Genomic DNA, 71,051 nt, shown 5'->3' with positions numbered 1-71,051 from the left:
ACACTCCCAGCCTGTATATTCCATGACTTTGTCTGCTCATGTATGCCAACTGTGGAGTACTGATGCTTCGACGGGAAGAGTCATGCAGTGAATTTTATGTCTCTTGCCCATGTAGGTAACTACAGGCCCCCAAATATTGACACACATGATTTACACCAGACATGATGATTGTTATGACATGTATTAGTCATCTTTTGTTGCCATGACAAAATTCTATGACAAAGGCAACTTGCAGAAGAAACAGTTTGTTGTGACTTACAGTTCCAGAGGGAGAAGCCATGATGGAGGGGGAGGCATGGCAGCAGGCAGCTGGAGCCGGAAGCTGAGAGACCACATCTTCGACACCAAGCAAAAAGCAAAGAGAAAGCACTTGTAGCCAGCCCTCAAGTAATATACTTTCTTCAGCAAGCCCTATCTCCTCAAGCTTTCATAATCTTCCTAAACAGTGCCTAGGGATCGAATATTTAATTTTAATCCTGAACTTACGGGGGTCATTTTTCATAAACCATCACAGACACTAATGACATTTTCAGATTCAAAGTAGCCATTAGAAAGCAATGGCAATGGCTGGGCCGTGGCAACATACCTCTTTAATCCCAGCACTCAGAAGGCAGAGGCAGACAGATGTCTGAGTTCCAGGCCAGCCTGGTCTACAGAGCGAGTTCCAAGACAGCCAGGGCTACATACAAGGAAACCCTAGCTCAACGCCCACCCCCAAAGCAATAGCAATCAAAACATCATTATTTCTGGGTGCTATGGGGCTTAGAGGCTTTTAGGCATTAAGCTATCTGAACCCCATAACAGCTTTAAGTTATATTATATATTATCATCCTGGTTCTGCAGACCAGAAACAGGGCTCAGAGGGGCCAGGTAGCCCTGATGGGTAGCAAAGCCGGCATTTGACTGCTGATCTCCCTGTACCCAGATCTGCTGCTTCTATTGTGGTTTTGTAAATAACACATCCGATGAAAATGCCCAGACAAGTGGCCAGAGAGATGGTTCAGTGGTTCCAGGCACTGGTGGCTCTTCCAGAGGACTGAGATTCAGCTCCCAGAATCTGTATGGGGGCTCACAATTGTTTATAACACCAGTTCTAGGGGAGCTGACACCCTCTTCTGGCCTTGTATGCATGTGGCACACAGGCATACATTCAGGCAAAACATCCAAACACACACACAAAAAAATGGTTTTTGAAAAATTCAAACAAAACCCACATGAATGGCTTTGGAAGTTCTTCATAATGAAACAATTAGAATATGCCAACCACTGGTGTGGATTCTTCTGCTCAGCATTTTTATATAAACACATATACATGGATTACGTCCTCCAGCTGTCTTTCTTTTTCACTTAGCAGTATACCACAGGTTCCTTTCCATCCTGACATGATTTCTCTTTCTGCGGCCCCTCTGCCTGCTTCCTTAGCACATCACTGTTTGGGACCTGTCATGTTTATCCAACCAATGCGTGATGGTGGTCCCAAAGCTTGCCTTATGTGGGATCCTTGAAAAAAGAGTCTGGGTGCTCCTGTGCTGACTGAGGATAGCTTAGCTGCAGGCTGACTCCTTGTTGACAGTGGCAGTGGGGGCAGGGGTATGGGTTCAGTGGGTCAAAAGCACTTGCCATGCAAGCATGGAGACCTGAGTCTCAACCCCCAGCACCCATGGGAAATTCAATGAGCATGGCTGCAGGTGCCTAGCATCAGGAGGCAGAGACAGGAGGGTCCAGACAGCATCAGGAGGAAGAGACAAAAGGGTCCACGCAGTATCGGGAGGCAGGAGAGTCTTCCCCTCCTCCATCTCCAATTCCTACAACCAGAGGAAGAAAAGTAACGTTCCCTACTTGTCATAAAATATTAGCACATTGAACAGAATCAGCAGTAATGATTTAGTGCCATCTAAGAACTAGTCTGTATTCAGATTTCTTACATTGAATGGTTTTTAAAGTTTTTAAGCTGAGCAATGGTAGCGTATGCCTTTAATACCAGCACTTTGGAGGCAGAGGCAAACAGATCTCTGACTTTGAGGCCAGTGTGGTCTCCAGACTTGAGTTTCCAAATTTTTTTAAAGATGTATTTATTTATATTTTATGTGTATGGGTGTTTTTGCCTGCATGTATCTGTGGCATATTCATGCAGTTCTTGCACGGCCAGAAGAAGGTGTTAGATGCCCCCCACCCCCCCCCCCTTACCCTGGATCTGGAATTACAGGCAGTTATGAGCTACCTTGAGGATACTGGGAATTGAACTTGGGTCCTCTGAAGAGCAGCTAGTGTCCTTAAATGCTGGGCCATCCCTCCAGCCCCGATTTGTAGAACCCAAGGGAGGCACGTGGTTCTTATTTGGTTGCGATGTCTCTTAAATATCATGTAATCCAAAACAGCCCCTCTCCTTTTCCTTCTCTTTCCATCTCCTTCTCTTGCTTGAAGAAACTAGACAGCTGCCCAGCTGCACTCCCTGAGCATCCTGCATCCTGTCTCTGGCTCATTACCCCCTTGTTCCACTGTTGTTCTCTCTTGAACCCTCCCACTCACACTTCCACAGCCAAATGCTCTATGGACAAGCTTTAGTGGAGATTACCACTGACCCCAACTTGGTAACTCTGACGGTCAGCCTTCGGGTCTCCTCTGGTTTGACACATCAGCAGAATTTGACTCCTTGGGCTGTCTGTCTCTGAAGTCTTTCGGGAGTTGGTTTCCAGGTGCCTCCCTCATCCGCATTTTCTCCTCGCTGGCCCCTCTAGGTTTCCAGGGCATTTTCCTACCCCGCCGAAATAGGGCTAAGTTGTTGGCTCTCTGGATCTGTTTTGCTTTCTCCCTGACCTCATCCAGCCTCCCAGCTTAAAATGTCATTTATTCACCTGACACAGGAGGCTCTGTGTCTGATTTTAGTGTGTGTGTGTGTGTGTGTGTGTGTGTGTGTGTGTGTGTGTGTGTATAATATTTATATATTTCTGTGCTGGAGGAGATTGGCCTCAGGGTTCTGCACGTGCTAGGCAAGTGCTCTACCACTGAACAACACCGCCTGTATCAGATGTTGAAGACTGGCAATGTTAGCTAAGCTGCCCATATAGAACCCTCTCCCACCTTAGCATGCCACCACTGTGTCTCCCAGGAGGCGTCCTTTGCTGATTAAATATACACTTATGCCTGTGCTCTCAGGGAAGCACAGGCCACGGGATGGGACTCGAATACTTAAGGACAGTCAGCAGCCCCGAAAACCCCCTAAGCGGGGATAATACTGAGTCTAACCACGAGAAGAGAGGTGAATATAATGTTCTTCATTGACAAGCAACATGAGACAGGCCCGAGGGTGCATTCTTGTTCATGGTAATCCTCAGCTACATGGCAAGTTCAAGGACAGCCTGGGCCACACAAGACTGTCAAAACACAGTGGGGAAGGACACTTGCTGCTGAGTCTGATGACCTGAATTCTATCCCCGGGTCCCACATGGTGGCGGCGTAAGAGAGCCGACTCCTGCACATTGTTCTCCGGCAGCCACAGGTGTGCCATGACACATCGCACCCCCCAACTTACTAAATTAATAGATGAATGTAATAAAAAACAACAAAAAGGAGAAAATGGAAGGAAACCTGAAAACAACAGCAACAACAAGTATCTTTTATAAGATCATGATGCCTCAAATTTTGATCTCTAGTTTTCTTCCTTTGAACACTAGCATTAGACTCTCAAGTCCCTCCTTGACGTTTCCACTTGAATGTCTGTAAGACTCCTCAGGCTGGAAAGGTGTCTTTGCTGTTGCTTCTGTTACTTGTTTGTTTTTACAGGCACTTACAATGTAGCCCTGCCTGCCTGAACACAGCCCTTTCCCACTAGCCCCCAAGAATAGTCCCAAGTTGTCAAATCACTGGGAGAGTTTCAATAAAAGTAGGTAAAGCCAAAATGTTGTCTCCGTTTACTTTCTGCAGCTGTGACAAAAACACCCTGACCAGAAAGAAGCAACTTGGGGAGAGAAGGGTTTATGTGTTTATATGTCTTGATCACAGTCCATCATGGAGGGAAATCAGGGCAGCAACTAAATCGGCAGGAATGTGGAAGCAGGAACTGGAGACTCACGGAGGGATGCTGTTTACCGACTTGCTCTCCAGTATAGTGGAAATTAATGAAGCAATTCCGCGTAGTTTATCTGATAGTCAAAAGAGGTTTATTTTGGGTAAAGTTACAGCAAGCAAAGGGGTCTGTTACAGGACCCAGGAGAAGTGGGGTGCAGTCCAATGAGGTTCTCTGGAGAACTCTGACTTGGTCTGTAGTCCTGCATCCAGCATCCAAGATCACGAGGTAGCCAAGAGAGAACATGAGCACATACGCATCTCAGGTCTTAAGGGGTCTCTGTCTTGGCCATGCCTCGGGCAGGGCCAGGTACCTAGCAGTTACCTGCTGCCTACTAGGGGCGGTGCTTCAGGGTAAAGCACAGACAACTACCCTTACACTCCAGGGCTTGCTCAGACTGCTTTCTTATACTACCCAGGGCCACCTGCCCAGGGCTGGGATCACCCACAGTGGGCTGGGCCCTTCCACATCAACCAATAAAATGGTCCCACAGATTTTCCTACAGGCTAATCTGATGTAGAAATTTTCTGAGTTGAGGTTTCCTCTTCCCAGATGACTGTTTTGTGTCAGGTTGACAAAACAACCCAGCAGCACAAATGTATTCACTTGGAAAAAGGGAACTCTGGGCCTGGAGAGAAGGCTCAGAGGTTAAGAGCACTGGCTGCTCTTCCAAAGGTCCTGAGTTCAATTCCCAGCAACCACATGGTGGCTCACAACCATCTGTAATGAGACCTGGTGCCCTCTTCTGACCTGCAGGCATACATGCAGGCAGAACACTGTATACATAAAAATAAATAAATCTTTTTTTTTAAAAAAAGGGAACTCTTTGATAAATCACATCACAAAGCATTTTTTGCTATGATTTCACTAAATCTTATAAAAACTATATAGTGATTGAAAGGTTAGGAAAGGGTGTACACTGGAGTGTATATCTCTGGGTGGCAGGTAATGTTATTTTTTTTCTTTCCTTATATCTGTACTTTATAACTTTCTTGAACAGTTACACTGTTTAAATAATGTTAAAAGAAAATTTTTAAAATAAAAAGACAAAGTTGGACTTGCCAGTATAGGTATATATCTGTAATGTCAGCACTCGAGAGGGGGAGGTAGGAGGATCCGAGTTCAAGGTCATCCTCACCTAAAAAGCAAGTTTGAAGCCGGCCTGGGTTACCTGAGACCCTGTCTCAAAAACCAGAAATAAATATAAATACATAAGTAAAACTTAAAGAATGTGTCTCAAGCCAAACTCCTCATCTTCCCCCCAACCATCTCCTCCTTCATCTCCCTCTTGGTGAATGGCAGCTCCACCCTCCCAGTGGCTCTGGTCAGAACTCTTGCGATTCTCTTACTGTCTCTTATTGTGGATTTCCTTAAACAACAACACAAAACAAAAACCTTAGAGTCTGATCCTTTCTCACCACCAGTATAGGCAAAGAAGTGCAAAGGAAATTCACGGAGTAAGTATAAACGGCCAAGAACCTCTGAAACAGCATTCGGCATCACTGAGCACATGCCCACCAATCTCTGAGGTGCCTTTCTAAACCCTCGGATGGCAAATATTCCAAGGAATGATGGTGTCTAGTGATGGCAAGTGTGAGGCTTGGTGCTGCCCAGGAGTAGCGGCAGGGCCGCCTTGAGGTCAGACAGTAAGAGCCCTCTCTGACCTTTCCCACAGTCCCTTCGCTGGACCTGGGGAAGAAGCTGAGTGTGCCTCAGGACCTGATGATAGAAGAACTGTCTCTCGGCAACAACCCGGGATCCCTCCTCTTTCAGAAGAGGCAGCGCCGGGTGCAAAAGTTTACCTTTGAGCTTTCAGAAAGTTTGCAGGGTGTGAGTAAGCCATCATGTGCTCTTGGGGAAATCAAGGGCAAGAGGGAGCCAGTGGTTAGTCTAAAGCCAGTGAGCCAGAATGAGGATGTCTGTGGATGGTGGAGGGTGGAGGGTGGAGGGTGGAGGGTGGGTGGAGTGGGGTGTCCTGCGTGTCCTCATTAGATTATGCTTTGGGCTGTTTACATCATGACATATGCGGTCCAGATTTCACTTGGTCTTAGGTAGGAAATGTAGAAGGAGAAGGCCATAGAAGAACTGGCTGACAGAGAGACGAAGTTAAGAAGAGGGGCATGGTGTTGCTCAGCTGGTTGAGTGCTTGCCTAGCATGCAAACAGCCCTGGGTTCCATCCCCAGCCACACACAAAACCAGCGTGGTGCTACACACTTGTAATCCCTGTATCTGGGAGGTGGGGGTGGGGGGATCAAGGTTTCAAGGTTGTCCTTGGCTACAGAGCAAGTTCAAACCCAGCCTGGGCTGCATAAGTAACCCTGCCTCAAAATACAATGAAATAATGGTTTGCTGGTGGCAGGTAATTTTGGAAAAATCTAACGAAGTCTGGGGCATTTCTCCCCTTTACCACTCAATTTCTGGACCTTATTGGAGTGGGGAAGAGTGGAGAGGAGAGAGATGGCACATGGCCATGTTGGCCTGAGACAGTGCCTGAGACAGTGTTTGCTAGGGGATCCACATGTAGGAGGTGGATATGTCAGCATAATCACACCATCAGTACACCACCACCACCACCACCACCACCACCACCACCACCACCACCACCACCACCACCACCACCACCCCAGAAGGGAACTGAGGCTCGAGAAGTGTCTTATTCTGACCAGATTTGCAGTAGCAATGAGTGCTATTGATATTTCTTCCTCACAATCACTGGCTCACCCCTGTAAACCATCCCAGCCCCCCCCCCCCTTTCTCCCTCCACATCCCTTAGGTGGTGGTGGTGGTGGTGGTGGTGATGGTGGTGGTGGTGAAATCCTGGCCTCTTGCTCCGCTGAGCGTCCCTGCCTGATTATTTCCCCCCAGATCCTGGCGGGAAGTGCCCGAGGGAAAGCGGCTGACAGAGCGGCGCTGGGGACGGTGAGGAGGGACCCCTTCCTCCGGGGACAGCTCTGGGAAGGGACGGGGCCGTTAAAGAGCCGCTGGCCATCGCCTCTGAATGCTCGCCCCTGTGCTCAGGTTCCCAATGGCCCGGAGGAGCAGAGCCACCGCTCCGAGCTCCACGTGTTCCAGGGGTCACCGGGGGACCCCAGGATCGCCCACCCGGGAGTGTCTGGGGTCGAGTCGGTCCGTAGTCCAAGCGCCCTGGCGCCAGGTGAGAGGCCGCCGCAAGTGTCCGGGGTTAGTCACAGCGAATCTGGGTCTCAGCGCAGGCTGGAACCCCCTGTTGCAGACGTCCTGGGATCGGGAGGCTGCCTTGTGCTCACATACCCCACCCCTACCTCCGCTCTCTTGACGCCTCTCCCCAACCCTGCTCGCCCGCGGGGTGGGATGGTGGAGCCCAGGCAGTGCCTGTCACCAGCGCCTCTCCACCCCCCAGGCTATGCGGAGCCGCTGAAGGGCATCCCGCCCGAGAAGTTCAACCACACCGCCATCCCCAAAGGCTACCGTTGTCCGTGGCAGGAGTTCGTCAGCTACCGAGACTACCCGAGTGGCGGCGGAAGTCACACACCCATTCTCCGCGACTATCGCAACTTCAACAAGTAAAAAGCCAGGCTGCATGGGACACACAGGGTGGGGAGGGAGGCCTGCGTTCTTTCTGCTTGCCAGCTGTAGCCCTGGCCCTTTGCAGATGTTTACTGAGACCTTGCGAGAGCAGTGCCTCGCACCTATTAGGTGTTCCATAAATGTGCGTGCGTGCGTGTGCGTGAAGTGAACATGCTATACTTCCATCACATATTGCAGGTACCAGATTCCCCTCATTCTACAAAGAGACAACGCTCAGGCATATGAACACCCTGCTCCGTCACAGAACCCGGAGGAGGGGGCAGCCCTGGGCTTCAGGTCCCAGAAGTCCGGGTTGTCTTGCTCTCCATTCAGTTCTGCGATGGACATAAAAACTCTGTCCTACTCTGGGGACACGTCCAGATCTCACCAGTTCTAGGTTCACCCTACTTTTCCTTTCACCAGTAGTAAGGTGGCTTCGGGGCTTTGGAAGGCAGGAAAAAAGAACCAGAGTTGGGGGCTGCTGAAGGAGTGGCCTGTACTGATTTAGTGTGCATGGCCTTAATGCAGGCTTACATACATGCAGACTCCGGACCTAGCTGTGTGGCCCTGGACAAGGGAACTTAAACTCTCTGCACCTCTGTCGTTCCACCTGTAAAGTGCAGCATTCTCAACTACACAAGGCTGCTGTGGAGATGACCTGGGAAGTCCTAGGCGAAGTTTCTGTCAGACAATAAGCTAGCTGCTTCCAGGTCTAGGGCGATTGCCGCTTATAGGCAGACATGACGGGGAGATTGGATGGACAAATGGGGCAGAAATGGCAGTAGCTCTTCTCTGGGAGCCTGGAAGCAGAGCCCGAGTTCCAGAAGGAGGTGGATCTGCAGAGGGTCCCCAGCTGGGGGTGTTTCCACTGTAGCTGTCTTTTTTTTTTTTTTTTTGTCTTGAGGCTGTTTCTGAATATGTTCCCTCTGGTCTGGGCTGCAGTGAGTGAGAACAAGAAAGGTTCAGAGAGGAGGCTGCCAGCTAGCCAGCTTGGTACCTGCTGAGACCACACACACACACACACACACACACACACACACACACACACACACACACATATACACCCAAGGATCTGAGAGGCAGGCGCTGTGTGGGAGGACCTGGCCAGGCCCTAAGAGAAAGGCTGGAAGGAAAGGGTCCTTGAGAACACACAGCAGAGAGGGACTTGATTGTTCTAAACAGTTGACCGGGCAAGGAGGGCACTGGTAGGGAGGACTGGGCAGACGAGTCTGTGAGAGCCTGAAATTCTCCACCAGGCAGAATTGCTGCCCCTCCAAGGCCCTCACGGGATGCCTGACCACCTATTCAACTCCACAGCAGGCAGGCTCAGGCTTGGCGGCTGGCTTCCTTCCTGCCTGGCTGAGTTGGAGGCATTCCTCACTCCTGTGTCTCAGGATGGCAGCTGAGGAACACTGAGTGGCAGAAGGGTCCTAGGGAGGCCCCTTCTGGGACAGCAGGAGCAACTGAGATGGCAGAGGAATAGCTCTTTTGTGGACAAGCAGGGCCCAGCAGGGACTCTGGGTTCCCAGTCCTGGCTATGAGACCTGCTGGGCTCAGACACTGCCCAGCCTGCTCCTGAAGGGTTTCTCTGTTGCTGGCAAAGCTGGGGTAGCCACTACTGCCCCTGGCAGGATCCCAGACCCTGGCCAAGGTTTGCAATTCCACCCAGAGGCAAACCCCTTTCCACTAGTCCCCACAGCAGGGGAATGCTAGGAATATTGCTTTCTGTATGCTTCCTTTCTCTTTCTTTCTTTCTTTCTTTCTTTCTTTCTTTCTTTCTTTCTTTCTTTCTTTCTTTCTTTCTTTCTTTCTTTCTTTCCTTCCTTCCTCTCTCTCTCTCTCTTCCTTCCTTCCTTTCTCTCTCTCTCTCTTTTTTTTTTTAGTTTTTTGAGACAGGGTTTCTCTGTGTACCCCTGGCTGTGCTGGAACTCACTCTGTAGACCATGGTGGCCTCAAATTATAGAGATCCACCTGTCTCTACCTCCCAAATGGCAGGATTAAGGGCGTGTGCCACCACTGCCTGGTATGTATTGACTAAAATAAAAAGGGCTGTGATTACAACTGAGGGATTGAGCTCTTGCCTAGCACGCATGAAGCCCATGTTCAGTGCCCAGCACTGCTCTCTCCCAGCAAAAGGCTTAAAAATCACATGTAGCACTAGTCAACTGTGAATGAAGAAAAGAAATAAAAAGTAAAAGGAAACATGAATGACTGTTTCGGGTTTCGGCACCAGATGAATGAAAAAAAGAAAAAAAGAAAGGAAGCTGGGTGGTGGGGGTCCACGCCTTTAATCCCAGCACTCGGGAGGCAGAGGCAGGACGGATCTCTGTGAGTTCCAGGCCAGCCTGGGCTATAAAGTAAGTTCCAGGAAAGGTTCCAAAGATACGCAAGAGAAACCTTGTCTCAAAATAACCAAAAGGAAAAAAGAAAGAAAGAAAGAAAGAAAGAAAGAAGAAAGAAAGGAAGGAAGGAAGGAAGGAAGGAAGGAAGGAAGGAAAGAAAGAAAGAAAGAAAGAAAGAAAGAAAGAAAGAAAGGTGACAGCTCCTAGGGATTCACTGTCAATATTTGGGAGAGCATAGCCAGAGGCAGGGAGTGGGAAAATGCAGAGTGAACAAGACCCTGAAGTAAAGACAGGATCTCTTGGTTGGCCACTCTCCAACCGTTCCCTTTGCAGTGGTAGCAAGGTTGTCAGGATGCCCTGTGATCACTAACATTTGTACTGGCCATTGCTAAGCAGAGGGTGCGTTGCAGTGTGTGTGTTCGGACACTGTTTCATTTTGTAGCTTCCTTTTTTTTCACTCAGCGTTGTGCTTTTGAAACCCACCACTCTGACACCGATGTTTCCCTCTCCCTTGAGTTTCTGTGTGTCTCTGGCTCGTCCACCCCTACCTACCTCAGAGGGTGTGGGGCTACTTCCTGCTTGGTAATGGCCTGCTGTCTGCCTCTTCACACAAGCACGCAGGAGCCTCCCCCAGCCATATGCTTAGAAACAGAGTTGCTGGGTGACAGTTTACACGTTTCCAGGTTAAAAGCGATTCTGCTAATTTGCCCTCTGAGGTAAAAGCACCGATTTATCCACAAACCAAAGCAGCAGATGATGGATGAGTGAAGCTTTGTCCTCGCCTCCTCATGAACGTAGCATGTCTTCTGTGGGGGAAGAAGTGGTGGGCTCTGCTTGTCACTTGGTGACTTCTCATTCTTGGTGCTCCTCCAAGTCCTCTGTCCTCCGGGTTGTGGGTATTTTGTTGTAAGGGAAAGTGGGAAAAAGACAGAGAAATCCACTTTCCGGTGTGGTTCTCTTCTGCCATTGGCTGGAGGGGAGGCTAGAACTTTGCGTAGGCCACTTTTAACTCGAAACCTCCCTCTTCAACAGGGAACAGATTTGGACAGGGCAGGACTAAGGACCAGCTAATGATAGTATAGCTCATTACTGCCTAGAAGGGGAAACTGAGGACTCGAGAGAGGCTGGGTGTGAGCTCATGTGCACGTGTGGCTGTTACCTCCCTTTTACACAGCCCATCTCTCCTGTTTCTCTTTTCCAGGACCCCAGTGCCATTTGGAGGACCCCGTGTTGGGGAGACCATTTTCCAAGCCGGCGCCCCCTTTGTCCCGGAGCCCTTCAGTGGCTTGGAACTCCTCCGGCTCAGACCCAGTTTCAACAGAGTTGCTCAGGGCTGGGTCCGGAAGCTCCCCGAGTCCGAGGAGCTGTAGCCCCAACTGGAAGCTCCAATCTCTGGGCTTTGGGGCTCAAGAAACATCATGTTTCTCTTAACTCTGCTTGCAGCTGTTTGTAGAATGTTTGCCTAACAAGCACAAAGCCCTGGGTTTGATTCCTAGCACCATGTAAACTAGGCATAGTGGGCATGCCTAAAATCCCGGCACTCGGGAGGCAGAGGCAGGCGGATCTCTGTGAGTTCGAGGCCAGCCTGGTCTACAAAGCGAGTTCCAGGACAGGCACCAAAGCTACAGAGAAACCCTGTCTTGAAAAACAAAAACAAAAGCGAACAAACAAAAAAAAAGGACTGAAAGTCTGAGGTCATCTTTGACTTGACTAGATAGTGAATTTAAGGCCAACCTGGGCTACATGGAAGGAAGGAAGAAAGGAAGGAAGGAAGGAAGGAAGGAAGGAAGGAAGGAAGGAAGAGAAGGAGGAGGAGGAGGAGGAGGAGGAGGAGGAGGAGGAGGAGGAGAGAGAGAGAGAGAGAGAGAGAGAGAGAGAGAGAGAGAGAGAGAGAGAAAGAAGTTGTAACTTAGGCTGCCTATGAACTGTAGCTGAGGACCATCTTGATCCTTCTGCCTCCCTCTCCCAAGTGCTGAATAACAGATGTGCACCCCATGACTTCCCATTTACTGAGACACAGCCAGCTCTCATCTGCACATGCTCTCAGTGTTTCTGACATCTGCTCTGTGCTAGACAGTGCCAGGCCGAGGTCTTGGAAACGATAGGGAAGAGATCTGTAAGGCAGTTGGATACTGACAAGTGAGAGCCAAGTGACATGGAACAGAAGAACCCTGGTAGGGAGGTGGGATTTCAGAAACTTCACAGAGGACTTGAATCAGATCTTAGAGAAGAAACAGGAGCTCGTCAAGGAAAGAGGGGTGATGAGAGAGCATGTTTGGCATGTGCTGAGGTGGAGTGAGTCGGAGGATCTCCTGGGTAAAGGAGGAAGAGGTGAGCCATGGCCTCAGTGGTTGCTGTGTGGGGCCCAGGAGCAATGCTGTAGATCAGGAAGTCCACAAGGGGCAAGGCCTGCAACAGGAGGGGAGGAAAAAGTGGGGGTCAGCCTGTGAAGCCCTTTCCAGAACAGGTACAAGGTGGAACACTGACACCTTCCCATCCTCCACTCAAGCAACGAGGATGCCACTGCTGACAGTGAAGTGTGACAGTGTCCCGGTCGTGGTTCTCTCTAAAGGAAATGAGTTGTCCAGAGCAGAGTCAGAATGGAGGAATCATTTCACTGGCTGAGTTGATATCTGCTCACTCTGGAATAGTGGAGCAGTGTCATGTCTTATGATTTGGAGTTTAACTGATTGTGGGGACCAGGGGTGCCCCACTAGATGGGATTTGGTTTACTCTGAGTGGCGTGAACTTGGGGAAGCCATTTCCTGATGGACCTCTGCTTCTCTACCTGCAAGGCGAAGACAAGTGTTGGTCTTCTGCAGGGCTTGAGAGCACAGTACAGGACAGTCCCAGGGCTCCGCCCCTCCTACTGGAAAAGATCTGACGTGGATGCCTTTTATAAAGCAGGCTGTGAGGATGCAGGATTCCAGGTCAGTGTGAAGGTGGTGATATAAGGGTTTCCTTTGACAGGAATCCCTAGCCAGGCTGGATGACACAGTGGCTGTATTTTTCTTTTGCTCTGGAGTTTTAGTCCTCTTCCTAGATCCAGGGAACCAGTAGCCTGAATCTTGGGATTCCTTGCAGTTGATGTTTCTCTTGGATTTGGGACTGTTATTCAAAGCCAAATTTCCATAATCTATAAACCAACACCATCTGGCAAGTAGGAGGACTTGGATTGCTTATGAAGCTCTGAGAGTGCAGAAGAGACCCTGGGAGGGTGGGGTCCTGTACCCTAAAGCAGGTCCTCATTCCTTCTGATGTGATTTTTACTACTAATAAAATATGACCATGTCTGTGCAGCACGGCCCCTCCCATGCACACCTCTGTACCTTCCTACCCCTGTACTCTGCTCCATCCCTGCAGACCACAGGTAAACCACTGGTCTTTAATGAATTCTATGTGTGCTGTCAGTTATTCAACAAGGACACTTTGGATCCTGAAAAAGCAAATAAACATCTCATGTAACTTGGGAACCTAGCAAGTCCTTCATACAAACTTCTAATTTTGTCTCCTTTTCTTTACATAAAGTACCAAGACTAGCCAACAAAACACTGAGAAGCCTGATGGAGTTGGCAGCAGTGATCACGAACTAGTGAGATGTAGCCACACAGTACCTCTCAGAAGCAGAGTGGTGACAAGCCAAACAAACTCCCGTATGGTCACTATGCAAAGAAACAACACAGACTAGTGGCGAGTCTGGAGGGAAGGGTGTGTGGATGTGAGGGATTGGAACATGAACTTCTCTGGGATGACTGGAGGTTCTCTATTTCTAGACCTGACTGACTGCTACACAGATGTCTGGTTGTACATCAGTGTTTTATGTACCTTTCTGTTGACATTCCATTAAAATGGTCCCTTCTTTAAAAAAGTTACTTTCAGTCCCCAGAACCACCAAAACATTTCAAAAAGCTAAATAACTCCCTATTACAGATAAATTCATTCCATCCCACATGTATCCCAGAGGAAAAGGATGGAAGTATGAGAAGACAGAGAATGAAGGCCAGCTTAGAGCTATGACCAGCAACCCTGTCTAGCCGAGCTGGCAGACAGGTCACGCACTGGCTCATCTGCCAGTGTGGCTGCAGAGGGACGCATCTGGGTGTGCCTGTGAAGGGTCTCCAGAGAAGCCTGGGTGTAGGACAGTGAGCTAAGTGAAGACCTAGCTATAATGTGGGTGACTGGAAAAGGGGGAAATTGCCTAATTCTTGTTTTCCAAGTTACACACGTAAGCTCTACAGATTCTAGATAAAAAATGGCATCAAACCCATTTCCTTACAATGACTTGTGTAAGAACAGCACTTAAAACCACTGTTTATCAGAAGCCACAGACAAGACTATGAATGCTGTCTTTGTTGTTGTTGTTGTTGTTGTTTTGTTTTTATTTTTAGACAAGCTCTCACCATGTCCTGGAACTCACTATGTAGCCCTGGCTGGTCTCAAACTCAGAGAGATCTGCCTGCTTCTGCCTCCTGAGTGCTGAGATTAAAGGTGTGCACCACCACACTCAGCTTTCTGTCTGCTCTTATTTCAATCCTACTACCAACTTCTTAGTACTACAAAGGCTGGGTATTTTTACCATCATGGGATGGAAAAAAACCTTACATGTTGTGACACAGGTCTGTGATCCCAGTACTCGAGGGGCTTATAAGAAAGACTAACCTGAGCTATACATGGAGATTTCATCTCAAACTGCATGCCACCTATCCCCTGCTACCACCCCCCCCCAAAAAAAATCAAGTCTGAAGATTTAAAAAATTCACATGTATAACTTGTTTCTTTTACCAATTTCAAATTCAACATCAAAGGGTAAAAGAAACAGAAATCCAAGAACATTTGGAAAATTGACCCGTTTTAATTATTTAAAAACAAAAAATACAATACAACATCAAATTTCCCTTACCATCTACAATTGAGTTAAATCCAAACATCCTAAGACTGAACAGTCTCCTGCCCAGAGGCAGCGAATGGTGAGCCGCTGAAGACACACGGGTGAACGCTGAGGATCCAAGTTCCAGCTGCAGGTGGACAGTCTCGAGGCAAACACACTCCAAGGCTCTTCCTTTCAGTTTATTAAAGTGTTTCACAGGAAGTTCTTTCAAACCATCTCATCTCAGGTACCAGGTTTCATCAATGATATGCAGTGCCATAAAATTTGGGTTTCCACCCAATAGGAATAAAAAGCAAGTTTTCACTTTTGTCTTTTTCTGACAGCATGGAGAAGTAAAATTATCAGTTGACTCCTTTAGTAACATGAAGTTTTCAAAGCAAAGAAAATATCGGCTGTGCTGGGTTCTGGTCTCTGCTTGTCTCTGAAGGTGTGACTTCAAATTGGTTAAATCACATTTACGACACTACAATGATTAGTACTAAATTTTTTTTAGATGATATAAAAGAAAATACCAAATAGACATAAAAATGGTCAAAAGTTTTTTTTCCAAATCGCAGGTCAATTTTTGCCTCCCGCCCAAAATGATACAAAATGAACATATTGGGATAGTAACTCCATTAGTTATTCCGATTCACCCATGTGTACGTTCCCCACTAAGTGGAAAAGGAACACACATAAGGCTGTCTTAGTACTGCTAGAGTGGTAAGCAGCTGTGTTCACGGCAGCTTGTTTTGGGCCCACTGATCCTCTGATACATGTGGGGAAGCATAGCTGTGTTCTCTGGCTGCCCACATCTGAACACATTCAGCTACCATGGAAACTACAAAGCAAGGACAATTATACTTATCCCAGGATTCATTTACTGGGATTTCAGAGCGCCCTTCCTTCCTCAGAGCCCCGGAGTGGTGATGCTGTGCTAGGCGCTGCTGTGCTTTCCAGCATGAGCTCCCATTCTCTGAGGGTCCTGAGAAGGGTAGTGGATTGGTCCTGGAGCCCTCATGAAAGGTGGAGGCGGTCCCATTGGGTGGAACATATGTGGTCCAAAACCTGATGTGGAAGAGAAAAAATTAGGCTTGCAGTTCCCTTGACAACCTTCCAAACCTGTGAATCTTTCTAAGATCAAAACCACCTACACATAAATCAAGGCTGACATAATGTTAAGTAAATGTCAGTGCACAAGACCTGCTTAGAAATATCTACCTATATTCCTTGGTTTTTTCCTCTCAGCCCAAAAACTTTCAGACTCATGCACCTGTTAGCATGTCACACCCAGCTGTCTGCTACTAATCAAACATTGCAAATCCTACCAGACAGGAGTCAATCAGGATGTGGGAGACCAGAAAGACACCAGGCTGATGTCAAGATCCTATCTGCCATCACTAGCCTCAATGCTCGATTCCAGAATGGAAAAACTTTCTTCAAACATATAGGCCCACCATCAAAACATTATTTTGTTTTGTTTCCTACATTATTCACAATGTCATGGACATTCTCACGGAGTGCCACTGCTTCAACTGTTTATTAGTGGCCACTAACAGGATTAAGAATGTGAGCCCATGTTCACATGACAGTCTCTTTGTAGCAAGCTTTTCTAACAGAAGCAGTAGTTTACTGATTCCCATCCTAATACAAGGCCCACATCTTGCTGTGGACAGCAAGGACAAAATTTACAATGAGGAACAGACTGGTGGCAGATGGCCGTCACGCAGTAACTCCTACCCATGGTACCTATGCTCAGATTTATAGAGTGGTGCCTTTCCTCTCCTACGAGTCCAGAAGAAGAGGAAAGAATCAGGACTCTCCACCTACCAGTTTTGCCCGGAGACTTCTATAGAGCAAGCACAAAGGACCTAGCTGCCTCAGACTCAACTCAGGTGCAGGACTTTTACAAGAACTTCTTTGGGTCAGAAAGGAAGAAGGCAGTTACCTGGGGGTGGGGGTGGGGCGATCCCAGGGGGGGGGGGCAGGGCAATGTTCACCACTGCTGGAGGGCCACTTGGGGGCAGGTTGAAATAGTTGGCAGATGCCTCCTCTTCTGCTGCAGGAGGAGGAGGTAGAGCTGGAGAGGAAAGAGCAGACACTTAAAAGGGAAGACAATCAATACCACATTTCCACTGTTTATGTCCTGAGTTTGCTGCATAGCTGACAGAGTCAAGCCTAGTCTCTCCTAACAGAGAAACCCCAGCTGACTGAGTTTCCATCAGCAAGAAGTCCACACTCACCTCCAGGAAGTCCTGGTACAGGCTCTAGCTTGATCCCAGAGTCTGTGGTTCCGTCCTTCTCCTTTTCTTTCCCTCTGGCTGCTTGGGATCTGGAGACATACATGCACAGGACATCAGCACCCTGCTGGCTTTCTTTCACACTACTGCTTAACTCATTCCCCAGGAAAATGGAGTTCCATCACTCCTGCCCTTTTTAGCAAACCTTCTTCTCCCACAGATGACAGAGTGTAGAGTGGTTAAAAGCAAGGTTTTTGATGGTGGAAAGGCTGGATTCAAAACTACTGTCATTGGCCAGGTGTGGTGGCCCTCGCCTTTAATCCTACCTAGCACCTGGAGATAGAGGCAGGCAGATCTCTAGGAGTTCCAGGACAGCCTGGTCTACATAGAGAGATCCTGTCTCAAAAAATCCAAACCCAAACCACCGTCATCACTAGAGAAGACCACATCCATGTGTGCAGCCAGTGCTCGGCAGAGAGAGAGCATTCCACCAAGGGAGCTGCTGTCAGCCTCCTCTCTGCTTCCAAGAAGGACACAGAATCCCCTTCAAAGTTTGGGGAATTTTATTTCTCTCTCTTATGCAGTCAATTTCAAACTCAAAACAGATATTCTTCTGTCTATCCCTTCCCCCACTTCCCCAGCACTCAGCCTGAGGGGAGAATCCAGGTCTAATGCCATCAAAACCCTCAACATCCCCTCTGGCATCCTGGCATTGTGCTTGCTTCATAGTGGCTGTAAAACATAAAGACCTTCAGAGGAGCAGGTGATTACAGCAGGACCGTGAACACAGTTCTAAAGGTAAGACGCTTTCAACAGCCACAGCAGCCAAATGCTAAAGAAGGGCTGGAGGGATGGCTCTGCTGTTAAGAGCACTGGGCACCCTGTCAGAGGACACTGGCTCAGTTCCCAGCACCCATGTGGTGGCTCATCACAATCTGTAACTCCAGTCCCAGGGGATCCAACACCCTCTTCTGGCACCAAGCACACAAGTGGTGCACTGATACCCATGTACGCAAAACATCCACACACATAGTCATTAAAATGAAAATACTAGAGAAGGATCGTCTAGGGATTTTTAAAGGCCCCAACAAAGCTGTTTCCGCAAGGCTTTCAGTCTCCGGAAGAACACAGTTTGGAACAGTCTTTCATACCTTCCCCATTTGACATTGAGTCTGCGGCCATTCACGATCAGCTTGTTAAAGGACTTCTCTGCAGCCACCTCAGCAGCCTGCCTGGTGGCAAACTGGATGAAGGCACACTGCTGCCTCTGCACAACTGTGATTGTGCGGATCTCTCCGAACTGGTAGAAGTGATTTCTGAAGGAACACAGGCCAAGGAAAACAGGTTAGCAACCCAGATGATGCCTTGGAAAATGGAAATGGGTTACGAACTTAGAATGTTCTGAGCCACCACTAGACAGGTGGCCCCATGGACATATGCCTGTCTTGGTTTTCCTCGTACCTGGCCCTAATGTAGGTGCTACTTATTGGAGATAAAAGGAAACTTAAGAAGAGTTCTCATGTGCCTCTAGATTTTTCTTGTGGGGGAGGAGTGCTTTACTTGGTAACTCAAGAGCCATACTTTCTTACCCCTAGTATAAGGCACCAGCAAACTACAGCTCTTATGGTCCATGAGCCAAGACTGTTTTCATTTGAGATCGAGTCTTGTTACGTTATACAGGTTAATTCTGAAGTTACAGGGTCAGGTGATCTTCCTGCCTCAGCTGGGACTGCAAGCAAATGCTACCATGCCCAGCCATAGTCAAGAATGTTTAAGAGGACTGTGTGGCTCAATGGCAGAGAATACTTGTCTGGGATGTGTGAAGCCCTCAGTTCAATTCCTAGCACTGAAAAAATAAATAAATACAAAATAATGAATGAAATAAAAAAGGTTTAAAACTGAAGAGAAGGAAGAAAGTGGAAGACAAAGGAGAAAGCAAGACGTGGTGGCCCATGCACAGACCCTAGTACTAGAGAGTGGGCTGAGTTTCAGGCCAGTCTAAGCTACATGACAAGACCCTTTCTCAAAACAACAAAAACAAATAAATAAACGAATAGACAAATAAACACGACAAGTCAGGCCTCATGGCTAACACCTATCATTGTAGTACCCAGGAGGGGAAGCAAGCAGGTCAGGCGTTAAGGTCATCTGAGTTCTCCAGGCTAGCCTGAGCTGTAGGAAACTCTGTATCAAAACCCCAAAACAAACAAAAAAGGGAGCACTATTCAGAAGAGATCGCATATGTTCCATAGAGCCCAAAGTATTTTCTCTGGCCCTTTAATAAAAAGCTAGCTGGCCCCTGGAGATCACTAGCTCAATGAGATGGGGTCTGATGGAGACAGGCTACCAAGGGCAGGAGTTTCTTCTCCACTTCATCTCATTGGGAGAGATATCTCATCTAGTCAAGCACAGAATAAGCCAGAAATACAAATTAAATGAGAATCTCTGCTAAAAAATCACTAATTTAAACCAAAAAGTTTTAGAGTTACAGGGCTTGCTACCCTCCATAAATAATCAGATATGTATATGTATGTGTGTGTGTGTAGAATTCAAACTAGGCCAGGCATTGGTGGTGCACACCTTTAATCCCAGCTCTCAGGAGGCAGAGGCAGGTGGATCTCTGTGAGGTCGAGGCCAGCCTGGTCTATAAAGCAAAATAAATCCAGGACAGGCACCAAAACTACAGAGAAACTCTGTGTTGAAAAACAAAACAAAACAAACAACCCCCAAAAACAATTCAAACTAGAGGCTGGAGAGATGACTCAGAGGTTAAGAGCACACGCTGCCCTTGCAAAGGACCAAGTTTGACTTCTAGTACCCACGTCGAGCAGCTCACTGCCTGGACCTCCAGCTCTAGGAGCTCTAACGCCACTTTGGGTACTCGCAGCCACCTGCACAAGCCTACACATACCTACACATAGATCACACACATACACGGTAATTAAAAAATTCCAAGTTGACCACTAGGCCCATATTTTATTTTCTGATGCAAACATGAAAAAGCACTCATGAGAAATGCAGCTACACTGGCATCATAAAAAAGTTTTATAGGGGTTGGGGATTTAGCTCAGTGGTAGAGCACTTGCCTAGCAAGTGCAAGGTCCTGGGTTCAATCCTCAGCTCCAAAAAAAAAGTTTTATAAAATTTTCAGTCAGCATTTGTATCAATGATAGTTTGGCTAAAAAAAATGAACTTGATTTAGAATTATCATGCTTGGTGGTGTTTTTTGCAAACTATTCCAACGCAGTTAAAAGCAAAGAGAGCTTTGAAATGACGCCCACAAACCTGAGATCTGTTTCAGTAATGGTGTCTCCCAGACCACCCACATATAGTGTGGTAATGGTCTTATCCTCTGGTGGGTCTAGACGAGGCATGGTTGAAGCTCGCTTTAGAAGCTTATCGGCTACAGGGTCATTAATTCCATAGTACCGGTCTTTTATATTCTGATCAGCAAGGGGGTCATCTGGATCGGTGGGCTTCTCGTGTCTAAGATTCACCAATGAAAACAGCACAAAGTGAAACGAAGGGAAAAATGATCACTCTGCAGTAGCTACCTGACAAAGTCCTCAAATGCCTTTTCAGACTAGAAACCACATCCACACAAAAATACTGTTACTAAATAGAGCAAATGCCAAGGGATTACTATACCACGTAAAGACTTCCCGATTGGCTAAGTAATCCATTTATACTGCTGGAATAGAATCTGATTAAAGCTATGGATTTCACCTCAGAAAAAGGGCATAAATTTGGGGGGGGGTGCATGTTACAATTGACAAATCATTAGCTGGAACCCCTAATTCTGATGCTTAGCAGTCTTGGTTGCAACAAAAGTAGCCTGCAGAAGTCTGGTCTTATTTTGACTTCAACTATATGTTGCTATTCAAACCATTTAAATGATGATACTAAATTATCTTAGAAACTCCAGTCATCATGTATATTATATGATATAGCAGTTCAGTTTCTTGCAGTTGTTAAGTAGAAAACATAATTTAGCTAGGCTCCTATAAATGTAAGTTTTATTGCACGAGATACTCTACATGCAAACAGACCGTAGAGCTTTAGATGCTAAAGCATGAGTTTAAGCTAGAGTCTCCCACTAATCAGTTGTCTGAAAGCAAATACAGAAAGTAAGGCTCAGCTCTTACCTGTAGGGACACTCCTCTCCTCTCTTACACTCTCCTTTCACCCAGAAGGAACAAATGTGGGGCCGATTCCTTTTGTAGTACGGTGTGGTCCGGGCCAATTTGAGCAGCATGTCACTGGTGGATGTAGCTTTCCCCAGCATGCCAACTGGTCGTGTTCCATCAGAGTTAGAAATCTGTACAAAGAGGACAATTTTATTGGTTGTCAATTCATTAGGACTTTTATCAAATACAAAACCACATCAATTACAAGGTCCTGGATTCAATTCTCAGCACCACAATAAACAATGTATCGCCCCAGATAAACAACAACATCAAGAAAGTGGCCAGAGGACCAGGAAGTCTGGTGGGAGATTGTACTTCCTAGGAATGACAGGGAAGCTACACCATGATATCCCAACAATACAGCTGCCTAAATAAAGACATGAACAACAGACATACTAACTTGAGGGTGTGGTGGCATGTGGCTTTTACCCCAGTACTTGGGAAGAGGCAGGCTTTCTCTGTGTTCAAGGCCACCCTGGTTTACAGAGTGAGTTCTAGGACAGACAGAGCTACAGACAAACCCTGTCTGAAAAAAAAATTCTAGATATACTAATTCAAAAAGGGGAAATCTCAGGGTCCCACTCCTAGACAAAGAACTACAGGCAACTAGTGACTGCTGGTGGAGAATTAGTCTTCGGAGGGTGAGCTCCTTAACTAGTTGTCCAATACAAAGTGGTCAGCCTTGAAATCATATACATATGAGCCACATCAAATGGACTCAGCAGGTTGTATTTATATGTTTGCACATGCGCACACACTCACACACGCAAAACCAATAATAATCAATAGGCCATCCATCAATAGGGGTGTTGGAAGGGATTAGAGGAAGAATACACAGGAGGGGTTGGAGAGAGGAAGTGATACAATTAGATTTAAATTAAAATAAAAAACATACTTCTCTTTCCATATTTTGTGTGTAATATTCTTTGTTGACATCTGATTTGGGCATGTCATCTTTAAATGACAATCCTGCATCGCGAACTTGGATGGGTAGGCCTGGTACAAAGAAATGGAGGAAAACACATCATATAGATTTGAAAACACATTCATACTGAATATGTACATAAACTACAATATCGTCCTTCCCTTCTCTTTCCTACTTGGTGGGGGGCTAGAGATGGTCCAGTGGTTAAGAGTACATACTGTTCTTGCAGAGGGCCAAGTAGAGTTCCTTCTAACATGCAGGGTGGCTCACTGTAACTCCAGTGTCAGAAGATGACACCCTTTACTGGACTCTGCCCTGCACTCACATGTACACCCCATATATACACATAATTAAAAACAATTTAATTTTTAAAATGGTTGACAGTTTACAATATTTTAAATCAAACTGTTTAGCACCATCAAGCTAACAACTGCTACAGAGCATCCTAAGAAACTGTCCAAATTCCTATGCTGTCATGGAATTTGGTGAGGTGAATGTTTTACAAAATCACTTCAAAGAATAGACTTTAGCCATGGCAAATTAAGTTAATAATGTATCTAGCTTTAACAAATGTATTTCAAATACACATAACACAATGGTTTATTGTTAGATGGGTCTTGAAGGTCCTATGGATAGCCAGTTATGTTAAGGGGTCACTGCACTCCAGGCCTGAATGCTCCCAACAAACAGGAATTAATATTAAACAATATACAGCCAGAATTGATTAGCACACATAAACATAAGCATACATGCATGTGCACACATGTACACAAACACTTTCCCTTGCTGGTAGACTACTTTTTTTGAAAAGGAAAGTGTCATTTACATTAAAAAAAAAAAAAATCCCAAAAGCAAATGTTTTGAAATAGTAGGGATACCTGGTCCTAACATAGTATGGTTGAAACAAATGTCCAGAGCATAATTAGCTCAGGAAATTCTGGTTGGGACTGTGAGGAAAGTTTTAGATCAAGAAAAAGACCTAGGCAAAGAGCTAGCCTATCATAGGAGCAACGCCCTTGACCCCAACTGCCTAGAGACGGAGATGTAGGCCAGTTCTGATTCCGCCCCAATGGCTCCTGAAGTTCCTATTGTTCAGAAGGACTCCACAGAAGCCTAATTGTGAGTTTAGGCCTGGGAAAAGCAGATCAAGGTAGACATTCTACAGCGGGATCAGAACCAGAGATGGGGAAAAGTAGGAGGCAGCAAGCTGGTTGTTTAGGGCCTTGTTTAGGGCACTTGTGTACTTCCAGGTCTAGCGGATGTGGCAAACATACCATACTCTAGGTCTAAGAGGCAGGTCTGACAAACATTCTTCAATTTACTGCAGGTCTGGCACACTTCAGTCTTCTTGAAGCGCATGCGGACCCCAGGGCACCAGCGAAACACTGTGAATGGTCTGGCACAGATCTGAACACACATCAAGAACCATAGAATGTTAATGGTCCTGACCTGGACTCAATCCAGATTTACTAAGTATGGAGAGTTGACCTTAGCAACCACCTAATCTCTATGCCAGCTAGCCCTCAACTCCATTTACTTTCTCTTTTCTAGCAGTTAAAAAGCTCACAAAGTACAGAAATAAATATCCAGAAAGTCAAAGTCCTCCCACCTAGCGGCAAACATTAAGAATCTGACTCTCTTTTTGGTGGGGAACAGGGAAAGTGAAGCAGGAAATATTCTCTCTCTGAGAGTGCTGTGACAGCCCCAAGCCCTCTTCAGCTGAAATGCTTCTGTGTAGTAGTCACACAACACCTGGGACACAAACTCACGGTCACCAGTGCAGATTCAGACACCTGTTCATGAATCTACGTTAAAAGGGTCCTTTCCTTATTTCTGATACTAGTTGTCAGCCACTGAATATATCAATGACACATGAACTCTGCCTGAAGGACCTCAAAAGTTAATAAGTGCAAAGCCACTTTGGTAGAATAAAGGGAAGAAAAGGGATCAAGGAAATGGAATAGTTACTTCTTAATAGACATACTTACTTTGCATTCTTTTCCATACTTTTCTTTGGTCTGAAATAGAAAAGAACTGGAATTACAGCAGAGAAAACAGACAAACAAAACTAACCCAGGTATCTGTTTTTTACCCCCCATGTACAAAACATGATATGTGTCTGGAGATCCCTGGCATTGTGAATAAAGCTAATCAAACCAAACCTAAGTCATCCTTTAGTTGGGGTACGATAAGGGATTCTGGAAGGTTAAATCTAATCATCAACTTGACGTAACCTAGAATGAGCAGGGAAGAGAGTCCTGATGATGGATTGTGTAGCCCATATCAGCCTGTGGGCATGTCTATGGGGGTTTGTCTTGCTTTCTTTAGTTGATGTGGAAGATCCAGGCTGATTGTGGGCTGCACCATTCCCAGAGTTTGGACCCTGGAACCTGTAAGTGAAGAAGGGGTTCAGCACTAGCATGCACGTATGCATTCATTCTCTGCTCTTGACTTGAATGTGATGTGACCAGCTGCTTCAAGTTCCTGTTGCCCTGACTGCCCCACAATGATCGACTGTAAGGCAAATACCCCACCCCCAGTTGTTTTTGTCAGGGTATTTTATAAGAGAAGTGAAATTAAGACAGATATACCAACAAAGTCATATTCTCCTAAGAGTCCATGGAACTAATAACAAGTCAGTGTCTTTGGAGCTACAACTCTTACATTTACTTCTGCCTCGCCTCTCAAGAACTAAAATTTCTAATGGAAACATGGTATGTTTTCTCTTATACATGGAACCTAGATTTCAAACGGTTCTTGTGTATGTGTAGATCATGAACCTAGAAAGGGAAGAGAGAGAGAGAGAGAGAGAGAGAGAGAGAGAGAGAGAGAGAGAGTGAGAGTGTGTGTTTGGAGGCTGGATAATAAAACAGATATTGCAAAGAAGCAGCTGGGCATGGTGACAAAAGACTTTAATCCCAGCACTTGGGAGGCAGGGGCAGGAGAATCTCTGTGAATTCGAGGCCAGCCTGGTCTACAGAGTGAGTTCCAGGGCAGCCAGGGCTACACAGAGAAACCCTGTCTCGAACATCCCACCCCTACCCCCCCAAAAAAGAAAGAAGGGTAAACTGAGGGAAGGCAGAAAACTAGCCAGTAAGGGGCAGGAAGAAAGGTGGAGGGCAGTGGAAGAGGGAATTATGAAAAACAAACGTATGAAAAAATGACAAAATGAAACCCATTACTTTGTATACTAACCTAAAAATTAAAAATGAATCAGCTCTGGGAGGTGGCTATTTTGTTTTCTAAGTAAAAACTTCCAATTTCCAGCTCATTTCCCTTTGACTAATCTTTGAGAAAACTGGTTTAAACATCGATCCAACCACCTGGCTGGTAGACCTTATGTGCTTGGTGGGGCTGGCCATCAAGCAGAGGATTGAGGAGAACCAAGCCTGGAGATGGTGGCACTTGAAGCTGGAATGGCTTTCCAAAGCATCTACTCCTGAACTCTGGTTGGCAGCTTTCTTTTCCAGCATAGTTCTCTAGGCCACTGGTTTGAAGGAAGTAGACAGTGGGGGAGAATGGTATCTATGTGCTTTAGGAAAAAGACAAGGTCTCAATACATAGCCCTGAATAGCCTGGAACTTGATTTGCAGACCTGAAGGCCTTGAACTCACAGAGATCCACTTGCCTAAAGGCTAGGATCAAAGGCAAGAATCACCATTCATGGCCAGTTTAGGAATCTTTGTTTTACAACCAATTATGTCTATCAATAAAAAAAAAAATAGAGTCAATATAAGAACTATGATTTTACATTAGAACATGGACATGCAACTTGATCTCTCATATGTGTAAACTGACAGGTTGAATATCAAATTCTTTTGGTGTTAAACCCAAAATTCCTAATGGTTTCCCCAGTGCCCAAATCAAGTAGGATGAAGCCAGAGGCAAGTTTCTACAGTTTGCTCAGAAGGTAACTGCTCTGGCCTCTCCTGTGCTGATGCACTGTATATATCCAACATTCTGTTCCCATAAACCATCCAGTTATAGCATCTCTGAGGCTGATCACAACATATAATCCTAAGATAATAATGCTGACTCTTTTTTTTTTTTTAAACCCTTTTTGAAAAGAACAAAGTGTATCTTAAACTAGAGAGACTACCAGGTGCAGTGGCTGAAAGGCACACGACTAGGAGCCAGGAAGCAGAACTACATAAACACATACTCTCCCGTCAACAGACCTACTTTCCAGGTAGATTCTCAACAAGTATTAGCTGTTATGTTACGGCTCCTACATTAGAGAATTATTGCTCAGTGTCTAGGAGAGGAAGTACGCATGGCATCACCTTGCAAGCTGTCCCGTACTTTGGGTTAGTAAAAGAGCATCAATTCTTCTAATGGTCAAGAGAAATACTTTACAATCGGCGTGCAAGGACCACGATATAATGTACAGTTCACTCCCGCCGCACAGGCAAGCACTCACCATTCGTATATAAGGGTTTTCTCCAAGACACGTCTGACACAGTATGGGGAAGTCCTGAAGAGAATGGGAAATCTGGTTGAAGATCAAGTCCCGAAGACCCTGTTCCCTCAGTCACTTTCTGGAGCGGGGAAGGGTGCAAGGTTGGCAGGAGCCCCCAGCTCCCGGCACTGGCCGCGGAGCGGGAAGGGGCGCTGTCTGCACTTCCGGCAAGCGGAAAAGAAGAAAGCATCTGGGAAGTGTGGAGTCGCCGGGTGGACAGCGCTAGTCCCGGGACCCTGGTCCGCCGCACGAGGGCTCTCCTCCCGCTGCCCCGCCGAGCTAGGCCGCAGCGCGGCTCCGGCCGATCCCACCGCAGCCCGGGGCATAGTCTCCCATCCCGCCCGGCCTCGCCGCCCCCGCGTCCTTCTCCGGCGCGCACTCACCGCGTCCTCCCAGTTCTGCCTGTTGTAGGTGTTGGAACCCAGAGAGGTCGCCATATCGGGAGTCCCGAGGCAGCGCCGGCTTCCGATTCGGGAGACCGACCGCCACAATCCCGGCAGGCTCCGGGCGGGCGGGCGCCGCGCTACGTCTAATCTGCGCGCCTAGGGCGGCCGCGGGGCGGGGCCTCGCGTCAGAGCGCGGCGGTCCACGGCGCTTCCGCCCGGCTGCCCAGCGCGCATCCTGGCTTCCGACGGATCAAGGGATGGGTCGGGGACCGCCGGCCCAGGCTGGGGTCGAAACGCAGTTAGTCGCAGCCAGGCGCTGATGCCTGCGCCTCTCATCTTCCCGGTAGCCCTTCCGTTGTTATATTTAGCACACAAAAGTACTGAACGTCTAGTAAGTTTACTGTGGACAAGGAATCACTTGGCATTCTTTATGCTAGAAGCGGATTCATTATCAGGAAATCACATGTAGCTAGATAAATCTTTATCTTATGTTGCCGCCTTACCATTATGGCTAAGATGTCGATTCCTCTTTTATGAAAAAAGGAAAATGAGATTAAGATGAATTAAATCGCCCCCCTCCCCCCTTTTAAGGTCCTGTAGCTAAAAAAATGACGAATCCACAGATCCAAAGACATTAGTTTTTCTAACTTTTGGCATGAAACGGGTCCTGTAAGTCAGCGCTTTCGAGTTTGTAAACTCTCAACCATTCTACGAATATTTTGAGAGTGGGTCACAATATGTAGTCTTGAACTTGCTATGTCAACTAGGCTGGCCTGGAACTACAGACCCACCTTCCTCTGCCTCCTGAGTGCTGAGGTTAAAGGCATACACTGGCATGTCCCTATCTATATTTCTATTTATCTCGGGGCTGGGTCTCACTAAGTTGCTCTCCGGCCTTGAACTACCTGAACAGTAGCCCAGGAAGGCCCTGTCTGAATTTGTAATATTCTTTTCTCAGTCTCCCATGTAGCTGGGATTATAGGTCTGTGCCACCAGGCCTGATCATTTTACTATTTGACCTAATCAATCATCAAACTGCTCAAAGATTTTCTTGTACAGTTATTATTTTTTTTTAAACATACATTCACCATACACTTTCATCATCCCAAAGTTCTGATGTGCTTGAAGGCAGTCAACTGAGCCCCACATTCAGCCTACAGTAATGACTGATCTATGTTCTGTCCCTATACAGATCCTCCTGGATTTAAGATGGATTATGTCCTATTGAGCCCCATGGTGTAGAGTTTGAACGACCTAGTCAACTGAACTGGGTCTGGATTGTGTTGTTTTGATGGTTCCCGTCAGTGTATCCTGGCTTTCCTATCCTCTGTCATTGTTCTTTGGTTTCTCAAATGCCCATGCTTCATCCTTCAGCTTATGTTTGCACAGTAGAGATGTCCTTTTGTACCCTTGCCAAGCTTCCAGAAACTGAAGCATGTTCCTGTTTGCTAGATTGGTAGTTCAGAGATAAAGGAGTTCTGTCCCTTCTTACAATTCAGTTTGTGTTTAGTAGGCTTTGTGCCTGGGTTTTAGTAATCCTTCCTCCTCCTCCTCCTCCTCCTCCTCCTCTTCTCCTTTCTTCTTTCCTTTTTCCCTTCCTTTATATTTATTTCACCTCAGTGAACAGTTTCTGAATATTTACTGCTCTTATTTCCTAGAAGTTAAAAGGATAATTAAAACTTTTTAATAGCCGTTAACCAAGATGACATTTCTCTACTGTGGAAAAATACCAAAGATCTCAGAGTAGCCAGTCTGAACCTAGTGAAGATGGCAATTATCCAGAACACGGTTCTTTTACTTGGTCCTGACATCTTCTGTGTTTAGCTTCCATGTTGGTACTAGTTGGCTTTAGGTTTCTTATCCCACTTTGGCTTATTTATATTGAACCTACATTGTCTCCCAAAGCAGGAGGAAGTCTCTGCCCTTCCTACAGTGGTGGACAGAGGGTGTTGGTATAGAGTTGTCTCAGAACTGAATCTTGTCTTTCACAGGGACACTTCTGTCTGTCTGTCTGTCTATCTATCTATCTATCTATCTATCTATCTGTCTATCCTTCAGCAGCAATGTGCCTTTATCTGGGGAGACAGATTTTTCTCTTCCTTTCCAGCGGCTCTCCTTTCTGTTTTGTTTGTTTGTTTGTTTGTTTTGTTTTGTTTGTTTGTTTGTTTTTTGAGAGCTTGGGGAGGGAGGCAAAGTTTATGTCTCTCCTATAGCACGCCTGCTATATTCCCCCTAAACCAAGCAACACTCTCTCAAACTTGCCACCTCTGGAGATTTTAGAGCTTGTGAGTGCACACAATGTGTTAGTTCTCTTCAAGTCTTAGGATTACAGTTACATGGTATCACGTTGGCTCCCATTTGGCCATCAGCAATTCCTTAATCTTTTGGTTGGTTTCCTCACTGCTATACACTCTATTCGGTGGTGTGAATGAGAGAGAATGGCTTCCATAGGTTCGTATGTTTCAATACTCAGACCTCGGTTGAACTGTTTGGGACTATTAAGAGGCGTGGCCTGGAAGGAGGTGCATCATGGGGAGGGGGCAGGCTTTGAAGCTTCACAAGCGTCCTATCTCTACTGAACTCTTGGCCTCCTGCCTGCACTTGAGGTGTGAGCTCTCAGCTGTTCCTGCTGCCATGCCTTTGCGCCACCATCGTGGACTCTGGCCCTTTGGAGCTGTTGGCCCGAATAAACACATTCTTTTATGAGTTGTCTTGGTTGCAGTGTTTTGTCACAGTGATAGAAAAGGAATTTATGATTTTTTTTAACGTTCACTTAAAATTTCAAGTTATGTGTCTCTGTGTGGATATGTGCCCGTGAGGGTAGGTGCCCACAGAGGCCAGAGGCATCAGGCCCCCCTGTAGCTGGGATTATAGGTGGTTGTGAGCAACTCAGTGGGTTCTGGGAATCTAACTGAGATCCTTTGTAAGAGCAGTCCACACTCTTTCAAGGCCAGTCCGGTCTACATAGTGAGTTCTAGGACCACCAGAGATACATAGTAAGAACATGCCTTCAAAACAAAATGAAACAAACACGCACACAAACAGGAACAATGATAGAAAGGACGCAAGAGTTAAGGGAGGGAGAGTATAGAGTGTTGACTTTTAGGCGTGAAATGGATATTGGTCTTAACCTGTGTGTGTGTGTGTGTGTGTGTGTGTGTGTGTGTGTGTGTGTGTATGGATGTTTTGCCTGCTTGTATGGTTGTGCACCATGTGTATGCAGTGCCCATGGAAGCCAGAAGAGGGTGTCCGTTCCCTTGCTACTGGAGTTACACACGGTTGTTGTAAATACTGAAGATGTGGCTGCTCCAAGGTATGGTTAAGCAGGTTTTAATTGTAGACGTGAGGGCGAGAACAGCCAGAGGCATCTGGAGGAGTCCAGAGCAGACAGAAAAAGTGTCAATTGAAAATGGTCATTAGACTGGACCTGGCCAAGAGAGGAGAGAGGGAGAGAGCAAGACAGACAGACAGATAGAAGAGAGGACCAAGAGGGGCAAGAAGAGCAAGAGAGCACATAGCCGCAATAGCACATTTTTAAGGAGAAATAGTGAGTAGCTGAGGGAAGTAGAGGAGGGAGGCCCTTGAACTGGAGAAGTTTAGGGTGTAAGGGGTGAGAAAAGCCAAGGTGCCAGCATAGACTCTGAAAGCTGTAACAGGAACTTGTGATACTGAAGGACCCTGGAGGCCAGCCTGCACTTTGGTGTGCTAATAGGCATCTCAGATGGCCATTTGTCCCTTCTGCCAGTGGTAAGGAAATGACTCCTTTTTGTAGAGGGGACCAGCTTCACAAGTTCCTGAGGAATGCTGGCTTTTGTCTGTTGCAGACTATTTGTTCAAGTATGTACAGATGTGTTGCTGTATTACCTTGCCTGCCTAAGGCACCCGATTGGTCTAATAAAAAGCTGAATGGCCAATAGAGAGGGAGGAGGTATGTGCAGGACTTCTGGGCAGGAAGAGTAAGTAGGAGGAGGAATTTAGGCTCAGAGAAAGAAAGAAATAGAGACACCAGGGACCAGCCAGCCAGACTCAGAGGAAGCAGGAAAGTAGGACATACAGAATGAAAGAAAGGTAAAAGACCTGAGGCAAAATGTAGATGAAGAGAAACAGGTTAAAAGAGCTAGTGGGACAAGCCGAAGCTAAGGACAAACATTCATAATTAATAATAAGTCTCTGTGTCTTTAACTGGGAGCTGGTTGGTGGTCCAAAGAAAATCCATCCTACATTTGTCAAACAGCCAGAATTTGGACCTGACGGTTGTAAACTGCCATGTGGGTTCTGGGAATCAAACACAGGTCTTCTGGACGCAGCCATGACTTGTAACTCCCGACTCATCTCTTCAGTCCTTGCTGGTGCATTCTTGAAATCACAGCATTTATGCTTACAGAGAAGATCATATATGAAGCACGGCTGAAATGCAATTGCCTGTGGGTTGGAGTTTGCCCTAGTTGCCCTTTGAGTGGAGTGTAGAAGAAACAGATGACCAATGTGTATTCGAGGGGCACAGTAAACAAGCCACTGAAATGGCCGCTCCATTATTTGTGGGAAGGTTTATATTGTAAATAAGAGAGAGCGAGAACATCCATAGGCATCTTGAAAAGTTCAGAGCTGAGAGAAGAAGAAGCAGGCTGGCCATGCCAGGGCCAGGGCAGCAGAGGAGACAGCAGAAGCTGTGGGGGAGTCCTGTTGGTTATAAGGGTTGTTATGTTGCAGTGGGGAGGACTTGAGGAGGTGTAAGGGGCCAGGAGGCTAGTGAAGCTTTGAGATGCGTAACAGGTATGTGTGAGTAGGGACTGAGGGATATGCAACCACAGGTGTATGTCAATGGAGAACCATATATCCCTTCTGCCAGAGGCAAGGGAGATGATTCCCTTTGTGGAAGGGAATCCATTTCACAAGTTCTTGAGGAATGCTGGTTTTTATCTAATAGACAGAAATCCTTGAACTAAGCCAAGTGTATCATTTCTGGATATGTGCACTGAGACCTAACACAACGGACCTAGAATTGATTCTCAGGGAGTTTGCAACCCATTAGAAGAGCTATATTCATATAAAACCCCACAGTGCAAGAAAGAAAGATGTACCTGCCTCGGAAAGGTCAGTATTGTGGATTAAAATTACCATTAATTTATTTATTTTGGTTTTTCAAGATAAGGTCTCTGTCCCAGAACTTGCTCTGTAGACCAGGCTGGCCTTGAACTCACAGAGATCCACCTGCCTCTGCCTCCCAAGTGTGGGACTAAAGTTGTGTGCCACCACCGCCTGGCTAAAATTACATTTAGATGGGAGAAGTAATCCTAACATGCAGAAAGAGAGAGAATATTCTAAATTGAGAAGACACCGTAAGAAAGCACAAAACATTTGGTAAAAACATCACCTGATAGAATGCAAAATGACAAAAAGGGCTAGAGAGATGGCTCAGTGGTAAAGAGCACTGACTGCTCTTTTAGAGGACCCATATGACAACTCCCAACTGTCTGAAACTCCTGTTCCAGGGTATCTGACACCCTCTTCTGGCCTCCATGGGCACTGCACACTTGTATGGACATACATGCAGGCGGAACATCCATTTACATTAATTCAGCCAAGATAGGGATGTCTACTATTTGGCAAACTTTGTTGTAGGCTTTGCAAATACAGGTATAAAAATAATCCTTACCTTAACGGCTCTGGGATAGTAAGGCAGAAAAGGAACAAGTGGGTAGTCTGTTGGTGACTTGCTGGAGATGGGGGTCCGGGGGAGATGCAGCAAAGAAGGGACATAGGGGATGTGTTTGGAGAAGGCAGTGGACATTACATGGGCAGTCAGGGAACATTTGAGGGAAGAGCCAACTGTGGTGAGGGTATGAGCCATAGGTTACATAGGACCTCATATGCATATGCTGATAGAGAGGGTGCAGGTGAGGGCCTGATAAACTGAGGTCCTAGAATGGGCAAGAGGTGAGGCTGCTGGCTTGAGACTGGGAACAAACAGTTCACCTACAGCAACAGGAGGAAAAGAACAACAGTGAGCGCAGGTAAAGGGGCACTGGATGGGGAGCCACTTTAGAAGCTGTAACGTTTGCTATCATTTATTATTTCGGGCAGTCAGACCCTTTAATAATGCTGGCCACTGGTAGCCCAGGAATCTGGGACAGAGCCAATAGCAACCTGCAGAACACAGGAATTCCTTGTATTTATAGACTTTAGAGGGCAGGGCTCTCTCAGCTTAGCAGATCAATGACAGTACTAGATAGGATTTAAGGATATATATAATTTAGGGAGTTAATCCTATTGTCCAACCCCACCACTGGGCTGCTTCATGCTAGGAGCTTAGCAGCTTAAGGAAGGTAGTAGATAGGATATAAAGTGTGGCTGATCCCGCTACAGGGGCTGCCCTCCCTGTGGCCTAACATTCCATGAAGCAGGGCTTGGTGAATTACTCTATCAAGTTAATTCACATAAGAAAATGAAGGGAGGGGCCGGAGAAAACACACACACACACACACACACACACACCCCTGGGCATAGTGGCACCTTTAATCCCAGCACTTGGAAGGCAGATGAGGCTGATTTCTGAATTTGAGGCCAGCCGGGTCAACATAGTGAGCTCCAGAACAGGCAGGCTTTACAAAGTGAGACTATCTCAAATCAAACAATTGTGCTGGTTAGTTTTATGTCAACTCGACACAAGCTAAAGTCATCAGAGGGAATCTCAATTGAGAAAATTACTCCATAAGATTAAGCTGTAGGCAAGCCTGTAGACCATATTCTTAATTAGTGACTCACACGAGAGTACTCAACTCTTCGTGGGTGGGAACACTGCATGGTTGGTGGATGTGGGTTCTCTAAGAAAGCAGGCTGAGCAAGCAAGCCATGGGCAAGTCAGTAAATAGCGCTCCTCCATGACCTCTACATCAGCTCCTGCCTCCAGGATCCTGCTCTGTTTGAGTTCCTATCCTAGCTTCATTCAATGATGAACAGTCATTTGGAAGCATAAGCCAAATAAATCCAACACCAAGATACCACCTGCATCTTATTTAACTTTCCCTATGTGTAGTGATATATTGTATACCCTAATAAACTTATCTGGGGATCAGAGGACAGCACCAGCCACTAGATTAGACGTAGAGGTCAGGCAGTGGTGGCACACACCTTTAATCTTATCACTCTGGAGGCAGAGATCCATCTGAATCTGTGAGTTCAAGACCACAATGGAAACAGCCAGACAGTGGTGGCACACACCTTTAATCCCAGTACTGGGAAGCACATGCGCCTTTAATCCCAGGAAGTGACAGCTGGACAGAAACGTATCTAAGGCATGAGGAAACAGGAACTAAAGCCGTTCAACTGAGACCCTTTTGGGTGAAGACTCAAGAGGATTTCAGTCAGAGGATTCCTGGAGTTGAAGAGGTGGTGGCTGTAGCTTGCTCTGCTTCTCTGATCAGTTTTCACCCCGACATCTGGCTCTGGGTTTTTCATTGTTAAGACCTTTTAAGATCAGAATACCACCTATGTCCCAAAGATGTCACCTGGGTCTCCTTTAATCATACCCCAGCTTCCAGGTCCTTGGTTTTCCAAGTTGCTGTTGAGACAGATGCCCAGGAGAGAGTCAGAACCCAGGTTCCCTGGAGGGGTCAGCAGGATGCTAGTAGGGTAAAGGCCCAGTCAGGAGTGGGTAGGAGGATGCTGGGTGGCTAGAAAGAGCTCTTCATGAAGGAATCCATGTTAGCTCACCTCTCAAGCACTAGGAATTTGTTCACATCATATGTTTTAAATGACGGAGATCCTTTCTGGGTTCAGTAGAGAAATGCACTAAAAACAGATTTGAGTAAACAGGTTCTTTGATGCTGGCTACTCACAACAGGGAAAGCTAGGTTAGGAGATCCCTCATTTTGTATATTTTAAAGGATACCTCTGCAAACAATGAGCCAGGAGATGAAAGCTGGTACATATCTAACACAACCAATGCATCTGAAAACGTGCATAAGCTTAAGTAACATCCACCTGTATGTTCCAGGGAATTACTTTTTTTCCTTTTTTTGAGATAGGGTCTTTCTACAGAGTCCTAGAATTCACTATATAGGTTAGGCTGGCCTTAAACTCACAAGAGATCTGAGCATGCCTCTGCCTCTCTAGTAGCACCAGCATTAAAGGCGTGCACCGCCATGAATTACTCTATCAAGTTAATTCACATAAGGAAATGGAGGGAGGGGCAGGAGAGACCGACAGTTCAGCAGTTAAGAACATTTGCAGAGGACAGTTCAATTCCCAGCAGGCGGCTCAGAACCACCTGTAACTCCAGAGCCAAAGGATCTGCTTCCCTCTTTTGGCCTGTTCCCCCAAATAAAAACAATAAAAAAAGAAATGGAAGGGCGCCTGCCACTGAGTCTCACCTACGAACTGATCTTTAGGCCCTGAGTTGTGTAGCTTCTAACCAGTATTTGTGAAATCAAACAGGAGACACACTCAAGTTTTGTCACTTTATTTCACTACATTAAGCAATAAGGCAAAACAGTAACTTGTTATTCATAAGTCAAGGAGTGCCTCTCATCCCCAAAAGGAGCCAAGAAGGATGCAGCGGCATTAAGTGCAGTATGCCTATAGCATATATTTGGAACAAAAGAAAATTTTGGTATGTAAATTAATTCACAAACCCAAAGTAACTTAGCTTTAAGTTTCCAAATTGTAGTTTCAAGTGCTAAGGACTCCCGACTCTTGTGTCCTGGTGCACACTGACTAGTAATAAAAACCCTGCACTGACCTAATATCAGAAGGGCAACAGACACAATTTCTAATTCACCAGCTACAGCTGCACCTGATCTAATACCAGAAGGGTGATCAGTGCAACTCCTAATTCACCAGCTGCCGGTGTTGAACCTTTTCTAAGAACGCAAGACCAGCTCACACTACACTCACCTTGAAACAGCCGACAGTGGTTATTTGTAAGTTAACCTAACTTCTTAAACAGCAATTGTATGTTCAGAAGTGTTTTTGTGGTTGTCACCCAGGAGTAGACCCATACGTCAACATTTTCTAGGGAGTATCAGTTTCACTGCATAAAGGCATGCAGACAGCTGTGCCTGTCTTCACAATTGTGTGGACTTATGAAGCCATCTGCACTTAGATTTCCCCCAACCCAAGCAGACACTGAGGAAGGGTTTCACAGAAGGCTCGGACTTGAGGCTTTGTGAAATTATAAAAAAATCACTTTCTGTAGTTTGAAACTTGTAATTACCAAACTCCTTGCTCCAGCTTCTATGAGGTTAAACATTAGTTACTGTTCCCATAACATCGGAGACCAGTATTTTCTTCTTATACTGAGGTAAATATATTACTTTGTGAGAATATTGTTTCATGAAATTGGCTTGATCTTAAATAAGATAGTGTCTTCCAATAGCTTCCTAGTTTCCTCTTTTAAGGGGAACTAACAGAGACTATTTCTGTCTGTAGTCCAGATTCTCTATCCCTTAAAACAAACCAAACCAAAGCTCCTGAAGACTGAAAATGAAACCCAAAGCGGGGTTTGTAAACAGGAGCTTCTTCCAAGGTCTGTTGGCCATGTGCTAGGAACACTTTAAGGAAATGGTGCAGCTGGTCTACTTTCAACTCGTTTTAGGAAACATCCCAGAAATCAAGGTTTGCAACTCAACGTTAGTACTTGAGAGAAATGGCATGTCTGGGTTAGAGCAGCACTCTGGCTCCTTGCTCAACTGCTATGGCTTACAAGCAACATGGTCTCACTGATCCAGCACAAGAAGTCTTACACCTGCCAAGGGAAAGGCTCTTTTTGACATCCAGTATTGGATTTAAGAGACTGATAGTTCTCCTTCAGCTCAGTGGAAAAACGTTAGCTTGTATCATGCTAAAAAGTCAAAGTTTAAAATGTTCTCTGAACCCCAGAAGTGAGTATGTCCATTTAAACTGTCTTGGCTCTCTTGCTAAACCCCGAAACATGAGGACATTCCTTGAACTACACAACAGAGCACAGGGCTGGGTGGGTGACAAGTGTTTTTACTCCTAGCAGGTGAGTTCAAGGTTAGCTTGGTATACATATGGAGTTACATGGAGGGAACCTACATGAAAAAACAAATGGGAAAGAAAGAACCAAAACCAAACAAACACAAACAAAATCCACCCACCCCCAAAACAAAACAAAACAAAACTGTCTCCCTGTGGCAGCATTAGCCCCTGAATATTATGGCAATGTTAAAACAAATGGAACTTCTGATATGTAATTGCTTGTGACTCAAATCTTAAAGTCTTAAAGACTACTGAGGGAAATGAGGGCAACTGGTAGGTATACTGTAGTCCTTCACAGGAGACAGATGGAGTGCCTTAAGAAAGTCGTGTCCTGTCATCAGAGAGACACCGTGACAATCCTACTTCTCTGTCATGGAAAACAACGGCAAAGTGAGAGCCTCGGCAAGTAAAGGGTTCTAATTACTAGGTTACCCTTAATGGAAGGCCGAAAGCAGTTGAACAGAGGTCAATGCTGGGGCACAAACGGCAGGTCTTCTCTGGATTATCACTCTAAGGTTTTCAGGTCAAACTGTGACAGGTACGAGGCCCATTTCTCAGAGAGTAAATTGAATGCCCCTCAGAGGAACGCCCATTTCACTGGGATGGAGTTAGGCTGGTACTCAAACGTACAGGGCTCAGTGTGGGAGACACAGACTTCCTGGCGTCACCAGGAAGTGGAACAGCAGTGACCCTGTGCTCCCAATCCTGGCCTGGCCTCCACTCCTAGGAACAGGATTTAGTAGTGATGGGTACATCTTTATAAACACGTCTAATGAAGCGGCAGCTTCCATACTGTTACAGAGTTACCAGCTGACTTTGTTTTAAGGAAGAAGAGGGCCAAAGCTCAGTTCCACATGCTGAGTGAGCCAGATGACCTCTGTGGCCTGGTCACTTTCTTCCATAGGGCGGATGGGGGCAGCCAGGTTTTTAAAATCATGTTTCATCTTGAAGCACACGGTCACTTCACCTTCCTCTCGCTGTGGGGTGACTTTGATGAAGATGCCCACTTTGTTGGCTTTTCTGAAAGCTACGATGCTAAGGAAAGAAAAGCACAGCATTAGGCAGATGAGAAGTCAACCGAATCACCAAGTCTCCTAGTCACTTCCTGGTTCCTGGGAACCTCTGCTGCGATCACCATCCCGCTGACCATCAAAGGAGAGTGTCTTCAGAAGAAGCTGAGCTATTTATACTTCCCTTTAAACATTTTTATTTAACATCTATAGGTGTTTTGCCTGCTTGTTAGTCTCTGCATCATGTACATGCCTGGTGCCTGCGAGGCTGGAAAAGGGCATTCGATCCCCAGAACTGGAGTACAGATGGTTGTGAGCCACCATTTAGGTGCTGGGAACTGAATCTGGATCCTCTGGAAGAACAGAGAAAATTCCTAACTGCTTAGCCATTATTCCAGTTTTTTTTTTTTTTTTGAGCTGAGGATCGAACCCAGGGCCTTGCGCTTGCTAGGTAAGCGCTCTACCATTGAGCTAAATCCCCAACCCATACTCCAGCTCTTATAGTAATTATTTCATAAATATAAAGGAAAAAAAATTAGTTTTTAAAACAAAGAAATAGACACATAAGCATGCAATTTTAAGGTCTGACTTGAAATATAGCACCCAAGCTCATGTCTTGAAGGTTCAGTTCCTAGCATGTGATGCTATTTTGGAGACCATGGAACTGGTAGGTAGTGGGGCCCAGCTGAGGAAAGTAGCCCACATAAAGCTCTCATTTGAAGGCTATCCAACCATTTCCAGTCCAGCTGTTTTGAGCTTTCTCTGAACCACGTGACTAGCTTGTGGCTTCTCCTCATGCACCCACTGTCAAAAGGCGTAGGTGAAGCCTCTCCTACCTTCATGCCTCTCCTGCTATGATGGACTAAAATCTCTCTGAAATTGGAGCTAAATAACCTTTTCATCATAAGCCAATGCTGTCACACATCTGGTCACAGCAACACAAAAGGACGAATCCAGGCTCCTGGATCGGCTGACTGGTCTGAGGATCACAGAAAGATCACTTACTCAGGGTCATCCTGGAAGTCCTGGGGCTCTGCCAGCTCATCGTACTCTGCTGCTGCATCCTTGCCGGCTAAAACAAGCTCTTTGGGAGGCACCACCACCTGAGAGCAAAGGAGACAGACTGCAGCAGCACCATCTAGACAGGTGAGCATCACACATCTGGACACATTTATACTCCTTTCAGTCTTAAAACACTGCTGAGGAGCTCGAGCATGAGAATGAAGAATGGAAACAAGTGAGCATTTGCGGGCTGCAGGATGGCTAATGCTTACCTGATAACCTATTGGCATGGCTGTGAATGAGTTTCTAGATTGGGCCGAGTAGGGAGAAGACCCACCCTACACTGTGGTGGCACCATTCGTGCACTGGATAAAAAGGAGAAAGTAAGCTGAGCGCTATCATCTGCTACTTTACAACCGATGCCAAGAAGTGCCATGACCAACTGACTGGAGGCCAGGCACCAACCATGACTACCCCGACCGCCAGGCAAAATAAGCTTCCTGAGATTGTTCTGTCAAGACCTGCTGTTACCAGCTATTCTGTTGCAGCAACAGGAAGTAACTGACTAGCACAGCTTACTGAAGGGAATTCAACCAGGCCAGGGCGGGGGGGGGGGGGGGGGGGGCTACTGCATCTTTTCCTCTTTTTCTTCTTTTACTGTGTTACTTCTCAAGCAGAGAGGAGTGCATATCCCCTGTGCTATATTATTTTTAAGAAAATCCCTGGCATATTTGGGACAATTTACCCCTCCCTCAAACACAAGGACTTTCTGACACTGAACACTGGGGTTTGGGGAGTGTATTTATATTTATGTTTGTGGAACACAGGCTAGATTGTTATGTTGTAACTGGTTATGATACCTTGTTACCTCAGAGACCAGCAGAAACCATCAGCCACTAAGTACAGCTACAGTGCTCTGTGTGTGTGTGTGTGTGTGTGTGTGTGTGTGTGTGTGTGTGTGTGTGTTGGTAGTGGTGGCAGCGGCAGCAGCATGTTAAAGCCTTGATCAATGAATGCTGTGTCCACATTCCAGACTGTTATGTTTCTAGCCCAACTACACTTACTTATTATTGTTATTTTTAAAAACAAATGTAAGGACATGTGTCATCTTTTTCTAGAGGTGATGCTAGTGAATGAAATCATTAAAGGCAGAAGAAAAACCCACTAGGAAATTCTCTAGTGATATTCTTTGAATAGCAGCTGGAGATACAGGCATTTCTTCTATAAATACTCACTGTGAGTATCACACTGAATTATGTGAGTCAGTACTACATAAAGTTCTCTTAGAATGTCCATCAACTAGGTTGGTGGGATGGCCTAGTGGGTCAAAGTGCTGGCCCCCAAGCCCAGCAACCTGAGTTAGTTCCTCTAGACCTACACGGTAGAGCAGAGAACTGACTCTAACCTTGAAGCATGTGCCATGTGCACACAGTATGCACATACACAAATAAATACACATATGTAAAATTTAACAAATTCCATCTGTGGTGATATTATGTTCTCCAAAATATTGTGCACCCTAATAAACTTATCTGGGGTCAGAGAAGAGAACAGCCACTAGATATAGAGGCCAGAAAATGGTGGCACACACGCCTTTAATCCTAGCATTCCAGAGGCAGAGATCCATCTGGATCTCTGTGAGTTCAAAGCCACACTGGAAACAGCCAGGCGTGGTGATAACAAGAGCCTTTAATCCCAGGAAGTGATGGCAGGAAGCAGAAAGGTATATAAGGCGTGAGGACCAGGAACTAGGCTAGTTAAGCGTTCAGGCTTTTGAGCAGTTCAGCTGAGATCCATTCTGGATGAGGACTCAGAGGCTTCCAGCCTGAGGAACTGGTGAGGTGAGGTGGCTGTGGCTTGTTCTGTTCTCTGATCTTCCAGCGTTCACCCCAGTACCAGGCCTCAGGTTTGATTTTATTAATGAGACCCTTTAGGATTCGTGCTACATCCATCGGCCTCTAAGTAGCAAACTATAAAAACCCTACATTTCATTCCGTCAAACTTATCTTAATGTTTAGTCACCGCTATTTGCACTCCTACATAAATAGTGGACGTAGGACAGACACCAGCTTCTAGAAGGAGCTGACCTCTCCTGAGTCCTCAAGAATGAGTGTTGAACTGAATGGGAAGGTGTGCACACTGGGGAGCTAGAGCAGGAGGGAGGAGGGGCTCAGGTACAACCGAGCAGCACACGCAGCCCCCAGCAGGCACTGCCGGCCATCAGTGCAGCAATCCCTACAGCGGCACCTGGAGAGGCTAAATTCGGAAGAACAGGAAGCAGCCATCGTCAAGAAGCTGTGCCAACACGGAGGTGGGGTGGGGTGGGGTGGTGGGGTGGGGGGTGAGAGGGTGGGGGGGGGGGGGGGGGCCCTGAGATGAGAACACCGAGACTTGACAGGCAGTGGCTGCGTGTTTGAGGACTACATAAAATGAGGCCGTAGAATCAGGACACGGGCTCACAGGCAGAAATGGGAGCCAGTGTGGACTTTTAAGCCATGTCCAATGAAGCCACTGCAGGCGATGTCAGGGTCTGCCCAAGGGGACAAATGCCCTTACCTTAGCAGTGCTGTTGATATTATCAGGGTCCCCCTCTTCACACTCCAACAGAGTCACATGGGTGAGGTTCTCTACTGGATTTGTAAGAGTCAGGAGGACCTGGCTCTCCTGGAGAATAAGAAAAGCATCTTTCACACATGTGCCACACTCCCACTGAGGTCCACCTTCTTAGGTGTTACACAAAATGATTCTCAAAACCACCCCCTTTTCTCCAAAGTAACAACTCTTGTTCCTCTACACCAGAGCATCCTAAGAATGTTTACTGATCTTTATGTTTCTGTGTTAGCGACATATCCTCTGGAGTGGCTATCTCACTAAAGAAACTGGGCAGATTCTAGTTACTAGGCCTAGAAAGTCTGAGAAACATTTATTATCTAAATGATTATTTTAAAGTTTGCGATTTTTGTCCACTCTAGTTGGTGCTTAGGGGATGAAAAGGAAAAAAATCAAAAAATCAAAAATCCCAAAAATAAAACATTGTAGCCATAGGCTAGCTGGAAGTATTACCTAGGGCAGGGGGAAAATGACACATTAAAACTACAAAATCTTTTTTAAGATTTCCCAAACCTGATAATATGGCCATTTGCTGCTCTTGAGATTGGTAAATAAAGGATGCTGTAAATCTTTTCATGAGCAGCATGATGGTAAAGAGCCAGAGGCTGCTGCCGCACAGTCAATCATTCATCAGTGCACAGAAGAGGAGCCCGTGGAAGAAGGGGCTATGGTGAAGAACCCAGGCAACTCCTGGTACCATGCACACACATCTGAGTCAACAGAAGCTCCTGCTGGCAACAGAAGCAAGCTGCCTACGGTACCCAGTATCACCACCTTTCTTTCCCCACTTTCCCACCGTTACAGAATGTACAACCTGCTTCTTCAACAACATGCTGTTGGCAAGAATCCCACTTTAAAGAGACAAAGTCTCCATGTCTTTATCATTTCAAACTGTCCTTTCCTTGAACCTTCCCTACAGCATCCCACTCCACACACACAGCCACCCAATTCAGACATGCATAGGCCACTGACTAGTCAAGTCTGTGTGTCGATAAACACGGTACTAACCTTCATGTAGCGAAGGTTGGGGATTGACATGATTCTCACTTCTGGAATATAATTGCTACCGATAAATAAAAACATGTATTAATGTTCACTCTAAGTCTCTTGAAATTATTATTTACCTTAAACCCCGCCCCCCCCAAACCAGTGCTACAAACAATGTTAACTAGAATACATTAAGAGAATAGGAAGACCTGTAGCAGCACACTAAGAGAAGAGGCATGAACCCAAGCTAGCAATGAGCTCCGTCTGAAGTTTTGGGCTTTCAGCCTGTATGTATAGAGAGCTGGGTTAGGGCTTTTCTTATTTATTTATTTTTAAAGATTTATTTATTATGTATATAGCATGTATGACTGCAGGCCATAAGAGGGCGCCAGATCTCACCACAGATGGTTGTGAGCCTCCATGTGGTTGCTGGGAACTGAACTCAGGACCTCTGGAAGAGCAGCAGCCAGCGCCCTCAACCTCTGAGCCATCTCTCCAGCCCCTGGGTTAGGGCTTATAGCTGTAGCACAGCATATGTTTTCCTTATCAATTTATTTTGAGGGAATCTCACTTATTTCATTTACAAGGTAGCTGGTTACAGATCCAATCATTAACTAACATTCTATATGACTATAAACACTAATTCATTCCTACCATACACACAGTGCTTTCTATATGCCAGGCAATATTCTAAATATTGTACAAGTGTTCACTGCAACTCTGTGTGACAGGGACGACTACTGCCACCTCACTACAAAAAAGGAGATGCTGAGCACAGGCAGGTGTGGTGCCAGGGTTCAAATCCAGAAACTCCACAATATCCACAGCTCTTGACCAACTTTGACTTCAAAATCACAAGCTGCATGAATGCTTGCCTGCACTCAAAACTGCCCCGTTTCAAATGCCTGTTCAGTATTTACAGACCATGATGCTGCCGTGTAATAAAGGTGGTCTGAATGGGAATGGCCCCCACAGGCTCACGTGTTTGAATGCTTGGTCTGAAGATGGTGAAACTGTTCGGAAGGATCAGGAAGTATGGCTTTGTTGGAGGAGGTTTGTAACTGGGGGAAGGCATTTAAGCTTCACAAGTCCTTACCATTCCCAGTTAGCTCTCTGACTCCTACCTGTGGATAAGGATGTAAGCACACAAGCTGGGTGTGGAGACATAAGCCTTTAACCCAGCACTCAGGAGGCAGAGGGAGGTGGATTTCTGAGTTCGAGTCCCAGCCTAGTCTACTTAGTGAGTTCCAGGACAGTCAGAGCCACAGGATAAGACCCTGCCTCAAACCCCACCCGTCCCCAAAGGATGTAAATTCTCAGCTACTGTTCCAGCACCATGCCATTCATGCTCTCCTGTTACCTCTTGTTCGCTGTTCAAGATGTGAGACCTCAGCTGTTCCTGCTGCCATGCCTTTATTCTGCTATCATAGACTCTAACCCTCTGGGACCATAAACCCAACTAAATACTTTCTTTTATAAGTTGCCTTGGCCATGGTATCTGTCATAGCAACAAAAAATAACTAATATAGTATTTACCTACGGAGGCTGTTGGAGCCCACCGAGGTTTCCTAGTGGCTTTATCCAGCAGGACTGCATAAGAGGATGATTGAACCACAGGCCTGAGTGCCAGGTGTTAGGAAAGGTCTACACTTGGTTGATTCTAGTCTTTTTGCTTTGTTCTTTGGCATTGTTATAAAAAGCCCTTCTGAATAAATTTCTGGCTGGTGGATAAGGATCCAGGCCCACCCAAGGCTATCCTGTGTTTCTATCTGTTTCTCTCCCGTCTTATTTCTATCTAAATCTCTTATCCCTCATTCCTCAAAACTCCCTGGGGTGAATAAATGTGGGCGCTGTCCTGCCTCCCGTGCCAGAGGCTATTATGGAGATTAAGTTAACAGCATGCCTGCAACACTAAAGTGGAAAAAAGTACCTCAGAATCAAGGCTTCACAGTATTTTAACTTCAAACTAGGCATGTTCCTAATCGGAATTCAATGGCCCCAATCCCACACTGCCAGAGATTTGGATTCAGCAGGTCTGAGGTGCAGCCAGGGCATCTGTATTAACACTGCCACGTGATTCTACCACGATGTCAGTAAAATTGTCGACAGAGCAGACTTGAGAAAATGACACTGAGCAGATAGGGTTTCTTTAGTGAGCACAGTTTCTTTACCCTGTACTACATATTCAATCGAGAACCTCACAGCTAGGCGAGTGCCCCACCCAGTACCGAGCTATATCACCAGCTGCCTGTAATGAACATGCACATATATTTTTAAACTTGAGGATACCTTTATATTATTAAAGTTTAAGAGAAAACACCCCAGGTCAGGCAAGCTATAAATCTCAGCAGCTGCCTGGAGGAGGAGAATGGAGAGGAGAAGGAAAAAATAGTTGTGCTGTTTAAGATGGGATGGAGGATAAAAGGCAGACAAGCAGTCACAAGGTGGGGACAGCAGCTTTACAGAGAGCAAGGAAGCCCAAAATAGAGAAAAAGTATCTGTAGATCTCACCAGCCCCTGAGAAAGACAGAAAGAAGGGAAAGGTATAGAGCCTCATGGCTGCTCTGCTTGTAGGCACTGCACTAGGGGCAGGAATTTGGGGGAGGAAAACACATTTCATTAAAGGACTAGGCACTCCACCCATCTCTTTAGCATAATTTAAGGTAGGCCTGCCTTAAGGTGGTCCCCTGGCCAGGTGACTTGGCCCAACAGAGTCTGTTCTCTTGATCAGAGTTGGTCTCTCCTTAAAGGGTCCCTACTGCTCCTCCAACACCCCACTCTAAGAGGCGATCCTAAAATCATCTAGGAGCCAGATCTAAGATCAGAGGTCCAAGAACATTTCTGCCAATTTAGCTAAGAGAGAAACCGTTTATTTTTCTTTGGGGTCTTTCCCCACTAAATGGCTAGCTAATTTCTATCTCCTATGAACATAATTCCTTTTTAAAAAAATAATTTATTTTTATTTTATGTACACTGCCTGCATGTATGTCTGTGTCATGAGGGTGTCAGAAACCCTGGAACTGGAGTTTACAGACAGTTGTGAACTGCCATGTGGGTACTGGGAACTGAACCTGGGTCCTCTGGAAGAGCAGCCAAGTGCTCTGAGCCACCTCTCAGGCCAGTCCCTTTTTTGTTTTGTTTTTGCTTTTCCAGACAGGGTTTCTCTGTGTAGCCTTGGCTGTCCTGGAACTTGCTCTGTAAACCAGGCTGACTTCGAACTCAGGGATCTGCCTGCCTCTGCCTTCTGAGTGCTGAGATTAAAGGCATATGCTACCACTACCTGGAAAACATACTATTAAAAACTTTATAAAGAGGAATTTATCCTGTGGTTCACATGCACTACTGTGGTAGTTTTCTTTATTCTCAACAGTCAGCTGCTACTGCACAATGGTAGTTAGGAAAGTGAACACATTTTATGGTGATTTATTATTACATGGTAATAACAAACATCACAACTTATGGGCTCTTTTCTCAATAATCTTGAGCAGAAAGTAATTTTAGAGATGATGAAAATAAACTTAGAGAAACACAGTCAAGTGGTAGTCCCAACACCTGTTTCTCTCTAGATCCTAACTTGCCAGACCAGCACTTTTTAACCCTTTGACTTAAATGGCTTCTTTTTAAACAGCTGCATAATATTCTGCAGTAGAAATGACTGTCCATTTATTTAGTAATTTCCTTGTTAATAGCCAGTTAGAGCTGCGTTTAGCTTTTTCCATGAAAAAGGTGTAATGTACATCCTTACAAATGTATCTTTATTGGTGCTTTTGTGCCTGGAGAGTAGATTCCTTGCATAGTATTGCTGAGTCAAAGGTCTATGCAGCATGGAGTGCTACTACACACCTGTAATCCCAGCACTCAAGAGGTAGAGGCTGGAGAATCCGGAGTTAAGATCACTCTGTACATAGTGAGTTCAAGGACAGTCTGGGTTGAGGGAGACCCAGTCTCAAAAACACCAAACAAAGCAATCCATCAAGGTAGTTTGTCTTGCTATTTCCGGCTTGCTCTCCACAAAGACTCTTGCAAATCACAATCCGCTCAACAATTCATGTAGGTACCTGCTTAACTCATTGATGATGGCTGCTACTTAACTTTTCCTAGGAACCTCAGCATCTCTTCACAGACCTGTTGGCCATTTGGAATTTCTCTTAAATAAGATGCCTGTTCAAATCCTCTGTCCCACAGCCCATTCTCATTGCTTTTCAATTGTTATGTTTCCAGGGGGTGGGAATTCTACACAGAGCATTATGCGCTGGCATAAATGCCAAGCACTTTTCTGCCTCTTCTACCCCCTGCCTCAGGACATTGGTAATTTTACCCTTTACAACCCATGATTCCTTCTGCCAAGGTCAAGGGTGTTCATTTTCTTTAGTGAATGCTTGTCTTGTCACAGAGGGATCTTTTACACCAAAGTTAGATATATCCTTAATTTTCAAAATATTTTTCTTAGTTGATAGGTGATATTTTTGGGAGGTGAGGTCAAAAGAATAGAATCAGCTGCCATTTCCCAAGTGTTGAGGCTATAGGTGTGCACCAACATACCAGAGTTAAATTAAAAAACTTACATAGCTCTGGCTAGCCTGACACTTGCTATGTAGACCAGGCTGTCCTTAAAACTCAGAGACCTACCGGCCTCTGCTTCCTGAGATTAAAGGTGTGTGCCATCAAATCCAGCTAAATTAAAAAACAAAAACAAAAACAAAAAACCTACAACACTCTTATTGTGCGTATGTGTGTGTGAATCAGAGTGCTGGCTCCCTCAACATGCCTGCCTAATAATTTTTTTTTTTTTTTTAAATACACAATCATGGACAACCTGCAGTGAGTTAACTCGTTAACTCTAACTTAATCACTTTTATTCCATTCAGTAAAATGTTATCAGAACCAGGAAGTAAACTGAACATTGTTTCAGAGTACTCTTCAATTTGCTAAACTTTATATTAAAAAAAAAAAAAAGTCTTGGCCAGGCGGTAGTGGCACACATCTTTAATCCCAGCACTCTGGAAGCAGAGCCAGGCAGATCTCTGTGAGTTCAAGGCCAGCCTGTTCCACAGAGCAAGGTCCAGAACAGGTACCAAAACTACACAGAGAAACCCCATCTTGAAAAACCAAAAAGTCTTAACTTAGATATTTTATAATTCCATATTGCCAGAGACCACGTCACAATACTGTCACTGATGCAAACACATTCCTGCTTCTGTCTTCCCAGAAGCCGGGATTCCAGGATGTGCCATGTCAGGCCATATGGCCTTGATTCTACATTTACAGATGTACTTGAGACCTCATGTTATTCAACTAAATTCAAAACCAGAATAGAAACACAAAGACTATTCTGATGTAATTTTTTTTCCTTTTTAAATGTTTTAAAAAGATAATCCACATTGAAAAAGATTCATAAAAGCTCAATTAACAACCCAAAATACTTACACAGCAACCAACTGGATTTTGAATTTGATAGATGTTGGATTAAATTCTGGCTTGCTCAAGTTATGTTCACATTTCTAAAAAGAAAAGTACACGTAAGAGAAAAAGAAGAATATACTCTGAAGATCCACAGAACCATTAAATGCAGAAAGTAGTTACTAGAATTTTATGTTTTGTCCTGCCCAAAGATTACAACAGAATTGATGGTACTGATAACCAAAACTTATAGGAGACATTTGGGTCATCACAAATATCATAGGGTGTAGTGCTTAGAAACTATCCAAATAGCCACACACAGCAAGCACTCACGGTGTGAACAATGCACACTCTGACTTAAGACAAGCACTACACCGACTGCCTCAGATGAAGAAGGTACACAGTGTTAATGTTCTCTCCAACAGAGGAGGAAAATGGGACCAAGAAGGGGAAATAACCTATATAACTCCGGAGATCTGTATGAATGCAAGGACATAAGCCCAATGACCTACATAACCTGGTTAAAAGTACTGAAGTAGTACAAAGCTTTTCCTATTGTACAGAGCATATTACCAGTGTGTCCCTTGTTTCTCTTTGCAGGGCCAATCTGCACGGGGCAGGCTAGACACATTAACATATAGGCTTATCTCACCTTTCTTTTCTCATAGTAATACAAAACGGAAATCTATACACTCTCTTGCCCTTTCCACTTTACATTAATCTTGGATTACATCTCAGCACACACAGAAACCTCACCTTTAATGTGCCACTGTAGTGATTTCTATAACTTTAACCAGACAACTGGTTATTTAGAATATCCAACCTACAGTGACTGTAGGTAAAGCAGCAATGACTATTGGACATGAGTCACTTTCCAATGCATAAATGTGTCAGAAAGACAATTTCCTAAGAGTGGACCAATGAAGGCCATTTACCACTTTGATAGATACTCCCAAACTGTTAACTTCTGCTATCTGATGACTATCAAATGGCATCTTGCAACGTTTTTTTTTTTTTTTTTAAATAAAGATTTATTTATTATGTATATAGTGTTCTGCCTGCAGGCTAGAAAAGGGCACCAGATCTCATTGTAGATGGTTGTGAGTCACTATGTGGTTGCTGAGAATTGAACTCAGGACCTCTGGAAGAGCAACCAGTGCTCTTAACCTCTGAGCCATCTCTCTAGCCCCATTGAAGCAGTCTTAATAAACATTGCTGTGATCATTCTGTAAATTCAAGTATCTCTCATGCTCATTAACTACAGGAATTTTCTCTGCCACATTCTCTATTTTTATACTGCTTTTGGACAAAGGGTCTTGGAATGTGCCATTCTCTGCTTTTATATTCAGAATGGTAGAATTGCAGGCATGTGTCCTGTGCCCTGCTTTATACTGTACCTCCCTTTGCGATGTTCTAGAGTCAGGTATACAGTCTAGATATAGATCCTTCATTATCCACACCCCTTATGAATGACTCTTCCCAGGGTGTGTACATCTTTGTATTTATTTACAGATTTTCTGTAGGACAGGAACAGAAGTTTCACTGTTGCTGTGGAAAAAGATCCAACTGTACTTTATGTTTGTTTGCCTTGTTTGTGAAATAACCCTTTACTCAGAAGTCATATATGAATAATTCTATTTTTTTCTCCTATTTGCCTTTTAGATTTCCAATTTTCCTAGCCAAAAAATTGTTTTTTGAGATGGAAGTCTCGTGTAGCTGAGCTGGCCGTGATTTGCTATGTAGCTGAGGATGACCCTGAACTTAGGATCCTTTTGTTTCTACTTCCTGAATACTGGAATTATAGGTATGTAGCCCACATCCAGTTTTATGTGGTACTGGGGATTGAACCCATGCACATTAGGCAAGTGCACCATCAACTGAACCACATGCAAAACCCACCCCCAGCAAAATTGAATATTTTTTCCCCAATGATTTGCAATGCCATAATTTGCAAGCATCAACTTTTTAAAAAACATTTTTTTTAAGACAAAGTTTTCCATTGTAGCCCTGGCTGTCTTGGAACTTACTCTGTAGATCAGGCTGGCCTAGATTCAGAGATCCACCTGCCTCTGCCTCCAGAGTGCTGGGATTAAAGGGGTGTAACACTACACATGGTTAACATCAACTATTTTTATATGCATAGATGTTCTGCTTTTTGTTTTTTAAATAACAGTCAATTATATACGAATATAACATAAATATAAAAAATAGATTTGTTTATATATATACATGTAATGTTTTCTTCCTTTTTACATAACAGTGCATACCTACTATTTACTGCCTTTTATATTTAAAAATATATACCATGCTAGCATGTTACTTTGAATAATCAATATTATATAATATATAAAGTTGGTAAGAAAAATAACTATTTACTTTGGATAGTTATTACTATATTAATGGTATAATCTATATCCAACATCTATGTAAATCTGTATTATGTACATACTAATATTAACTTCTATTACTATCTGCTAAGGGATCAACTTTTGGTTTTCTCTTGTATTCTGTATTGTTTCTTAATTCCTTAATATAGTTAGTATCTGCTTTTACTTCTATTTTGCTCAATTTATTTTGCTGTTTTTATAACTTCTGGAAATAGATGCTGAGATACTAATGTTTTAACTTCTCTTATGTGTAAATGCTCCTAAATCTGTAACTCTGTATAGCTACACAGACATCTATATATCTAAGAATGGCTACATAAGAATTATCAATTTATAACTTAATTACATAATGATCGAATGATACACTTAAACAATTAAATTTTCCAAAGTATTAAAATTTGTTTTTATTTAATTTTTAATTATGTGTATGTGAGTGTCTGGATATGTGCAGGTAAGTGCAAGTACCCCATGGAGGCCAGAGGAAGGTGCTGAATCCTCTGTAGCTGGACTTACAGGTGGTTTTGAGCTGCCTAATAGGGCATCTGGGAACTGAACTCCTCTGCAAGAGCAGTAAGCGCCCTTAACTCCTAGCCATCTTTCCAGCCCCTTGAGTTTTTCTTTATAGTCCAGTAGACAGTTAATTTTTTAAAAAATATTTTTTTTAAAGATTTATTTTTATTTATTATGTATACAGTGTTCTGCCTGCGGGTATCCCTGCAAGTCAGAAGAGGGCACCAGATCTCACTACAGATGGTTGTGAGCCAGCATGTGGTTGTGGGAATTGAACTCAGGACCTCTGGAAGAACAGCCAGTGCTCTTAACCTCTGAGCCATCTCTCCAGCCCCACAGTCAATTTTTTAGAGTGCTCTATGTATACTGTACAGATGTTAGCTATAATGTCTTATTTACACATCTATTTGTCAGGTTTGTTAGTTAAAGGTGCCAAATCTTTCTTTACTGATTTTTACGTTTGATATCCCCAAATTATGCCTATCTATGTAATTTTCTCAAACACTGCTTTGTGTACTTTGAGTCTATTATTTGGTATTTATAAATTTTCGACAGTTATATCGTCTGCGAGCTGAGCCTTTTTGAAAGTGAAATATGATGCTGGGCATAGTGGGCACACCCTTATTTCCCAGCACTAGGGAAGCAGACACAGGGGGATCCCTGTGAGTTTGAGGCCTGCCTGATCTACATGATGAGTTCCAGGACAGTCAGGACTACATACAGACCCTGTCTCAAAAAACAGAAAACAAAAGAAATGAAAACAAAGTGAAATACTTAAAAAAAAAATTAATGTTTGTTCAGCCACATGCCTGTAATCCCAGCACTTAGGAGGCAGAGGCAGGCAAATCTCTGTGAGTTTAAGGCTAGCTTGGTCTACACAAGTTCCAGGACAGCCAGAGATAGATAGTGAGACCCTGTCTTGAAAATGAAAAGTAGAAAATAATAATTAGTGTCTGTACAACCTCCAGCCTCCACTGCTCCTTCCTCTTTCTTGCTGGGTCTTGAACCCAGGACCTTGCATGTGCTAGGTAAGTACTCTTAAATTAATCCTGAGCTCTACTCTGAGCCCTTGGCATTTTGAGACAGGGTATTGCTACACAGTTCAGTCTGGCCTTGAACTGAAGATCCTCCTGTCTCAGATGCCCAGGAGCTGGTTACAGGCATGTACCACCATGTCCAGCTCTATCTGCACTTTAACTCTGGATCCTGCTATTTGTGTTGTGTCTAATCAGCATATAAATGAGCTGTTTATTCACTTTATTTAGTTGGACATTCTATGTCTTTACTTATTTAATGGATTAATCATTTGAGTGTGGCCACTCCTCTCCTTCTACCCCATGGGTCCCGGGGGTCAAAGGTCATCAGGCTTGATGGCACGTGACTTCAACACAGTGAACCATCTGAGCCACACAATAAGCTTTTGCTATATGTTCATTCTACATTCTTATTTCTTGTGATAAATATTGGACATTATGCCATTCATCCATAAATGTTTTAACATGCATCTCCAAAAAGATGAGAATCTAAAAAAATATTATCCCTAAAAGAGACTAATACTTTAATAACATAAAGAAATCCTGCTAATGTTTAAATTTCTCAGATTTTGTAAATTTATGTTCTCTCCCTTTCTGCCTGGGCTCTTTTTTATCTATGTTTTATATCTATGTTTTGTCTGGATCAGGATCTGCATGAAGTGTACAAATTGTGCTTGCCTGGTATACCTCTGAATCACTTCAACCTTGAGATGCGTTATTTGATAACATTAGCCATATGTGGTTATTTAAATGAATTAGGAGTATCTCAGCTAACTCACATTTCAAGAACTTGGCAGCAATGTGTGACCAGTGGGTACCACCCTGTATTGTTCAGGCAGATCAGAGCTCATCATCATGGAGTCCACTGTATCACAGGATATAATCTAAAAGACTTCCTCCTTCCATTTTATTTTGCTTTTACAATTTACTCGAAAAACTATTGTTTGTTCTGTACATTCCTAGAGGTTAAATTGTGCTTTTTTCTTCTTTCTTGCTTTTTCTTAATTTGTTTAATTTGCATTAGTGTTTTACTTGTGTTAGCCTAAAAGCTATAATGTTCTTCTGCTATTCTTTTATGGGCTTACATTACACATTCAACCTTCAGATACCTCAGGTCCATATCTGAGAAGCAAGAACAACAGCAGCTACTTCCGGAGTCATTAAGAATGCATTTATATTGAAACTTTTTAAAACAATGTCCGAACATCCAGTGTGTTCCCCAGGCTTTCTATATTCACTACAGTGGCCAGACAGCAGTCATGTCGACTCCATCTGCCATTCTCTCGTGTAAGTGGCAACTCTACAGTAAAGAGTGTTTACCCGACAGCGCAGGGACCGTTTGATCAGAAGGTGCTTGTGTCGAGGATAGAGCTGTGAAGCAGAGACTGGCTGGAAGTCAGGCTGTAAGAGGCGCTGCTGAAGGGTGGTCACTAGCAAGAAAGGCAGAAAGCAGGCTTAGTTCATAGTCATTTTCAAAAATCAGACTTATATGTGGGCAAAGAAATATGCTACCAGAAGCAATATGCCAAAACGAACAGTCCTGACAGACATTTTAAAGTTCTTTAAATGAGTACATCTACTTTATTTTCAATACATCCTTTTACTCCTGATTCCATTAAAACTCTCAAGTCCTAAGGTGTGCAAGGAGCCAAGGCACACACAGCTGAGAACAGAGCAGGAACAGAAGAACACATGAAATTACCTTCCGTTAAGTTCACTGGTCGCGTGTAATAGTCTTCAGGCAGAGGCTCCACTTCAGCAACGGCCTGAGCAGGCTCAATCTTTACCTCCTTCTGGTCTTCTCCTTCTCTAAGGCTAAAAGAAGAGAGGCAGTAACTTCCCAAGGGTCCACTGGATTATCTTCAAAGTCCTTATCAATGACTGAAGTATTCCTCTAACATAGAGTATCTTATAGTTTGGGTCTTTTCTAAGTCTAAGAATCTTTTTCCTATTGGTAGTTAAAAAAAAAAAATTGATACCCCTTTAAACATGCATTTTGTTATTTACTGTTCTCAGTCATTTCAAGTCCAAACTTACGAAAGTCCAGCAAGAGTACTAATGGATGCACCAGCTCGTGGTCGCTGAAGCCTGGTTCCGAGACTGTACTTGTCCTACACAAAGTTCAGAAATTCCTATTAGAAGGCCATTTTATACTTCCTATCTGCTGAAAGCAAGAACTAGGGGAAGACAGCATGAGAAGCTTAGAGAAAGCAGAAACTAAAATAAAACCAAAACTAATAAAGCAAAAAAGCTACTTAGAATCTACTTTATTTGTAACCCACATAGTCTTCTGTTCCTAGAATAAGCAACACGGAGATTACAACTACAGTCAAACAGTCAATGTGGACCACACAGAGCTTTAACACTGCCCTAAGAACACCCAAGCCGTGGGCCAGGAAGAACTATGTGAAGGATCTAAGGCACATCAAGACCATCTGCTAACTTCTTCAGGGTTAGCAAGAATCATAAAAGAGAACTTACCACTACATGAATAGTGTGTTGCTGTAGCGCCCCCATATAGCAGCAGGTTGCAACAGAGACAAAAAAAAATGAAGCATAAGATAAAAGCAAATGCATACAGCCGGCAGGTACAGGGAAGGCTGAAGGATAGAGCGTTTAGTTCCAAGTTCTGTCCTAATATGTAGGCGTGGAGATGCTGATGAGGCCACTGGACTATTTGGGAACATTCATTTACTTCTTTGGTAAGTGTAGGTGACTTAGTCAATGTTTAACTAAACTCAAATCTCTATTTCTATATGGACCTTACCAATCATTAGTGTCTTTAGTGGCTTAACTAATTGTTCAGCAGATACAGTATGACAAGTTATTTAACCTTCCAGATCTCATTTCCTCAAGCGTACAAGGGGGAAATACTATCAGCCTCACAGGACTGTTGCAGGGATTAAATAAATGATATGCATTATGTATTTAGCCCAGCGCTTAACATGTCACACCATTTAATAAATGTTATTTTGTAATGTCAATATGTTAGGGCTCAAACAAGTACAAAGAACACAAACTGTTCTGTAAGAACAAATTAAACTTGGAGGACAAGAAGAAAAACTCAAAATCCCCATCCTTGCTTGTCTAGTAGTTATAAATTAGCAGAAAATGACATCTACAAATCATTTCTAACAACAACTCCACTTGTGTGTATCTCTGCTTATTTAACCACACAAATGTACGGTGCAAGGCTCAGGAAGTAGCCAGTGAGAGGGTGCTTGCCTACAGAGGTGAGGTCCTAAGTTCAATCCCCAGTAACAGTGCCGTCACCGACATCACCACCGCCACCACCACCACCTCAAATACTGTGCATGTGTCAGTGATTTCTATCTTGAAAAAAATAAAAACAAACACACAAACAAAAGACTAGAACTGAGAAACCAGGGTGCCAGAGGTATGTCACAATGGTAGGGAGAATAAAATCTGCTACTTGCCCACCTTCTTTTCAATCTTTCGTAATATGCAAAAGCAGTAAACAATTTTGTATAGCCTAAAAAATTAAGCAGTAACTTTTGGTAGGAATGAAATGAAATGGAGCGATGGAAGAAGATGGATGCCTCTATTAAAATACAAGGAATTTAAGTAGAATTAATGGCAACAGCTGTGGGCTTACATGTCTGTATTTGAGAAACTGCTTTTCATCCCAACTACAAAAATCCAGAACCTGGCCATTTCTGAAAGGCGGCTATTCTGAAGCCTTACAGGCCTTGCAAAATGTCTTTACCAAATTCTCACCGAGAAAGCCAAAGGCATATAGTTTCTACGCCGTGCCAGTTTCTTGCGATCTCGTTCAACCTTTTCCTTCTGAGCAAGCTGCTGGTAATATTCAATCAACTTATTCATCTGTAAGAAATCAAAGACTCGATTTGTTTCACGAAAAGACTAACAGTCAATCAACTGTATTGCCTAGAAATACAATGAATAAAGACACAGGGAAAGATATGAAGTGTGCAAGTTGTTTTTCCCCCTTTTTTTCTGTAAGGAGAAATGAAATCTTCACATCCAACCGCAGGATGCACGGGCCATGGAGGAGTCAAGATGATGTGCTCCATACTTCACTATCTATCACACCCAGCCTTCTGTCACTTTTTATTTAAACTTTTTCATCATAAAGCAGTATGTTAATTATAAAAATTTAAACATACAAACATAATGAAAAACCCACACCTCTGTCTCATCCTTTGTGCTCAACGTAACCTTTCATTAGGTACACACTTCCACCAGTTAGGTCTTTCTGACACACTTTAGGAACTTATGGGATGCTTTAAACATCCATGTATAGCTATAGAACTTGCTCTGTACCACAAAGTACTTTATTTTTCATGTAAAAGGGAATAAAATATCTATTCTTTTTTACTCCAAGTATAATGGACTTCCCATACATCCGGTCTGCCTCTCTATCCATTACTACTAACACATCTATCTTGTTCTTTTCAAAGGCTGGACCTCACTGCATAGAACAAATGTTCTAAAAGGTATTTAAACATTTCTTACAACAGGACCTAAATGGTCTTCTGGTGTCATTCTTGTCCTCTCAATTCAGCAGTAAAAAAAAGAAAAAAAATTTTTTCTCTTTTTAGAATAGATTTACTTTATGTGTACGGCTATTTTGACTACACGAATGTCTGCGGACCATATACGTGCAGTGCCTGTGGTGGCCAGAAGAGGGTGGTGGATCCCTTATGTCCTGGCTGGGGTATTTCTTGTCAACTTGATAGAAGCTACAGTTATTTTGGAAGAGAAATGTCAACTGAGGAAGTGCCTCCATCAGATTGTCTGTAGGTAAGACTGTAGTGCATTTTCTTGACAAACGATGGATGTGGGAGAGCCCACATCATTTTCCTCCCTCACTGCAGTGTTTTTAGAAACGAAATCTTCACATCTAACCAGAGGATGCTGCAAAGGCTAGGGAGGGGCTGGGACGATGCGCTCCATACTTCAGCGCCGACCACAAGCAGCCTTCTGGTACTGTGGGTAGGTGGTGCCACCCTTGAGCAGTAGTCCAGGGCGTAGAAGAAAGCAGAAGGAGCAAGCCCCAGGGCAAGCCAGTAAGCAGTGCCCTCCATGGCCTCTGCTTCAGTTCCTGCCTTGACTTCCCTCAGTAATGGAGCGAGAGTTTGAAATGAACCCTCTCCTTCCCAAGCTGCTTCTGCTTACTGCCTTTTTACAACAACAGACACCAAACTAAAACACCCTGGAACTGGAATCCTAAGAGTTAGTACCTGCCATGCAGGTACTAGGAACTGAACCCAAGTCCTCCGGAAGATTACCCAGTACTCTAACCACTAAGCCACCTCTCCAGCCCATGCAATTTAAAAAAACAAAACAAAACACTAATGTGATCCTGTCATCTTCTTGCTTTTAAACATTTAAAGGCTTCTCAAACTTCTTGGTCTACAAGGTCAAGCCTCAAGTAACCTTCTGCATTTGCCTATATCACACTTCACTTCAATCACTCTCTTACAATTACCATATACTGCCAGGCAGTGGTGGCGCACGCCTTTAATCCCAGCACTCGGGAGGCAGAGGAAGGTGAATTTCTGTGAGTTCGAGGCCAACCTGGTCTACAGAGCTCTCCAGGACAGGCTCCAAAGCTACACAGAGAAACCCTGAGGTGAAAAACCAAAAAAGAATTACTATATACTTTACTTGGTTTCCTCCACCTACAGGCTGTTCCCCTGCTGGAAGTCTTTCCTCTCTGTGCCTAGCATCTCCAGACAGCATCATAATGCTCACATGTTGACCTCATTAGTTGAAATTTCTAAAAAATGATGACAAGGCACAATTTCTCCCTCACATGACTTACTATAGTTTTTACTTTACCTGGAGAGAACTTTTTCCCTTTCCCATCAGACATGCTGAAGATTTCACACACACAAACACATGACTATGTACAAGTACTTATTCATACATCCATGCATTTCTGTACGTGAGCATCTACGGAGTACACACAGCAAAGAATTCAAGAAATTTCTATCAACCTATACTACACACTGGCACACGTGAGAAAACCATTTCCCTACACTCTCACGCTGGATACTGTCAGTATTTTTAATTTTTGCCAACGTTATAGGTGGAAAACTGTCAATCTGTCTGGTTTCCGGTTTGACAGTAGAGTGTGCATGTCGACAGCAGCTCGTCGGTTCCTCACACTGTTCTGACGCAGGGTGAAAGGCCAGCAGCGGTGCACACTGCACAAATGCCTCGCATGCTGTGGGCAGTCACTACTGGTGCAAGGGGACCTTCAACCTTAGTAGTGTCTCTAGGGCTGAAAGGTCTGCATGCTTGTACTTCCAAGAGTATCTGACAGCAAATGAAACGTCTAGCCGTTGTTGGGCATAGGAAGAAAACAATAAACGTCTAGCCGTTGTTGGGCATAGGAAGAAAACAATAAATGTCTAGCCGTTGTTGGGCATAGGAGGAAAACAATAAACGTCTAGCCGTTGTTGGGCATAGGAAGAAAACAATAAACGTCTAGCCGTTGTTGGGCATAGGAAGAAAACAATAAACGTCTAGCCGTTGTTGGGCATAGGAAGAAAACAATAAACGTCTAGCCGTTGTTGGGCATAGGAGAAAAACAATAAACGTCTAGCCGTTGTTGGGCATAGGAAGAAAACAATAAACGTCTAGCCGTTGTTGGGCATAGGAGAAAAACAATAAACGTCTAGCCGTTGTTGGGCATAGGAGAAAAACAATAAACGTCTAGCCGTTGTTGGGCATAGGAGAAAAACAATAAACGTCTAGCCGTTGTTGGGCATAGGAGAAAAACAATAAACGTCTAGCCGTTGTTGGGCATAGGAAGAAAACAATAAACATCTAGCCGTTGTTGGGCATAGGAGAAAAACAATAAACGTCTAGCCGTTGTTGGGCATAGGAGAAAAACAATAAACGTCTAGCCGTTGTTGGGCATAGGAGAAAAACAATAAACGTCTAGCCGTTGTTGGGCATAGGAAGAAAACAATAAACGTCTAGCCGTTGTTGGGCATAGGAAGAAAACAATAAACGTCTAGCCGTTGTTGGGCATAGGAGAAAAACAATAAACGTCTAGCCATTGTTGGGCATAGGAGAAAAACAATAAACGTCTAGCCGTTGTTGGGCATAGGAAGAAAACAATAAACGTCTAGCCGTTGTTGGGCATAGGAGAAAAACAATAAACGTCTAGCCGTTGTTGGGCATAGGAGAAAACAATAAACGTCTAGCCGTTGTTGGGCATAGGAAGAAAACAATAAAAGCTGTTTTCATTCCTTTTTTGACACATAGCTGGAACACAGAACCAAAAGCACAACTGTTCTCCGTGAATTAAAGGGAAGCAGCAGCAGCACTGACTTAGTGCCTCTCTGTGAGTGACTGACCCCACAGCACAAATACAGGCACTTCTCGGCGTGGGCCACACCTACTGCCCCTCTGTGTTTCATCCTCTGTGGCCTAAGTTCTTGTACTTACCCGTTGTGTGTGAGGATTTTCTGGTTCTTGCCAACCGCCACTAGCTAGAAAATAAACATTAAACAGTAATTTTACCTTTTTATTTTCATAAAATGTCACCATAGAATTTCCAAGAACGAACCCTAGAAATCTCATGGACTAGCATGCTCAGAAGAGCAACCCGCCCCCCCCCCCCTTTCTCCTTCCCTCTTTCTTTCCAGTATTAGGGACTGAACCTAGGGCTCTGCCCATAGTCTACCACTGAGCTAGACTCCAAGCCCTTTAAACAACTCAGGTAGTCAAGTTTGTACAGAAAAGCTTTTACCCACTGAGCCATCTCACCAATCTTGTTTCTAAACCATTTGAGAACAATTTTGTTAAGTTGCCAAAGCTGGCCTTGCTCTGTACCCCAGGCAAACTCAGAACTGGTAATCCTCCCACCTCAGCTTCCCAAGTGGCTAGGATCACAGGCCTAGGCTATCAAGCCCAACACCACCAATCATGTATGCACATGTTCTCATAATATGTTCTGAGGTAAGGTACTCTAATTGGTCTCACTTTATAGATTAGAAATCCAAAGCTCCTAACAGTTAACAGATCTAAACCCGGGTAGTAAGTGGCAGAGCCAGGAATCCAACTCAGGAAGTAAGCTGGATCTGGAAACCCTGCTCTCATCTGTAGCACGGTCCCAATTCTGAACAAGGGGTGCTGTAGCAACTGGATCTGCGCATGCAAAACAAAATCCCCCAAACTCAAAACCCATACAAACCTCAAAACCCTTGACCATTAAAAAATGTACAGAGTAGCCGGGAGGTGGTGGTGCACGCCTTTAATCCCAGCACTTGGGAAGCAGAGGCACGTGGATCTCTGTGAGTTCGAGGCCAGCCTGGGCTACATAGTGAGTCCCAGGAAAGGTGCCAAAGCTACACAGAGAAACCCTGTCTCGAAAAACCAAAAAAAAAGAAAAAAAAAAAGTACAGAACTTACCTGAGAAACAGACAATAGTTAAGGGTTAAAACTTGCATTTCTACAAACTATACCGAGTAGATTTTAGTGAAACTGGATTAGGCTAAAGTCTCTTCAGTAGGAAACAAAGTACAAACTATAAACACACATGCACACACAAGGAACAATAAGTGGGCAAAAGGAACCAGATATGGTAGTATTAATATCAGCACTTAAGAGATGGAGGCGAGATGAACAAGGCGTTCAAGACCAGCCTGGGCACGAGACCCTGTCTCTAAAAACTAACACATCAGAATTGGACAAAACAAATAAACAGAAGGAAAAGATCCCAAGAAAAGGTACAATAATCAGAGCTCCACTTGTTTACACATGCAGGAATCCCATAAAAACACTAAACTGGAATCCATAATATATACATAGGGGATCAGGTACAGACTCAAGAATAGTGATTTTAAGACCAGTCTGGGCTGGTTGGTGGTGGCACATGCCTTTAATCCCAGCACATGGGAGACAGAGGCAGGCGGATCTCTGTGAGTTTGAGGCCAGCCTGGGCTACAGAGTGAGTTCCAGGAAAGGCGCAAAGCTACACAGAGAAACCCTGTCTCGAAAAACCAAAAACCAACTCCCCCCTTCTCCCGCAAAAAACAAAAAACCAACCAACAACCCTACCAGTCTGGGCTACAGAGTGAAACTGTTACAAAAACAAAATAAAATACACACTAAAAGGTAGCTCAGCAGTTGAGAACGTTTGTTGCTCTTGCAGAGGACCTGGGCTCAGTTCCCAGCACCCTTGTGGAGATTAACAACTGTAACTCCAGTTCTAGAAGATCTAACACCCTCTTTTGGCTTTCATGGCCACTGCATGAATGTGACACATGCAAAATGCCCAAATACATACATATAAACAAACAGGCTGGAGAGATGGCTCAGCAGTTAGGAGCACTGGCTGCTCTTCCAGAGCACCTGGGTCTGACACCGGCACCCACATGGTGGCTCACAACTGTCTGTGACTCCAGTTCCAGGGGATCTAATGCCTCTGACAGAGTGAGACATGACTCAAAAAGTAAATAAATAAGGCTGCCAGGCTGGCTCAGCAACTAAAGGCCCTTGCCACTAAGCCTGAGGACCTGAGTTCCATCCCCAGAACCCACACAGTGAGAGCATCAACTCCTGAGAGTTGTCCTCTGGCCTCTGCTGTTGGTTGTTCTTTCTCTTTTGGGGGAGCTGCTACACAGCTCCCAAATAAATCACACACGGAGACTTATTCTTAGTTATAAATGCCCAGCCTTAGCTTGGCTTGCTGCTGGCCATCTTTTCTTAACTTGAATTATCCTATCTTTTGCCTTTGGACTCTTCTAGTTCTCTTCCATAAATCTTTCTCTGTGGCTTGCTGTGTAGCTGGGTGACTGGACCCTGATGTTGTCCTTCTTTGGCTACTTCTTTTTTCTTCTCTCCCCTCAGAATTCTCCTTCCATATATTCTCTCTGCCTGCCAGCCCCACCTATTTCTCTCTGCTGCCTCACTATTGTCTGTTCAGCTCTTTATTAGACCACCAGGTGTTTTACACAGGCACAGTAACACAGCTTCACCGAGTTAAACAAATTCAACATCAACAAAAGTAACACACCTTAAAACTCTAAACAGGCATGCACACACAAACAAACAAAAAATAAAAATAAGTAAATAGGGGTCATCAAACTGTTCTCCAAGATGGTAATATGAGAATTATCCTGTGTCTGACTAACATGATATAATCACATTTTAAAAATATTTGAGGAATAGTATTTTCATAATTTGTAGTTAGATGAACACCTTTTAAGATGATCACTTTTATGTTCAGTTATGAGACCTGCTGTTCAAATCCTTTGCTGTTTTCCTTCTGATTCTCCTGAATTGATTGATGAGGGTCTTCAATTTTCGTTAGTCATCTTTAGTCTGTTTTTCTAAGTTTATCACTGTTAATTTTGTCCATGATGTTTAAATTTCAGATTAAAAAATAATTTTTTTGAAGCAGGGTTTCATAGTCCAGGATGGCTTTGAGCTCCATATGCAGTGGAGAATGATCCTGAATTTTTGATCCTCCTTCCTCTACCTCTGAAATGCTGAGATTACATGTGCGAGCAAGTACACCTCATTTATGCAGTGCTAGGACTTGAACCTAGGGCTTCATAAACTATATCCCTAGCCCTATATATATATATAAATGGTACTAAGTTTGATTCTAGTATTAGATTCATAAAAGCTACTTTACCAACTCTAAGAAACTGAATAGTATTACTCTATCTGAGATGAAAAACTATGATCCAAGGGCTGGGTGGTGGTGGTGACGTACGCCTTTAACCTCAGCACTTGGGAGACAGAGCTAGGCAGATCTCTGTGAGTTCAAGGCCGGCCTGGTCTACAGAGCAAGATCCAGGACAGGCATCAAATCTACACAAAGAAACCTTGTCTTGAAAAACCAAAAAGAAAAGAAAAACCATGACCCATAAATATGAGGCTCTGGGTACACAGAAGACTTACTGACGACCATCCTGAACTTAGGTTCTTCGGCCCACCAGATACAGAGCTGATAGTCTATGGGGGTTATGCATTGACAGCAGAACAAAATCTTGTGTTTAAGTACACCTCACTCACCCACAGATTTGTCTGCCATGCCCACATCTCTAGAAGTCCATCGACAAAACCCACAGGCCAAGTAGTAGGCTTTCTTCATGGTGGTTTTGGCTGGGTCATCTGGAAGCTGTGTGGAGATGCTCGTTGCCCGGGTAGAAAGAGTGTGCATGCATCCAGGACAGTCAAAGCAGTTGGCACATCTGTGACACGACAGGACAACTTCATTCAGCCAATTCTTAGCAAGCACCTACTGTGTGCTAGACATCGGTTCAGTTCAGGATCTCTTCACCGTGTTCTATTTCTGAGCTCTTTCCCTGGAGAAGCTTTTCACATAATCTCTAGCATATAGTTTTGTAAAATAGGTATACAAATAAAACATTTACTGCTAATACATCAAGAAAAATTTATTTTTATATAATGATTAAATCTTTGCTAAATAGTTGGTCATGCAGGATAGAGAATCTTCAATGCTTTTCAGAGTTGATAGTTTGATTTTGTAATTGCCAATACTTTATATAAATACATAGTACAAAATGACACAAGTGTGTTTAGGATCATTTCAGAAATGGTTAGAAATTCTGTCCTAATTCCAAGCCAAAATGCATTTGATGAATTTTTTTGGTGTGTATATGAAGCTTTCAAATTTGAGCCTGCAAAGTAGCAGGTTTCTTTATACTTGGTTTTTGTTTACTCTTCCCCAACCCTATTTAAAAATTAAAATAATGATGATCATCATAATATTGCTTAAGTCAGCAACTCAAATCAACTTTTAAAACCAAACATTCTTATACAGCTGGGTGGTGGTGGCGCATACATTTTATCCCAGCACTGGGGAGGTAGAGGCAGGTGGATCTCTGTCAGTTCGAGACTGGCCTAGTCTACAGAGCAAGTTCCAGGACAGGCTTAAAGCTACACAGAGAAACCCTGTCTTGAAAAACAAACAAACAAACAAAAACAAACAAATAAACATCCAACAACAAAAAACCCCTCAAACATTCTTATCCGATACAAACCAAAGAGCTATAATTTGATACGTGCTGAGGAATGACGGAAGGAAAATGTTGTCTTTGCTTTCTATGATCAAGCTAATATGTCTGTATTACAGTGAAGAGCTTTGCATGTGCTGAAAGCCCCTGCAATTCATAAGCCACAGTAGTCTCCACTGGGAGCCGAGGTGTCTCAGGCAGCACTGACTGCAGCAGCAGGAGTCCCAAGTCCACAGGCTGCGATCAGATGTGGGCACGCCCGTCATAAACACCCCACTTATTACATGTCTGACTCTGAATTAGATTTTGTTTCAGAAACCTTCCACCTCTGTCCCCACATCTAGTTACATGAACCTACACATGGTCACAATTCATAATTTAGGAAACTATGGTCCAAATGTTAGAAATGCAAAGACTCTCAAAGGAGGAAAAAAAATTTTTTCTGGGTACTTTTACCAAGGTTAACATTTCAAAAGCACTATATGTTATATATTCACTTAAAAACAAAATAATTATCACCAACGCTTGTGACAAATTAGAGTCCAACTCCATCTCCTCTACAGAGAAAAATAGTGCACTGTTTCTAGGTGGAGTTTACTATTCCACATTTTTTTTTAATGGCTGTACAGGACACAGAGATTTTAAAGGAGAAAGCAAATGTCACAGTTTATTTTGTTAGAGGATAGAGTACTGTGTGACAGAACACTCAGGGTCATCAACATAAGCAACTGTGAAACTGGATTTGGAAAATTACTGTTCGACTGCTGTGCCAGAGATCTGAAACACACCACCATAGAAGAGGCGTGGTCACAGTGGGGCCCTTTCAGGGAACAGACACCACCATGGAAGGGGCGTGGTCACAGTGGGGCACTCTGTTCTCTCCTGAAATGCATCAGATAACATTTCCCCTTGGGAGCCCTGGACCCTGGTGCCTTTGGCTGTTTGTTTGAAACAAAGTCTATTGAGCTCAGACTGGTCTTGGATTTGTGATCCTTCTGCCCTGGCTCTAAGTGCTAGGGTTAAGTCGTGAGCAACCCCACCCAGTGCTTTCAGAACACCCACGGCCCGAGACTATCAAGATTTCACCTGTAGTCTTGTACACTATCGATCAGGCAGTGGTGTCACATGCCTTTAACGCCAGCACTTGGGAAGCAGAGGCAGGTGGATCTCTGAGTTCGAGGCCAGCCTGGTCTACAGAGTGAGTTCCAGAACAGCCAGGGCTACATAAGGTATCTTAGGTAATGGTGATGCTCAAACAGGAAAAAATTTAATCCTGTGTGTTTTCTTACCCATTACTTAAAACAACTGTGGTGTAATCCTAGCACTTAGGCTGGAGGAATCAAAATTTGAGATCTGGTCTATGAAATAAGACCCTGTTCAGCCTCAGTGCCCACAAAACCAACAACAAATGCAAACTGAAAAATTTGTCCTGTTCTTACCTATTCTTTTTTAATTTGGCTTCAGCTGATGGCATGTTTTCTAAGCAGCTGGGACAATAATGTGAGTCCACCTATGAGGAAATTTAAAAAAAAATCAGAGGAAAAAGAAATTCATTATTAAAATATGCTATACCTCACCAGAAGGTAAGACATTACTGATCTGGAAAACAACAGACAAAACACCTAGACTGTTTCCAACTAAGCAATTACCTCTCTGTTGTTGGTTTTGAATTTTCTCTTCTAATCCTTTTTCTTTCTCATGTGTTCTGTTACCTATCATCAAGCTTTACACATGAGCTGTGTCAAGACTTGTCTATGTGATACTTCAAAGCTTCTAAATGAATAACTCTATGGTCTAATGAGTTGATTAATAATGCAAGTGTAAAGCTATGATCAGCCTTCTATCTAGTTTGGCTTGATTACATTACCATGGACTCAGCAATACCTTTGTTAAAAGACATTAAGTTGGGTCTGGACAGACAGCTTGTGATTAAGGGCATTTGCTGCTCTTACAGGACTGGGGTTAGATTCTCAGCAGCACCCACAAGGTGGCCCATCCTATGCTTTCTTCTGACTTCCACAGGCAGCGGGCATGCACATGGTGCACAGACATACATGCAGGCAAAACATTCAACATAACATCTTTTTTTTTTATTTTTTAAAGTAAGGTAGCTCTTAAAGGCATCAAGTTTTCTCATTAGTGATGTAATATATTTATTAAGTTTAAAAATTTACAGTTATAGACAGCCAAGTAGAGATCTACTTCTTTCTTCTTTCTTTCTTTCCTTTTTTTTCCTTTTTTTTTTTTGAGCTGAGTATCGAACCCAGGGCCTTGTGTTTGCTTAGAGCTACCACTGAGCTAAATCCCCAACCCTAGAGATCTATTTCTTAAAATTTTCTGTGTGTGCATGTGTGTGGAGGTCATAGGGAACTCTCAAGTGCTACAACCACAAGCACTGTCCCCTGCCCCTCCCTTTTTTATAAGAGAGGGTCTCTCATTGGCCCGGAGCTTACCAAGTAGATAAGGCTGGCTGGCCTGCAATAGGATTATGTGCCACTGTGCCTAGCTTGTATGTATGTGTGTTCTGGGATCCTGGGATGTTTGTAAGCATTTTACCAATTGAACTATCACCTCAGGCCCCAAACAAGAGCTTTTCATCTACTTATCCTAAATTTGTTTTGTGCTGACGTGATGAGGTAGGTGGCCTACAGGTAGGTACCACAGCTCATAGCATATGGGGATGCCAAAGACAACTCACAGGTATTGGTTCTCTCCTTCCACCATGGAGGTCCTGGGGACCCAACTCAGACTGTTAGGCTTGGCAGCAAGCCTTTACCTGCTGAGACATCTCTTCAGTTTCCCAGTTAGAGACTTTTTGAATAACAAACTGAACAACAATCATCTTATTGTACTCAAAACACAGTCTAAATATTAGATCCACTCTTAAAAAAAAAAAGATTTTATAAAAAAAGTATTTTATGTAATAAGTAGCTTTTATTTGATAATTATACAATTCTAGCTATCACACAAAGTGCTAATGCAAAATCCAAGAAAAATCACATATATGGCATAAATATGTAAGTATGTATAAATAGGACTGGACTTGGATTTCCTACATTCTCTGTTTAACCATTCTTAATAGTTTGGAAAGTATCCCCAATAAGATAACATGTAAAATGGTTAACACCACAGGCCATGTTTCCACATGGCATTTTTTCCCCCAGGGATCTTAGTCTCTGATTCACATCTTCCTTCGAACCTCTAAACAACTCTGTGACCTACCAGAAACATTCTGAGCTTGCTTCTTAACCTGTACATCATTTGGGGGTGGGGTGTGAGCCTTGGGAAAGCGTTTCACACTGTAGCGGACTGTCCTAGAAATTACTATGCAGCTAATGCTTGCTTTGAACTCACAGCATTCCTTTTGCATCAGGCTCCCGGGTGTTAGGATTATAGGCCTGAGTCACGGCAATTCAGCTTTTTTTCCCCCTCTCTTCTTGCAACAACACGCACCTTCAACAGCTGGATATGGTGGTGTACACTGATAATCCTAGCACTTGGGAGGTGAAGGCAGGAAACCAGTTGTTAAAAACCAGCACTAGCTGTACAGTGAGCTTGAGGCTAGCTTGGGCTCCATGCAACCCTGACTCAACACCCCCCACCCCCATCCAAAATCTCCCAAACCCAAGCCTCCACCTTCATTAGCTGGAAAGATTACGCAAAGCCTTTGTCACACAGTTAAATACGGAATAAACTCTGCCATTATTTCTATGAGCTTTTTCACCAGGCCGTGTGATTCACAACGGCAGCGCAGTAGAAATACAAATCCTGTCAAAAGCAGCCAAAGGTTTGGGACTCTGCTAGTAGGTGAACAATTCTATTCCAATGACCAGCTGGGCCCGTGAATAGAACTCTGAGCTTTTTTTTTTTTTTTTTTTTTAATCAGACTACTCTATGCGTTTGCAACATATCAATCACACAGTCTTCCTGCTTCAGTCCTTGGCCTGGCTTAGGAAACCGGGTAAGCTGTTTGGACAGGGCCCCGCTTCTGGTTAAAGCAGGGTCAGGACTGCTCAGAAGGGAGGGCCACGAGCGAGAATGGCTGTCCGTGCACTGACGATGAGAAACAGAGACTTGAGCTAGACAACCCCCGACCTATCTCCCCAGCCCAATTCGCAAGTCCCACAGGCGACCGCAGGGTCCAGGGCAAATCTGTCCAGCTACACAGGCAGTTCTAGCACAAGAGGATCTGCTCAGCCCCACCCGGGTCCGCCCCTTTTCCAAGGGACTATTTACAAGCAAATGAAATCGCAAACCCCGCTGAGTGATAGGGCACTTGGCCAATCAGAAAGCTAGACCCACGACTCCCCCGCCTCTCCCGGCGGAACTTCCCGCCAGCCGCAGTGACTAGGGAAGAGCACCCCCGCCCCGGCGAGCAGCCCCCTCGCGGAACGGCCCAGTTACCTCGTGCGACACACATTCCAGCGATCGCAGCTCGCTGCAGTAGCGGCAGAAGTAGAGCTGCGAGAGCGGGGCCCGGACCTTCTTTTCTCCTTGGACGAGATAGAGAACCCTCTCCGACTGCAGCAGGGACGCCATCTTGGGGAGGGAGGAGCCAACGCCCGGCGCACCCGTCACGTGACCCGGCTCGGCGTGGGTTTTTTTTTTTTTTTTTTTTTTCTTTTTCCCCCCTCCCCGCGCGATCCCTTACGTCTTTCACGTAGACGTTGACGTAAGATACGGGACCCAGAGGGGCTTTGCGACTTCAGGGCGCGTGCGCATCCCGGGGGTTGGGCCCACCCATTTCCGGGGTAGAGCCTTGGCTGCCGGGACCCTCATCAACACACTCTGACCTAGTCCAAATCCAGACATGCTCAGTGCTCTTCTTTGCATCTTTCAGAAAGTAAGGCTGCTGTTTCGTTTTCTCACCACGGCCCCTTCCTTCCCCACCTTCCAGGCCAATATTCCGTCCTAAATGGAAAGCAGTTACAGCAGCACATTCTTCTGGCGGTCTTGCCACGGACCCCAGGAAACATCCACATTATCTCTTGAAACTTCTTAGTAAGACCCGTGCATTGTCCGTACCGTTCACTCCTAAGTTTGAAGGGTTAGGCGATAGGCCTAGATGTTGGGGATGTTGAAGACGGGAGAGCAGTGAACCACGTTGTCAAGGGCCGTCTGTGTATTTCTGTGTGTACACCAAGGCTTAGATGTGTCAGGTGACAAAATGCGCCCCAGAGCATCTGGACAGGCCCATGCTGCCTGCCACCATGTGTTTGTGCTACTGTGTTAGGTGTCTGACATTAGAGCCCGGGATGGAGCAGAAAGGGAACCATCTATTAACATTGAGAATGAAAGTAGAGGAAATGGAACACATACATTGAATTCTCACAAGACTTCGAAGGTAGATACTAGCGTTATTTCTGTTTTATAAAACCTGGGCTTAGGGAAGCACAGCAATTTTTTCCCATTTTCTCTTGTGTTTGGCTCCAGATCTTGCACATATTACCCCCAAATTAAATGTTTTCAGCGTATTTTCCAACATGGTAATAACTTACTTTATATAATGCTATTCAGTTATACAGTATTTCATGTATATTATCTCATAAATTTTGTCATGTTAATAGTTTAAGTCTAGCATTTATTAAATTACGTCCCCCCCTCCCCTTTTTTTTAAAGCAGGGAGGGACTTTATCTAAAAGAAAAAGTAGATAAGATGCTTAGTGGGCTACCTGAGCTAGAGAGCTCAAGGGCCCTTTACCCTTGTCAGGCAAACAACCTGGTACTGATTAGTTTCATAGATGGGTTTTGTTCTTAAGAGAAAATATATTATTCAAATAGTTTGTAGTTGTTTTTTACATGTTAATGAATTTTGTGGTCTCATGGATTATCATTTATCTTTTAGTGAGTTTGAACCCCCTTTTCTAGACCACTCCCATAGAGTCCCATGGCCTAACGATGCAGAGAGGCCACAGATTTGAGCTGACCCTATTTGAAACACTTTTTTTACTTTTATTTTTCCTAAGAAAGTTTTTTCATTCGTTTTTACACACCAATCAAAGATCCCCCTCTTCCCTCCTCTCGCCCCCGCAGCCTCCCCCCCAACTCACCTCCCACTCCAGTCCACAAGAAGGCCAGGCCTCCCATGGGGAGGCACATCCAGTAGAGGCAAGTCCAAGCCCTTCCCCCTGCCTCAAGGCTGCACGAGGTGCCATCATAGGTAGTGGACTCCAAAAAGCCATCTCTGGATGGATTCTGATCCTATCACCTGGGGGTCCCCCAAGCAGATCAAGCTACACAACTGTCTCACCATGCAGAGGGCCTAGTCCAGTCCCATGTAGGCTCCAACGCCATTGATCCAACTTTTATGATTTCCCACTAGTTTGGTTTGGTCATCTCTGCATGTTGAAACACTTTAGAGGGTTGGTTTTAAACAATTCAGTGTACAATTCCCTGGTCCCTGGATTGAATAGGGTATTCAGTAGAGAATCAGGGATAGGCACAAGTTCTCCCCTCTCAGGACTCAAGAGTCTAGGTACAAGGCCAGTGTTTATCAAGTGGATCACCTACAGAGGAATTGCTGGAGGGATTGAAAATGGGAAATCTAGGTTTATTTAGGTAGATTATTATGTAGACACAAATTGTAATTTCTAGGCAGGACCCAGGAGTTTAACTTTACAGCAGGTTTCCAGGTGAATCCTGTAGCTACTACGGTTGAGAAGAACTGGATTTTTGATAATCATTTGTGTTTGATACTGGGTACCAAGAGCCTTTTCTCTGCTGTCCTCTGGTTGCACTGCCCAACAGAATATCTGGTATTATGAGATCATTGTGCTATGGAACAGGGAAAGTCTCCCATGGTAGAGAATCAAAACACCTTGTTAATTTTTTGATAGGTTTCCCCTTGAACCTCCAAGGTAGTCTGTATCCTGTTCTTGTTAACTTCAGTTCTATAGAACTATAACTTCCAGATTCTGAAATTGCACTTCTCAGAGATCTGTGTTCCAATGACAGCACCAGCATCAGTCCTGGGTTACCACTAACTTTATTTTTACTACATAGCTGATATGTAAATAGCTGATATGTAAATACATTTTGGAATACTTCTGGGAACCCATTTGGTAAACCACGAAAGTATAACTTAACATTCTGTGGAGAAACTT

General features: G+C 44.4%; 3 protein-coding genes across 5 annotated transcripts in view; 1 reads left to right on the top strand and 2 right to left on the bottom strand.

Moving 5' to 3' along the window:
* Myoz3 (myozenin 3) overlaps positions 1-11,503 on the top strand; it is a 13,168-nt gene extending 1,665 nt beyond the window's left edge. The window contains exons 2-6 of the mRNA XM_036204266.1: positions 5,742-5,896; positions 6,933-6,986; positions 7,086-7,221; positions 7,447-7,609; positions 11,157-11,503. Coding sequence (XP_036060159.1) covers positions 5,742-5,896; positions 6,933-6,986; positions 7,086-7,221; positions 7,447-7,609; positions 11,157-11,325 — 677 coding nt within the window. The 3' untranslated portion in view covers positions 11,326-11,503. The remainder of the gene's footprint in view (positions 1-5,741; positions 5,897-6,932; positions 6,987-7,085; positions 7,222-7,446; positions 7,610-11,156) is intronic.
* Positions 11,504-14,744: 3,241 nt separating this feature from the next.
* Positions 14,745-27,148, bottom strand: Rbm22 (RNA binding motif protein 22). The gene is made up of 11 exons (XM_036205305.1): positions 27,017-27,148; positions 26,595-26,648; positions 24,163-24,192; positions 23,449-23,581; positions 22,145-22,245; positions 21,208-21,380; positions 20,348-20,548; positions 18,214-18,378; positions 17,066-17,154; positions 16,771-16,902; positions 14,745-15,890 (listed from the first exon to the last, which is right to left on the bottom strand). Exons 1-11 carry the CDS (start codon positions 27,068-27,070, stop codon positions 15,760-15,762), a joined length of 1,263 nt encoding a protein of 420 aa, XP_036061198.1. The 5' UTR covers positions 27,071-27,148; the 3' UTR covers positions 14,745-15,759.
* Positions 27,149-35,464: 8,316 nt separating this feature from the next.
* Dctn4 (dynactin subunit 4) lies at positions 35,465-68,521 on the bottom strand. Of its 3 annotated transcripts, none has more exons than XM_036204789.1 (14): positions 68,353-68,521; positions 65,388-65,458; positions 62,984-63,162; positions 59,405-59,448; positions 55,697-55,804; positions 54,440-54,460; positions 53,996-54,069; positions 53,661-53,773; positions 53,279-53,388; positions 48,055-48,128; positions 42,649-42,703; positions 41,587-41,694; positions 39,034-39,131; positions 35,465-38,053 (listed from the first exon to the last, which is right to left on the bottom strand). In XM_036204789.1, the coding sequence occupies exons 1-14, from the start codon at positions 68,485-68,487 to the stop codon at positions 37,840-37,842; spliced, it is 1,404 nt and encodes a 467-aa protein (XP_036060682.1). In that variant the 5' UTR covers positions 68,488-68,521; the 3' UTR covers positions 35,465-37,839. The 3 variants fall into 3 exon arrangements, with proteins under 3 accessions (XP_036060682.1, XP_036060684.1, XP_036060683.1); XM_036204791.1 differs by lacking the exon at positions 68,353-68,521 and adding an exon at positions 67,303-67,507; XM_036204790.1 differs by lacking the exon at positions 54,440-54,460.
* Positions 68,522-71,051: the final 2,530 nt, after the last annotated feature.

Source organism: Onychomys torridus, chromosome 13 (genome assembly GCF_903995425.1).
Source record: "Onychomys torridus chromosome 13, mOncTor1.1, whole genome shotgun sequence".
In the NCBI taxonomy this organism is placed as follows: Eukaryota; Metazoa; Chordata; class Mammalia; order Rodentia; family Cricetidae; genus Onychomys; species Onychomys torridus.
The sequence above is the reverse complement of the archived record's forward strand: the minus strand, read 5'-3'. Positions and strand labels throughout refer to the sequence as shown.

Excerpts from the sequence above, each read along its gene's own strand:
- Rbm22 (XM_036205305.1), bottom strand. The coding sequence starts at position 27,070 with ATGGCGACCTCTCTGGGTTCCAACACCTACAACAGGCAGAACTGGGAG. Across the intron at positions 26,649-27,016 it reads GGCAGAACTGGGAGGACGCG|GACTTCCCCATACTGTGTCA; the intron begins GTGAGTGCGCGC and ends CATTCTCTTCAG. Across the intron at positions 18,379-20,347 it reads ATTACTGAAACAGATCTCAG|AAATCACTTCTACCAGTTCG; the intron begins GTTTGTGGGCGT and ends GTGTTCCTTCAG.
- Dctn4 (XM_036204789.1), bottom strand. The coding sequence starts at position 68,487 with ATGGCGTCCCTGCTGCAGTCGGAGAGGGTTCTCTATCTCGTCCAAGGA. Across the intron at positions 54,461-55,696 it reads ATATGCCTTTGGCTTTCTCG|CAACACACTATTCATGTAGT; the intron begins GTGAGAATTTGG and ends GGGGCGCTACAG. Across the intron at positions 42,704-48,054 it reads AAAATCCAGTTGGTTGCTGT|CAATTATATTCCAGAAGTGA; the intron begins GTAAGTATTTTG and ends ATTTATCGGTAG.